Genomic DNA, 70,376 nt, shown 5'->3' with positions numbered 1-70,376 from the left:
CAAACTCCAGACTATGATCAATGGAGGAAGAGGGAACAAGAGAATATGAGAGCAAGAAGAGAGAAAGGAGAACCCAGACCAGGGTACAAAGAAGGAAAGGAGGGGAACTGAGGCAGAAAAGGAGGAGAGGGGCTGCAGCTGCCTGTCTTTTCCCTGACTGCCTGGGAGAGAGGAGGGAAAGGAGCGGGTGGGCATGAGCAGCAGAGGATGTGCCCAGGCCATGCTTGTGCCATGTGGGGCTCACTTCCTGGTCACCCCACAGCCCATAGCCCCTGTGTGTGCAGTGCGGAAGCACAGGCTCTGGAGTCAGAAGGATGTGGGTTTGAATATCAGTTTTGGCATTTCTTAGCTGTGGGTTCCTGGATGGAGACTTTTGGAGCCTTGGTTTCCTCTTTTGTAAAATGCCTTCAGAGGGCAGCCAGGGTGATGTGATACAGAAGGGGGCCTGGGCAGGGGGTGGAGGGGGTCAGTGTGTGCAACATGAGACTGCTGGGTAGAGAGAGAGAGCCTGTCCAGAACCGGAAATAAAATGGTCCAGTGCTAAGCTGGAGCCCAGGGTGACAGCCTCTTAACCAGATGGAGCTGCACAGCCCGGCCAATGGCACCGGATCCAAGATGTACTCATGTGGCTCCAGCTCTCTCTTCCGGCCACAAACTCTTCACTTTCCAGAGAGGCTGAAAGTCATTATCAGAAGATGTGACAAATAGTCTGCTTGGAAATGTCTCAGGCAAAGGCTCTTGGTCCTGCCCTTCCCTGGCCCTGGCACGGCCAGGACAGGGCTCTCCACACCAGACCAGCTGGAGCTGCAGAACTTTGGTTCTCCCCAGGGCCCCACGGCCCCGGGTTTCTACACCTCATAGCCCTGATCACACTGTGAGGTCACTGCCAGGCTCTGTGAAAACCTCCCCCACCAGACTGGGAGATGCTTGAGGGCAGGGACTGTGTCTCATTCACCCATGTCCTCAGTGCCCAGGGCACAAAAAAGATGCTTGGCAAAGATTTGTTGATCATATGGGCAAACATTATTCTCTGCCACTTCCAAGACTGCCCAACTTCTGGCTTCCACAGCTGGACCACATTTATGAACCAGGAAGTGGACCACCTTCTGATGCAGTGGATTGCAGGGAAAGGAGCCCTGGGCTGGAATTTGTAGACGAGGGTTCTTGTCCCTTGCTCACTGCGTGCCCTTGGGTCAGTCCCTATCCTCCTCTGTGCCTCCAGCTCACCCGCTGACCTGGAAGGGCCTCCCAGCCGGGCTGTTCTACAGTCCCCTGGCTTCTCTAGGCTTTGTACTGTTGGTTAAACGTATGCCGGCGGAAATAGCAACAGGTGGCCAGCGTAGTGAGGAGGATGGCAGAGACCAGTGCGAAGGTGAGGATGATGATGAGGTTGACGTTCTTGAGCCCCCCCTTCTCACAGTCCTCGGGACGCACATGGCTCAGGGACACCTCCTCCTGGGAGCCAAAGCGGCAGATCAGGTCCTGGGTGGCATCCACATCCACACGGCCCTGGTGTAGCTGCGCCGCCAGCCAGCCGTTCCCGCAGCAGCTGAGTGGATTCCCCTGCAGGTAGAGGCGCCGGAGGCTGGTCTCCAGGCCACCCATGGCACTGCCTGGCAGGAGGCTGAAGCTGTTGTTCCTCAGGTCCAGCACTTCCAGTGACACGGCTTGGGTCCAGGCAGGCAGGTGGCTGAGGCGGTTCTCAGCGAGATTGAGCTCCTTGAGGCAGCTGAAGCAGGGTAGGTCCACCTGCAGGATGGTCAGCCCATTGCCCTGCAGCTCCAGGACCTCCAAGGAGGTCTCCAGGCCGGCCAGGGCCCCCGTGGTCACATCCAGCCCAGGGTTGGCAGAGAGGTGCAGCTCAGTAAGTGGTGTGTGGAGGAAAGCACCTGCCCTGAGCTTCTCTATCGCGTTGTCCACCAGATTCAGGATGCGGAGGGAGGACATGCCAGAGAAGGCAACACAGCCTGAGGGTGCAGGCTCCCCTGGCCCCCCACAGGGGTTGACCTGGTTTCCCTGCAAGTTGAGTTTCTGCAGGCTAGCCAGGTTGGCAAAGGTGTATGGGGGCAGGCCCTGAAGGGTGTTACCCTGTAGAAGCAGCGTCCGTAGGGCCCCCAGGGCTCTGGCACCCAGCTCCAGTGCCTGCAGTGCATTGTGGCTTAAGTCCAGGAGCACCAGGCAGGGCAGGGAGCCCACATGCCTGGCTTCAAAGGCCCGCATGCAGTTTCGGCTGAGGTTCAGGAAGCGCAAGGAGGTCAGAGGCTCAAGAAAGCCCTCGGGGATGTGCTCAATCTCATTGTAGCTCAAATCCAGGTTCAGAAGCTGGGAAAGGGGGTGTGTGCTAGTGTTCCAGCTGGGGTTTGAGAGAGGCAGAGCTGACCAGCCCTCAGAAGGCGCGTGCACACCCTTGCTGCCCCGGGGTGGTCCCACAGGGAGCCGAATGAGGTTGTTGGACACATTCAGGTAGCTGAGTCTAGGGAGTGCAGCCAGGTCAGGGAAATGGAGCAGTTTATTCTCCCGCAGGTCGAGCCAGGTGAGCTGGTACTCGGCCCGTGGTTCTGGGGCCGTCTGGAAGGCCTCAATGCTGTTGCAGCTCAGGTCAAGCACCTGCAGCTGCTGAAGGCTGAAGTCAGAGATGCAGGTGAGGGAATTCCTGGAGAGATTGAGGTGGGCCAGGTGGGGCAGTGCCTCAAACGCGCCCTCCTCAATGTCCATCAGCACGTTGCTATGTAGGTCCAGCCGCTCGAGCGCAGGCATGCCCCGGAAGGTACGGCGGGCAAGGTGTGTCAGGCTGTTCTCCGCCAGTGAGAGCGTGCGCAGGGCAGGCGCCTCCCCCAGCAGCCTCTCCACCAGGCCATTGTACAGGCTGTTTCCAGACAGGTCCAAGGAGGTCATGTGCAGCAGGGGGCCCAGCCCAGTTCCCACTGCAAGGTGGTTGTGGGCCAGGTTTAGGTGCTCCAGGTGGGGCAGGGCCTGGAAGACACCTGGCTGCACAAAGCTGATCTCATTGGTACTCAGGTCCAGATGGCGAAGTGCTGTGTAGAAGCCCAGGGGTGAGGCCAAGATGCTCCGCAGCTGGTTGCCAGACAGATTGAGCACCTCAATGTCCAGCGGAAGCATTGAGGGGACCTGGGGCAGGCCAAGGCCCTGGCACAAGACTTCCTTGTTCACCTGGAAAGGAAAGAGGTGGGGGGTGGGGTGCAGTTGACTTTAGTGAATGCAGTAGGGGTGGAACCAGACATACCTCTCCAGAAAGACTTACTTGACCCCTTCCCCCACCCCAAATTTGGTTAGGCTTCTCTGGACTCCCAGAATGATCCACTTTCTTCTACCCCAGCCTAATCACCCCATGTCTGGTGATCCCCCACCTGGCTCCCTGCCCCTGTCTGGCACCCAGCATAGTGCTGGGCATAAATCAGGAATTCAGTGAAGGTTTGATGGGTAGACAGACAGAGAGGTGATAGATATAAAGACAAACGAACTAACAAAAAACCTTGTAGTGATTATTACCCCATTTTACAGGAAACCAAGGTTCAGAGATGAGCCATGTATCACCCAGAATGACCCAGAGCCAGTGGGTCAATGACCCAGGCCTCCTGACTCCATAGCCTGGGTTCCTTCTACAGGCCCAGACAGTCAAACGTACCCAGCTGGTGTTAGACTGGAAACTACTTCGGGAAGTAGGGGGGAAATGTTTCCCAAAGGGAAAAATGCAGTTTTCAGTCCTGTCATCAGGTTTTATTTAGACCTTCCATCCTCAGGTCTCATTCAAGCCTTCATTCCATGGGGCAGAGCTCCCGCTGCCTTCCTTGCTGACACTTCCCAGATGTGACCTCCTTTCTGTTGCTGCTACCCGCCCCCACTCCCGTCAGTGTTCTCGCTTCCCATGGCCCAGGCCAGCATCAGCCCCTGGAGGAAGAGGTAGCGGGAGCGGGCAGAAGAGAAGATGGCCAGAGCCCCAACCCACGTGCCTTGGTGACAAGACGGTGATTTTGCTGCATGACCTCCATCGAGTTACATTAAACCAGCTGCCATTGAGTCAGTTCCGATTCACGGCAACCCCGTGTGTGTCAGGGTAGAACTGTGCTCCACAGGGTTTTCAGTGGCTGATTTCTCAGAATTAGACCACCAGGCCTGTCTTCTGAGGCACCTCTGTGTGAATTCGAACCTCCAACCCTTTGGTTAACAGCCAAGCATGTTAATCCTTTGCACTACCCAGGGACTCCCAAGTCTCATTAGCACTTTGGTTTCTCATCTGGAAAGATCATCCTTCTCCAGCACACACTTAACATTTTACATTCTATTTAGCACTTTCAGGTCCATGGTCTCATTGGATCCTCACAACAGCTTGCCCTTTAGATGTGATTCCCTTTTATTTATAGACACTCAGGTTCAGAGAGGGGAAGGGAGCCGCCAAGATTGCCTAGCTAGTGAGGAGCAGAGCTAGAATTTGAACCCAGGTCTTTTAATAAACAAAGGCCCCACATTTGTCCCTCTACTACAAGCGCCTCCTAGGGCCAGAATTCTTTAAGTGCTAATGCAGGTCTTCTTCTTATCTCTTCCAGGTCCCCAGGAAACCTAGCCTTTCCCAGGAAAGGATCTGATCCCTGCAGCCACCCAGCTCAGGCCCTCTCCTGTCCCTGGCCTCCCTGCTTCTACAGGCCCTCTTCCACCAGGGAGCCTTCCCTGATTGCCAGGCAGGTCAGGGCCCCCTCTGGGCTCTCTCAGCCCCTGTGTTTCCTCTGTCATAGCTTTGTTTCCCTGAACCGTGACTGTTTATGCATGGACCTGCCAGATAGCGAGCTCAGAGCAAACAAGTACTGATTTGATTTATGCAATGTCTTGGGCATGGTACATCAGATGTGCTCAATAATTTTTTCTTTTTTTTAATGAGTGGAAAAGTCACAGACGTGAAGTTTTGAGGAAATACTAAATCAATTTCCTCTCTGAGATTCAGGCTAGAATCAAAGATTGTTAGAGCAAAAACAGTCCAGCCGTCCCATCCACTTCCCAGATGAGAAGACTGAGGCCTCAAGATGGCAGTGACTTGCCCAAGGGCACAGTGAGTCAGTGGCTGAGCTAGCAGGGCAGGAACACAGCCTCAATGCTTCCTGCCTGGCCCTAGCTCTTGATTCTCCCCAATAGCCCCAAGGTGAGTAGGGTGAGGACAGGAACCGCCCACCTTCAGGCATCTGTGTGGCTCTTCCTACTCCATGTTGCACCAGGACTGGCCCTACCACCTCCAGGGGACATGGCTTCACAGAGACTCCACGAGACCCAGGGATGTCCCTGCAGTTGGGCCCCATGCAAACTGGAAACCTATCGCGGCTGCCTTGCCTATCCTGCCTGGCTCCTAGCCCCCTCCTCCCTCACAACCCCTCTGTCTTCTGCGGCCAGTAGGCATAGCCTCCTCAGCCCTACCCTCGGTTCCCTGGACTAGCCTGGCTTAGCAAAGAAACAACGAAGCAAACAAAACGACAGCTATTATTGTGGAATACCAGTGCCATGTCAGCCACTGGGCTGCGTGCACAGACTCTCTACCTCATTTAATCCTGGGCATTATCTATCCCACCTGAGGAAACTGAGGCTCGGGGGCAGTCTGCTCAAGATCAGACAGACAGGAGCTCAAACCCACCATTTGTGAGTTCCTTTTTCTATTGGTGCAAGCCAATTTCTGGCTAGTAGGCCCCTAGCTGGGCAGCACCCAGGTTCCTTCCTCTGCAGGCAAATACCACCACCCACCAATTTACTCTCTCTCTCTCTCTCCCTCTCTCTGTGTGTGTCTCAAGGGAGCACTGCGCCATGCTCCACAATTCACCCCCCATGCAAACCCACACCCCCAAACTACCTCTGGATACTCTAAGCCTCCCTGGGGTACCAGCCCCGAGAGCTCAGTCAGGATGCAAAGCAGGCCAAGCCCAGAGCCTATAAGGCTTGCTTTCCAAGGAGGAGTGTGCAGTCACATATATAGGGAGAGCAACTAGGGTCACATAACAATATGTGTATAAATTTTTGTACGAGAAACTAACTTGAGCTATAAACTTTCACCTAACGCACACACACACACAAAAAACTTGCTTTCCATCCAGGTGTTCAGAACCCTGCTTTCGAGGCCCGGGGGAGGCCGGGTGTGGAGGGAAAGGGGAGCTACACCGGGCTTCCCAGCTATGCAGTCCAGGAAGGAGCTTGAGGCTAGGGCAGATCTCAGTTCCATTTCCAGTACGGTGACCCTTCCTGAGATCTAAGGCCCAGCGCTGGCTGCCTGACAGTGGAGAGGGGTCTTGGGGGTAGTCCTTGGCCAGAGTTTAGAGCCTCCCCCTGACAATCTACTGCCCACTGACTCTGGGATACCAGGAAGCCGCTGCCTAGGTTTTCCTTTTAGGAGGGAGGAGGATTTGCACTCCATTCTGCCACCTGCACGGAGAAGGGAAAGTGGTAGAGACGGCAGCAGGGCCGTGGACAACTCGAGCTTTGGTGGACTGGGTTCAAATCCTGCCTCTGCCACTTTCTATCCGCGTGACCCCGGTGAGTAACATCTCTTGTCTCGCAGCCTCAGTTTCCTCAGCTGAAAAGAGGAGTTCTGGGGAGGATAAAATGTAAGAAAGCCACTAGCACAGTAAAGGCACCTTGTAGGCCCTCAGCAAGTGGCAATTTCTTTGTACTATTTTGAAAATCATCATAACTCCCATGTGTATTGATCTTCTATTTGCCTAGAATCCAAAGCTCACCCCCCTTCTCTACTGCCTGGCTGGGTGGCCAAGGCCCTTCACTCCTCTCAGCCTCAGACTCCCCGCCGTAGAATGTGGGGTTGCATCTGGAGATGTCTGAGGCCCTCTCTGCCTGTTATTCTGGGTTCTGGGAATCTCAGAGGGACTCTGAGGAGCAAGAAGTGTCATGGCAATGGCAGGACATTACAAAGCCCAGGGATGGGCCTCCTGAAGCAGCTTCCCATCCTGGCACGTGAACTTTGAGTCACAGGTCCCTGTGGAGGTGCAGAGGGCCTGTGCATTTCCCAGCCCAGGCTCCAGCCTTGCCTCAGTGACTGCCCCGCCTCACAGGTGGACCGATGCAAGCCCTGTTACCTGTACCCTGAAGGGTCACTGGCTCTGGCGCTAATCTCCCTAGTTTGGGGCAGGAAAAAGGAACAAAACTGAATCAAACCTGGTCCCTGCCCTCAAGAATTTCTCAGTCTGACAGATGAAGCAGACTTGGACACATTCGCTAACCACCCCAGGTGCTCAGTTCGCTCAGTACTAAGATGGAGGGAAGCACAGGAGCTGCTCGAGCTCAGAACAGGGACCAACCAGAACCAGGTCAGCCTGGGAGGAGTCAGGGAAGGCTTCCTGGAAAAGGCAGTATTTGACCTGGGCACGAATAAATGAGAGGCTGGGAAGCGAAATGTAGACCCAAGTCAAGGAGCCTAGTCGGGGGGTTTATCCCCAGGAGGGACCCAGTACAGAGAGGCCCTTCCAGCTCTCCCATCCCAGATTCCTCACACATATACACATTCTGCATTGCCCAGCTGGGCCCATTACCCTTTGAGGGTAGGTTTGGTGAATAGAGACCAATACTGGCGGCACCGTTTCTAGAAGAATGACCTTGTTCAAGTCACCAAAACTCTACAAGCCTTAGTTTCCTCCTTTGTAAAATGGAAATAGTGGTATTTACCTGGCAGGGTTATTGGGTAAATATTTAAACATTCTAGTAGGTGCTCATGAAATTCAAGCTACCTTCCCTTTCTTCTTTTGACTCCTTTAACTTTTGGTGGCTAGGGCTGGAGCAAGGATTCTGGGGCTGTAGGACATCTAGGGCAGGTAGGAGAGATGCCTGAACCTGCCTGGGCAGGGCTTCTTACCATCCTACAGGGCATCTTCTCGCGGTGTTGGGAGATAGCCAGGCTCAGGGTCATCACGGCCAGGAGCAACAGGATCTGGCGGCTCATGGCTCTGTGCAGGGCAGGGAGAGAAGGGAAACACCGTAAGACTAGTGGCTCCCCCGCACTGTCAGCCCCCACTGCTCCCACCCAGACTGTGCCTGCTGCCTTTGGGGAACCCCAGGCCATAACCTTTCAAGAAACTGGAATAGAATCTGTGGTTAGGATGGGAAGTGGGTGGGAAACGGAGTTGCAGCCGATCACAAAGGGCCCCGAACCCTAGGACAAGGAGCTGGGACATTACCCTGAGGTAGCAAGAGTTTTAAGCAGTGGGTGACCTGGTCAGATTTGGGTGTTCATGAGACCTTATCTGATAGAAGACAGCCTGGAGGGGGTGAGCAGGAGGCAGAGAGAGCCTGAGAGTTTCCCTGAGCCAAGCTCATGGCTGTGGGTACGATGGGGTGGGAGCTGGGCCTCTGACTCCATTTCTACCCAAGCCACAAGTTGGTCCCCCAGGCTAGCTCCTGGGGCCCCAAACAGAATTCCTCACTCTTCCCCAGGGGACTTTTATTTTGCTCCTTTTCTTTTGATTCTGTGACTCCTGGGCCCTTGCTATTGTTTGAGGGCTAGGCTGGGGGCCTTGACAGGAAGCCCCGCCAGGAGACCTGCCCGGGCCCCAGCACTGTTGCTGTGGACTTCCCCAGCCGCCAGCTGCCAGGCCCTGCACTTTCACTGAAGCAGGAAGGCACAGGTCTGCTGGGCCTACCAGGGGTGGCGGGTGAGGGAGGAAGGGAGGAGGGAATCACAGAAGCTCTCAGCAGGGTCAGATCCCAGTGCTGCTGGGTGCTTTTCAGGCCCTCGCCTGAAGACCTGGGCCAAGTGCTAGGGATGCACAGATGAATCCATTCACTTCATTTGTTCATTCATTTATCCATCCATACCTTCCGCAACTGCCTCCTTATACTGGCTCTGTGCTGGGAACAGGGTACAACAGGAAATGCACAGAAGTGACCACAATATGCACGGAGAGTGTTAACAAGGAGGGAGACATCAAGCCCAATGAGCACCGGACTCAGAGTCACCCATACCTGACTGCCACTTCTGCCTCCCTTGCTGACCTGTTCTGTGACCAAGTCATTTCACTTCTCTGAGCCTCAGTTTTCCCTCCTGAGGTTAAAGTCAATCTCACCCAGTTTTGTTGAGGCTCAAATGAGATATACTTCAGGAAAGCGCCCCACACTTACAGAGCCCTTATTAGGCACCAGGCACTCTTCTTGGCACGTTACACTTAATCCTCACAATAACTCAACAGCTAGGTTCTGTCATTTTCATTCCCATTTTACAGACGGGAAAACCAAGGCTCAGAGAGATTAAGTAACATATCCAAGGTCACACAGCTAGTAAGTGGCAGACCCAGGGAGTCTGGTCCCTGGGTCTCTGGCCTAAACCTCTACAGGATATGGTGTCCCACAGCAGGTGCTCGATAAACGAGTGCTGAATTGCGATTCTGTAGAGCCAGGCAAGATCTCCTTTTTTCTCAGAGAGTCTGAAGGATGCTTTTGAAGAAGCATTGACAGGGCCTCTGGAGGCTGTGTCTTTGACTGTCAGACAAATTCCATGAGGATGAATTTCAAATGCAGGAGGCTGCTCTGAGGCCCTTTCTTGCTCAGACACCAAGGGCCACCACGGTGTCCTTTAAACCTTGTTCCCTGGGCTTCCCTCAGGCCCCCACAGCTGCTCTATGCTCAGGTTTTACAAGTTGGGCTTTCTCACGAGATTTTGTTCTGCTGTTTAAAAAGCTGAACAACACAACCCGTTTGAAAGCTAGTTGCCTCAGAATTGAGTGAAAATCCCTCTGTGGGGGCCTTCGAGGTCCTCAGAAGCATGCCCTGCCCAGCCAGCAGCCCCCTCCAGCCTTGTTTCTCACGGCCCTCTCTCCCACTCTGACTTCTGGATGCCTTGTACTTCCGTCAGCTCTCTGAGCACCTTTCCACTGCCCCAAACCTTCACTTCCTCTCCTCTCCTCACCCTTCAGGTCTCAGCTTCCTTCAAGAAGCCTTACCTGGTTCTCCAAGTCTGGGCTACATATGGCTCCGGCAGCCCCTGAGCTTCCAGTGAGCACAGCACCTTCCCCCTAGGGGAACTGCCTATAGGGCATGGGGTGCTCACTGTTCTCTGGGACCCATCTGGGGCAGGCAGGGATAGGAGTGTCTCGGTGATAGGGTGACACTGGCAAGAGCAGTTATTCTCCTTGACTCTCCCTTCACCTCCCTACCACATTCCCTCTCCCCATCGGCAGAGTCTGTCTGCTCTCCCTGCAAAACAGCTCCCAGACCTGCCGACTCCCTCCTGCATCACCGCCACAGGCTGAGGCACCACCAGGATCCTGGGCCTCCATCACAGCACCAGCCTCCCCAGTTTGTTCCCCTGCTTCCGCCCTGAGGCTTACAATCTGTTCTATACGTAGCAGCCAGAGTGATATTTTAAAATCATAAAATCACATATCAGATCATGAATCTTTAACTGCTTAAAAACCTCCATGGTTTCCCATCTCCCTTAAAATAACAGACTGTGCCCAAAACTCTCTCTGACTGCATCTACCATTTTCTCGGCCCTCGCCAAGGCCCAGCCTTTGATCCGGCCTCAGGGCCTTTGCCCTTGCTGACCCCTCAGTCTGGAATGCTCTTCCCCAGATCTTCACATATTTCATTGTTTTCCTAGCCTTTATCACTACCTGATAATTTATTTCTTATGCCATGAGAACAGGAACTTACTACACAGGCGCTCACTAAGGGTCTACTGAATGAGTGGCAAAGTGGGGGCAGACACTTGACTGCAGTGGGCTGAGTGGTGAGTGGGAGGTGACAACAAGGATGGACCAAGTGGTTTAGTTCTGAGCCTGGAGGCAGAAGTCGCCCAAAGGGCCCTTATGTTCTCTCCTCTGCCTGCCAAACCCCACCCCAAGCCACCCCAAAGTGAGCTTCTCTGAGCCCTGAAGGGGCTGCCCTGCAGCATGCAGGAATTCTGCCCTGGCACCTGATGGAAAGGGCCCCTCAGCCGCACCTAAGACACCCTTAACCCATTGCTGTTGAGTCCACTCCAACTCATAGCGACCCTATAGGACAGAGTAGAACTGCCCCATAGAGTTTACAAGAAGTGGCTGGTGGATTCTAACTGCTGACCTTTTGGTTAGCCAACTAGCACTTAGCCACTGCACCACCAGGGCTCCATAAGGGCCACTCTCTCTCAGTGTTTCCACTCCACGAGCCCAAGATGTTTCTCCCAAACTCCCTCCCCTCCCCGCCTACGATCCCCCACCAGTACACACACAGACATTCTCACACTGCTGGGCTCTGGGATGCTTCCTCTCCCTCCTCTCAGCCCCGATGGAACTTACTGGCAGAGCAGGGTTTCTGGGAGAGCTGATGTGGACCGTTCACACCAAGCGTGAATCACGAAGGGCAAGTCCCATTCTGGAGATATGTGCATCCCACGGGGGAATTAGACCTTAACCCAAAGGAATGTGGCTGGGATGGTGGAATTTCAGGCAGCTTGGAGTGGAGGTAGGGGTCCCTCACATCTTACCACCCATGGAGAAGGCTGCCTTCAGAGGCCTGGCAGAGGTGGGAAACTCCTCCTTCCTCCTGAGAGATGGCAGGCTGTCTGGGGGTGTGGGATGGGAAGCCCTGTGCCCGGGCCTGGGTCAGAGGGTGGCAGGAGACCTGGAATCAAATTCTGATCTGCCCTTCACTAGCTGTTTGTTCCTGGGCAAGTCTCGGCCTTTCCGCCATAGTTTGCCCATCTGTCAAATAGGAACAGCGAACTCGCCCCTTTGCCTGAAAGATCCAATGAGACAGCCGCCTTGGAGACCTCTCGGGGCTGAGGGAGTGTCAACCCCGACGAGAGTGGGAGGGAAGTGTTGGGCAGGGGGTCCTGATTCTTCCCAGGGTGGCCCCACTCCAGCTTCGAGCCCTCGTACGCTCGAGGGGCACGGGCCGTCTGTTCCCCGAGGAGGTCAGCCAGCCTCGCCCCCTGGGCGGCTCCTACCTGGCTCAGCGCGGCCGCCGCTCCTCTCCTCGGCGGTCCCGGAACATTTTGCGCAAACCTGTCCCCCGGTCCCACCCTGCGCCAGACCCCGAGGTCACGGCCGGAGGAGGCGCACCGCCGCTCCGTTGCCCCAGGGAGCGGGACCCGCGAGGGGGCGGCCGCGGATTCAATTTAAAAGCCTCTCCCGCCGACCCGCCCCACCACGCCCCCCTCGGCGAGGCCGCGGGGTCCTAGCGCCGGTCGCGCGCCCCCGTGGGACTCGGTTTATCCGGAACTGGCAGATGGGCTGAAGCATCTTCTTTACGCGGGAAGCCGGGCTGGGAAGGGGCGCAGGGGGCGGGATGAAAGGGCCAGGGAGAGAGAGAGGGGTGGAAAGGAAGCGCCGCAGGAGCGAGCCCGGCCCCGGGCGGCTGCACGTGCAGTTCGGCGCCCCGCGGGGTCTGGAGGGGCGGGTGGCTCCAGGAGCCGCAGGTCCGCAGAGGAAATCCGGCCTGGCCCCGACTTCCCCGCTGCCGGCGCCACCGCACTGAAGGGGGGCCACCAGGAGAGGTGGCGGTGTGGCTGAACGCGGAAGGAAATGACCCCTCACTGGCCCTGAGGCGGCCCTGGAGGGGCTTCCCCGCACAGCGACGCTCGGGTCCCTGCTGCTGAGTCCCGGCAGGCCGCTGCCCCTCTCTGCGCCGTCTCTAGTGTCAAGATGCGCCCTCCGCCATCGTCTCCTGGGCCCCTAACAGACCCTGTAAAGCAGTACCGTCAAAGTCCCCAGTTTTCAGATGGAGAAACTGAGGCTAAGGGTGGCGGCAGTGAATAGAGAAATAAAAACCAAAAGTCTCTGGGACTTTTAAGGTCTCCATTTATAGTTGAGGAAACTCAGTAAGAAAGGTTAAATGGCATATTGAAAATCACACCGCCTGTAAGAAGCAAGGCTTCAAACCCAGTGTGTCCACAAAGCTGAGTCCAGGTCAGTTTGGGTGTCTTTTCCAGGCACCGTCTGGCCTGGGTTTTTTTTTTTTTTTTTTTTAAGTGCTGTGGAAATTTGTGTGTGGGGCGGCGGGGGGCGGGGGGGCGGGGGGGAGGGGGTGGGTATTATTATTGCCTTCTTCATCAGAGGTTGAAGAAAATCTTCCCCCAAACCATCTTTCTTCTAAATGCCTTGGCCCTACCAAATTACAGGTACTGTTGGATGTGGGTCCAAGGAGGGGGGTGCCTGGGGGAGGAATCACTGCTGTCCCCCAGGCCCTGGTTCTTAGGGTAGAAACTTCATCTTCTGCAATCCTTTTCTTCCCTGATGGTCACCAGCCCTGAGAGTGGGTGTCCCCATTTTCCAGGTGGGAAAGTGACCACCCAAGCCTTGCGGCAAATCGGAGTAAGGCTAGAATTAAAAGCCAGGTTCCCTGAAGTCTAGATAACCCATTGCCGTGGAGTTGATTCCAACTCTTAGCAACCCTATATGACAGAGTAGAACTGTCCCTTAGGGTTTCCAAGGCTGTAATCTTTATGGAAGCAGACTGCCATATTTTCTCCCATGGAGCCAACCTTTCAATTAGCGGCTGAGCATTCAACCACTCTGCCACCAGGGCTCCTTGAAGTCTAGATGGCTGCTACCTTTCCTTTCTGCCGTCTGGTCTATGTGGAGACTAATCTGGGAAGATGGGGACAGCCCAGCGAAGACAAGAGGTGACAGCAGGTGGCCTGGGGTCCTGACCAACCTCAGAAGAGGAAATCAGGGAAGGCTTCCCTAAGGAGAGGGCCGAAGCTGCGATGAGGGGGTGGGTAGGAGGTTACAGGTGAGGGACCAGGGCAGGATCTGGGAAGGGTACCCAGACCTGCCGCTTTCCTCCCAGTCACAGGAAGTCGCAGTACTCTGCTCATAGGGGTCATTCCAGCTGACCCAAACCAAGCCCCCTTTGGGCCCTGGTGCTCCATCTGATCAAAGGGAACCTCAGTTTGCCTGTCCTTCAAGTGGAGAAGATAGTTGCCACTTCTCAGGTTGGTGCCAGAACGAAGTGTAATGGGGTGAGCCTGGGGCCTGCACCCATGTCCTTGTCCAAGGGGACAAATATCCAGGGAAGTGCCTTGCAGCAGCCCTTCAGCTCAGGTAGAACATGACTGAGTTGGATTCAGGCAGTTCCTGGGCTCGTCTGCCCCACCCTGCTCCAGGCCCAGGCCGGCTGAGTGCCACCTCACCCTTTCCTTCCTGGAGCTGCCGCCAAGTAGAAACTGCTGGCCCAGAGCTTTGCTGAGGCTGGGGCAGGGCAGGGCTGGAGCTCTGTCAGGCTGGAGGTGAGTGGCCCACCTTGCATACCCCCCACACCAAAGGCTGTGGTTGTGGTTAGTTAGATCATGGGGTTTCACCTCACTCATTGCCCGGATGGGGCTCCCCAGGAGTTGGAAACAGGTGGGCAACCAAGTGTGCCCACCCACTGCAGATACCTCTTGGGACTAGGGGCCCTAAAAGCCGGGAACCCCACATGCTCGGCACCCATTCTTTTATCACTTCACTTCTTCAGCAGTCTTGTTGCTGTGTGACTTTTGGCAGGTTGTGTGACCTTTCTGACCTCAGTTTTCTCATCTGCAAAGTGAAAATGATAATAGCACCTAAGGTCCTGGCTTGTTGTGAAGATCAATGCAACCACAACATGTTTAAAGTACCTGGTCAGAAGCCTGGCCCCTGGTACTTGCTCAGTAACCATGACCTCCTTTCCTGGGGGCCCCTGGGTAGCTGGTGAATGAAAATGTCCAGTGCCTGCCCTTGTGGAGCTCCCAGACCAGAGGGGAGGCAGATGAGAACACAGAGGATGACTAGTGCCTAGGGGACTCGAAGGCAAAGTCTGCAAGACTGAGATCGAGTCTGCAGCTCTGAAGGAGGAGGGGGTAGGTGGGAATGAGCAAGGCTGGATTTACTTGGTAACCCGTTGTGGAAGGGGGCACTCTTTAAAGGCCAGGAAGGCCAAGTTTCTACCCAGTGTTGCTCAGCCCCCGCTTGCATACCTCCAGGAGTAGGGAGTTCTGGACATGCCACCCAGGGACAGTTCAGACTTCACAGTGTTGGTGTCTTTGTCAAAATGCTTCCTCTCTGCCAGTGAAGATAGGAGGCACATCTGTTTCAGAGATGTGAAAACCCTCTCAGGCACCAACTGATCCAAGTCAGGTCTTAAGTCTCCCCGGCAATGTTTTAGCTCAGGCCAGCATGAAGCCAAGGGTCCCACATAGGAGCAGGTGGCCCCGGAAGGCAATGATGGACATGTCCTGTGTGGCCTTGGACAAGTTACTCAACCTCTCTGAGCCTTGCTGTCCTCATCTAGCTGTAGATCTGAAGTCAGAAGGACCATGGTGCCCTAGATCCCCTATTCAGTTTCTATTGCTCTTTGCCGAACACCGACTCTGGGCCAACCCTTCATCTCATGTGGCAAATCAGGTAAAGACAGCCACAGAAAACTTCTGGTTAGTTGTCTTTACTTTCAGTGACTACAAGGAAATTGAGGTTCAGAGAGGTTAAGTAACTGGCCCATGTCACACAGCTTTGGAGCTAATAATTGAACCCAAGTCTCCTGCCTCCTGGGCCAGATCCTGGTGCAAAGGTATGGCCTTTCTCACCCCGTACCCCTGCTCAGTACTCATGTGGGCCCTTGGGAGTCAGGGAGTTCCCTTATCAGCCCCTATTGGGGCCCTGCCTTCTGGGGCAGAACCTTGGGTTCCCCATTTCTTCCCCTGCCCACCTTCCCCTGACTCCCTAGGGCAGCTGGACTTAGGCCAAACTAGCTATAGGCCACCTCCCGGAAGGACAATAGGAGAGGGAAAGAAATGTTGCTGGTGTCAGCTTTAGGGAGTGTGAGCCAAAAGCCATCAGATGCTTGGGGAAACAAATGTTTATAGACACTGTGATTGTCCCGCACTCTGAGGAATAGCTGATCTGTTTAATGGGAATGAGGGCTTGCAGGACCAGGCCTGGTGCCACGCATTCTACTTGAGCTAGCTCCTCCTCACAGCCATCCAACCAGGGGAGGACTGTCATTGCCCCTGTTTTATAGAAGAGGGACTGAAGTTCAGAGGGATCCTGGGGCTTGCCCATAGTCACACAGCTAACCGACATTCTCATCCTAGTCCTCAGACCCCAAGGCCCTCATGTGTGTCCAGAGACTTGCTTGGCTGGTTTTCTGTTCTCAGTGAGTGCGAGTCACTCATCACTGAGGCACTTGGAGTGACCAAGATAGAGAAGCATGTGCTGGTGAGGCCTCATGTAGCCCTCGGCCACCGCACAGGAGGCTCCTGGCTCTGATTCTGGTCAGTGAGAGCAGGGGCTGAGAGGCCTAGAGGCTCCTGGAGGCCCCGAGGGAGAGGGGGGAGATGTCAGATGAGAAAATTCGAGACTGGGTGAACCAGGCAGGGCAGGATCAGAAGCGTTTCCCCAGCTTTAGTCTGTGCTGAGCCTCGGACCATGAAACCGCAGCTCTCTGCAGTGCTCAGGCTGCTGGGAAACTGAGGGTTTGTCCCATGAGCCACACAACTTTCTTTTCTCGTTTTAACCATTTGACGGTTAAACCTGATGCCCCCTTTTCTTGATGATCCAGGGTTATCGGTATGGGCTTTGGTATGATCTGTGATGTCATAAAGTGTAATCTCCAAGTTAACAGCAGCAACAAAAGCCAAGCCCAGGGTGAGGCAGCCGCCAACATGTTAGTGCCCCGTAGGCAACATTAATCAGGGCCAAGCACCCAGGACAGAGGAAGCAAGGCTGCCCATTGGGGACCGCTGTGCCACAAGGGAGCTGGACAACCTTGTGCAAGTCATTCTCCCCTCTCAGTCTCAGCTTTCTCATCAGTAAAATGGGGACAGTCATTTTGTCAACCCCAAGGTGTCGTTGAGGGAATGTGGTGAGATGATGGGTGTGGTGATGATTTGACGCTGGAAAGCCAAATGGAGTAGGGGTTGGGTCAGTGTGGCTGTTGCTTTGTTTTCCTGGCTTGAAAGTCAGTGACTGACTGAGGGACCTGTTGGAAACTAGAGTATCCAGTGACAGGAGCCCATGACTGGTGAGTCCACGGAGGCCTGACTGAGGGACCAAGAGGAGGGCTGAGTCTGGGGGACTCTAGAGCTGCAGGCTCGGTGGGCCTGGGGCAGAGGTAGGCCCTGGGCTCCTCAGGCAGGGCCTAGCTCCCATAAGGGGGAGGGCTGTGGCCCATGGTGAGTATACCCTGGCTCCTGGCAGGGATTCCCTGGAAGTCCCTTCCTAACTCTAGGACTGAGACTCTGAGTTGCTCCTGGTTCCTCACTGCACTGAGTCCCTACCAGGCTTCGGGCTCCCACCTTCCTCAGGGTGCTCAGGGCCCCCAGACCTGGCAGGGCATTCAGAAACTGGCTTCCATGTGCTAGGTATCCCCACAGGTAATGATCACTTCCTGAAGCTTCAGAGAATCCTGCTGGCTTCCTCTACTTCCACTCTGGGAATGCCAGCAAATTCTAAGCCCTGAGAAGGTGAGGACATGGCCTGAGGTCACACAGTGGCTGAGGATAGGACTCCCCTCACTCCACCCTACTTTCTTTCACACACCTCAGATGAGGTTACTCTCGGGTTCACACAGCAACCTCCTCTGAGGTTTAATCCAATTGTTCTCAAACTTTAGCAATTATTGGGATCCTTGAGGGCTTGTTAAAACGGATTGCTGGGCCCCAGCTCAGAGAGTCAGCTTCTGTAGGTCTGTGGTGAGCCCGGGGAATCTGCATCTTGAGCTAACTCCCAGGTGGAACTGATGCTGCCAGTCTGCCAACCACCCTTTGAGAAGTGCTGGTCCAGGGACTAAAGGACCTCACTGGAAGACAGCACTGTGGCTGTGATGGTGTGGTGGGGGTAGGGGGGGAGGCAGCTGGGCTCTGTGGGGAGGCGAGTTCAAGTCCCAGCTCTGGCTCTTACAGCTGTGCAGTCTTCGCCTCTCTGAGCCTCCATTTCTTCATCCATGAAATGGAAATAACAGGAGCCCCTCCCTCACTGAGATGTAGACATGAAAGAATTAAATGTAAAGGTTGTCGTTTACAGGGTTGTTACTGTTACTTACCATGAGTGAAATCTGATGGCCAGGGTGAAGCCTCTTTGTGCTTTCAAGTTGCAAAGGGGACCAGCTGGACCAGACAGCTTTCTAATACAGCTTTACACAGATATGATCATTATTATTACTATTACCATTTTACAGATGAGGAAACCCAGAGAGGTTAAGTAATTACTCGAGCTTGCATAGCTAGTACGGATGAGTTTAAGCAGTGGAGCTCCAGTGCCTACCCCCTTAATACTGTGTTGTATTATCACTCAGTGGAGCAGATAATCTAAAAACTCTTTAAACTTGTCCATGACAGGCACTGTGTATGTTGTTAGGTGCTGTAGTGTTGATTTTTGACTTACAGTGAGTGACCCCATGTGACAGAGTGCAACTGCCCTCAAGGGTTTCCTAGGCTGTAATCTTTATGGGAGAAGATCTCCAGGTCTTTTCTCCCACGGAGCCTCTGGATGAGTTCAAACAGCTGACCTCTCAGTTAGTAGCCAAGCACTTACTCATCACGCCATCCCGGGGGTCCCTGTGTTGTACATAGAGTTGCATTTTCTTCTCTCTTGGGTGGGATGAGGAGAGCTGTGAAGGAGGAGAGAGTGGAGGAAGAGAAGCAGCCCAGGTTTCAAACATTGGATTCCCATCTTCACTGTACCACTCACTGCTGTGTGACTTTGGGCTAGTGGCCTCACCTCTCTGAACCCCTCCGTCTCTGTAAAGTCAGAGCAGTGATAGACGACTAGGACTGCATGAAGTGTGAGCTCGTTGGTGTCAAGTGCCCGCCTGTGGTGCTCCCCCAGTCACTAGCACTGCTTGTGATTCTTGGAGGTGGTATCAGCATTTTTGTGGCAGCAGCTTTAGTTTCTTCAGGCTGGTTTACTTCAGGGAGAGGGTGAAGTGGTTTGTGAAGCTTCCCCTGAAGGGGCCTGCCAAAAATGTAGCTGTGGGAGTGAGACCTGGGTGAGAATAGGAGCTATTCCCATTCTGCAGGAGGGAAGGTGGAGGCCCTCAGAGGAGCGGTGAGGGGGTGGACACCCGGGCACACCCAGCTCTCATTCGGGGGGTCCTCTGAGGGGCAGACTACTCTAACCCCGTCACACTGCCTTTCTACTCACGACCATAGGGTCTTCCTAGAGTACTTAAGTACTGGCCTTTGTGGCGGGGGAGCTGAGTCTCCAGAGAGGCATAAGCAGCCGGAGGTCACACAGCCAGGAGGTGGCCAAGTGGGGGCTCCGCCCCTCCTTGTGGCCTTGGGCTGTCACACCTTGACATTCCTCCACCTGCTCACTTCAGCCATACACACATGCTCCCCCAGACACAATGCACCTACAAAAACACACCTACACAGACGTACACCCACACGGCACACACACACCCTTCATGTAGACCTTCATAGACAACACATAACACACAAGGCCACAACTCACAGAAACAACACCTAGTGCCTTCGAGTCGATTCCAACTCATAGCAACCCTATAGGACAGAGTAGAACGGCCCCACACAGTTTTCAAGGAGTGCCTGGTGAATTTGAACTGCTGACCTTTTGGTGAGCAGCGGTAGCACTTAACCACTATGACACCAGGGTTTCCCGCAAAAAACGACAAGCACACACAAACGTCATGCAAAAATTTTACACAGGCATATACACCATCCACAAACATTTCACAGAGACACCCTCAGAAGTCTTTTTAAAAAAATTTTTTATTGTGCTTTAAGTGAAAGTTTACAAATCAAGTCAGTCTCTCATAAAAAAATTTCTATACACCTTGCTATATACTCCTAGTTGCTCTCCCCTTAATGAGACAGCACACTCCTCCTCTCCACCCTGTATTCCCTGTGTCCATTCAGCCAGCTTCTGACCCCCTCTGCCTTCTCATCTCCCCTCCAGACAGAAGCTGCCCACATAGTCTCATGTGTCTACTTGATCCAAGAAGCCCACTCCTCACCCATATCATTTTATGTCTTATAGTCCTTTCCAATCCCTGTCTGAAGAGTTGGCTTTGGGAATAGTTCCTGTCTTGGGCTAACAGAAGGTCTGGGGACCATGGCCGCCAGGATTCCTCTAGTCTCAGTCAGACTGTTTAGTCTGGTCTTTTTACTAGAATTTGAGGTCTGCATCCCACTGCTCTCCTGCTCCCTCAGGGGTTCCCTGTTGTGTTCACTGTCAGGGCAGTCATCAGTTGTAGCCGGGCACCATCTAGTTCTTCTGGTCTCAGGCTGGGGTAGTCCCTGGTTTATGTGGTCCTTTCTGACTCTTGGGCTCATAATTACCTTGTGTCCTTGGTGTTCTTCATTCTCCTTTGCTCCAGCTGGGTTGAGACCAATTGATGCATCTTAGATGGCCGCTTGCTAGCGTTTAAGGCCCTAGACGCCACTCACCAAAGTGGGCTCCAAAGTCTTATAGTCACCACACACACCACACAAAGACACTCCCTGGATAAACTCAACTCTCATATATGTGCTACAGGAGTCCCTGGGTGAGGCAAAATGTTAACATGCTCAACTGTTAACCCACAAGTTGGAGGTTGGAGGTTCAAGCCCACCCAGAGGTGCCTCCGAAGAAAGGCTGGAGATATACTTCTGGAAAATCAGCCGTTTAACTCTAAAGGGCACAGTTCTACTCTGACACACGTGGGGTCTCCGTGAGTTAGAGTAGACTCGACAGCAATCGGTTTTTAGTGGTGCCTATGCTAAAACCCAGTGCTCTCCAGTCAGCTGTGACTCATAGCGACCCCACAGGCTTTCCAAGGCTGTCAGTCTTTACAAAAGCAGGCTGCCACATCTGTCTGCCACAGAGCCACTGGTGGTTTCAAACCTCTGACCTGTCAGTTAGCGGTCGAGTGCTTTAACCACTGCACAACCAGGTCCCCTTTGGTATATACACCACACACAAAACACATCACAAACATGCCCATTTGGTACACATGATGTACATGCACATCTGTATCTCCCGCATAGACATCCACAGCCACACACATACCGTACAATGGCACACCATCAGCTCCCATCCCATACCTTCAGTGAAGACCTGAAATCCCCAGCCTCCCCAGCCCTGCACACGCACACCAGGCAGTGCATGGAAGGGCCTGTCTGTGTGTGTGCTGTGCTCAGATACAGACCCGAGTGCACACATGGCCACACACTCATCTGCTAGTGGGAACTAGGCTGCAGTCGCGCACTGCTCATGACCCTGATTTTCCCAAAAGCAGACCACACACGAGCCGAGGGACTTTGACTAGGGCTGATGTCCTGGGGTATAAAAAGGGAAGAAGGGGAAAGGACACAGTTTGTCCTAAATAAGTCAGACAGACTACCATGGCCTCCTAGGGATCCCATGATTCATCTAGACAGGATGCTGTGAATTCAAGGCTCCAGCTTACCAGACCCAGGAGCTCAGAGGCTGGCTGGGCCTCTGGAGTGCAGAGGCCTGGGCCTGCCTCCTGAGAGGTGGGTGCTGGGCTCTGTCCCCAACGCCAAGCTCTCTGGGCTGGAAGCTCAGAAGTGAGGCATTTGGCCCTGAGGACTGCTGGCACTCTGGCCTCTTCTGAGCTGTGTGACTTCTGCCTGCTTGTCTGCCCTTTCCCTGTGGGCTGGCAGGCAGGAGACCTGCATGTGAGGCCTGAACCCAACTCCTAGAACCCAACTCACCCCTGCCTGCATCAGTGCTGCTGGGCCTTCTGGTGGAGGGGCTGCCCTTCCTCCCTGCAGATGATGGATCCCACCCCTCCTGCCTCCTCTGGAGCTTTCTAGGCCACCCCTCTCTCTGCTGTTCTCCCATCAGCATGGACACTCCCCAATTTCACAAACCCTTCCTGGCCTCCCTTCTCCCCTCCAGCTGTTGCTCCACCCTCTCTTCTCCCCTTAGCCAGACCTGCCAAGGGACCTGTCTACTCTTGCTCTCTCCACTCCTCTGACTTCCTCTACCGTCACCAGCCCTGTCATTCTACCATGGTCATCAGTGGCCTCCATGTCCGTCTGTAACTGCTGCAGACATAACACTCTTCTGTCCTCAGCGCCTTGGTCACTTGGCTGCATTCTTCCCAGTTGCCCACTCCCTGCTTTTCTCATCACCCTCTTTCCTGGGCCTTGGTGACCCCTCTCCTGGTTCTCATCTCACCTCTCCAGCATCTCCTTCTAGATCCTTTCTCTGGCTCCTCCTCTTCCATCGGATCTTTAAATGTGGAAGCTCGTGGGTCTCCCTTCCCCTTCAGCCCTTGACTTTTTTCTCCCCTCCACTCCTCCTCCTAGGAGAGCTTCCTGCCCAGGGTCTCCCTTTCCTGTCCATCCAGTTAGCCTCCGCGTGGCAGCCAGATGGAGTCTCTCAAAACACAGATTTGACCAGGTCACTCCTCTGCTTAAAACCCTTTGAAGGCCCTGGGGGGCCAAACACACAGCACACTTCCCACTTCCTGTCTCTTTTACTGCTCAGGGGGCCAGCTTCCCTATCACACATCCACGTCCATCCCGTCATCTCCTCTCTCCTTTCCTGCACTCTCCTAGCCCTGCTCAGTCATCTCTTCCTTTCTCCCCCTTCTCTCCCTTTCTCCCTTTCCCCATCTGTCTCTCTCTCTCCATCTCATTTAGAGTTGCCAGAGGTAAGAGCTATAGGATCTAGCTTGTGGGGCCCCATGCTGAAAAACAGAAGCTGATCCCATGAGCCCACTGACTGAGGGGCTCTTCATGTCTGTGCTGCTGAAGCCAGGAGGCCGAGAGAGAGGAGACTGTGGGTGAAGGAGTGAGAAAAACACCCTCCTCAGCCGCCCATGGGTGCCCTGGTGGTGCAGCGGTTAAGTACGTGGCTGCTAACTGAAAGGTGGGAGGTTCAAACCCACTCTCAGGCCTCATGGGAGAAAGAAGTGCAGATCTGCTCCTACAAAGATTAAAACCAAAAAACCAAACCTGTTGCCGTTCAGTTGATTCCGACTCGTAGCAACCCTATAGGACAGAGTAGAACTGCTCCACAGGGTTTCCAAGGCTGTAATCTTTACAGAATCAGACTGCCACATCTTTGTCCCACAGACTGGCTGGTGGGTTCAAACCGCCAACCTTTCGTTCAGCAGCTGAGCACTTAACCACTGTGCCACCAGGGCTACAGCCTAGAAAGCCCTATGGGGCAGTTTTACTCTGTCACGTGGGATTGCCTTGAGTCAAAATCAACTCGATGGCATCTAACAACAACAATGGATGCCCTCAGTAGGAGTCGTGAAGATAGCTGGGGCAGGTCTGACTCAGCCCTGGGCTCCTGGGCCACCTGGGTTAATTGGCTTCTCTGTTTAGTTCACTGTCCCACTGCCCACCTACACTGTGGTCCCCACCTTGACCTCTGTCCACAGCACACTCTGGCAACTGCCCCACTCAGCTCTTCCATCTGCCATCCAGACACCTGGTCCTTGGCCATAGTTCACCAGGGTCCTGGCCTCACTTGCCTTCTCCTCCAGACATCACCTCAGATGTCACCCCATTTGCATTCACTAGGCCCCAACCTGCCCCCGGTGACTGAGGCTGTCACTGTGTGTGCATCATATTTTTCCATGTAGTATGTGACAAAAAAAAAAAAATTTTAGGAGCCAAGGCAGCCAGGGTAGTGGGCATGGGGGTGGAGCTTTGGAGCCTAGGTCCATTCCTGCCGCTGAATGTCAGGCGATCTTGGCTGACTGAGGCTTAGTAGCTGCATCTATAAAATGGGGAGAATAATATTTACCTTGCATGATTACAGTAAGGATTAAATTGCAGATATTCCACATGTATTCATTCCCTCTCTTTTCAGTGAAATAAAGATCTTCTCATGGGCTGCCCACAGGGAGAGCCTTGAAGATAACCTGCCCAGAGTCTGGGAAGGCCTGAGTCAGCCCTTTAGGAGGCTCCTGGGCCTTTTATCAATCTTGTAGCTGCTATTGGGTAATGAGGACTAAAGCGGGAAGCTGACCTGGGGTGCTGGTTGGCTTGGGACAAAGCGGGGGAGAGGACTCTGGGAGCGAGAACCAAGAGGCGTAAAGCAGTTTTTGAAGTTCAACTGCATGATACGATGTGCAATGTCGCTCTCTCCCCTGTCTCCCAGGAAATCTTCAGCAACATCTGTTTCTCACAGGGTGTGGTTTTAGAGCTGCGTGAAGGTGCTGGGTGTGGGCTCACGGTGGACACACTGGGGAAACAGTGTACATAGTAACAGTGGCCCTCTAGAAGTGGGCTGAGGGGGTCATTGTGATGGTCCTCAAACTGAAAGGAATTTGCACCTGGACACAATGGTGACAGAAGAAGCTTAAAACTTCCAGGTGTTGGGGAGGGGGGTGTTATAACTATTCATAGGAATGTTTTCATAATAAAAATCCTCTAGGTTGAAAGGGGATGTCTGAGCAATTTGAGAGGACAAGATTGGACAAGACATGAGGGTGGGAAAGGGCTAGGCAGCCAAGGGAGAGGGTGGGGTGAGTTAGCAAGAGCTCCATGGTCAAGGGCCTCAACTATCAGGCCAGGAGGCTGAGGCGGGGGGAGCATGCTGGTGGAAGGTGACATGGTGTGTCTGGACTTCACATAAAGACTCTGGGGACAGGACGGATCCATGGGAAATGGAGGCAGGCCGGGCATCAAGGAGGTTGGCGCCCTCTTGGAGGACAGTGGTGATGAGGCCTGGACAAATGCAGAGACCATTGTAGTGGACTGGATGGGACTTGGTGATTGATCGTGGGGGTTGGGGGAGGGGTGTCATGGGAAGGAGAGGGAAAAAGGGTGACCGCTCCTAGTTCTGGACCAGGGGACAGGGCAGAGCACAGTCAGGGTGAGCCATGGTTCATCGGGGAGATGCTCAGCAGGCAGCTGGATCCTAGAAGGAGGGGTTTCAGTCAGGAGAAGAAGAGAATTGCCCTGAAGACCTCACTCTCTGGATTATAGAATGGGGGTAGTTACACCTACCTTCCAGGAGAGGGTGTGAGCCTGTGTGAGCCAATGTCCAGGAAGCCACTTTATAAATGACTGCGCATGACCTTTGTGTTAATTAATGGAAAATGCAAATAGCTGGAGGCTATTCAAACCTTTGAAACATGCTGACATGGGCAGGGTCCTTTGAATGAGGAGAGGACATTTGAGACTTACTGTTCTCACTGTCCTTCAGTCATCTGGGTGGTTTCCCCAAGCAAGACTCCTCCATGGGGTGGGGTCCCACAATCACCATGTGGATCACATCCTCCCTTCGCTGGCTGGGGCCTGCCAGCTGGGGAGGAACCCCAGGAATCTCCAGGGTTGCTGGAGGGACTCCTGGTTCTCTCTGAACAACTTGCCTGCCCCCTAGTGGATTTCTGAAGAATCTTTGGGTTTATGAACCGCCTTGGAAGGGGACCTTGGAGATTCAGTCCCACCCTGTCCATATGTCCTGAGGATCAGCCAGCAGGAGTGGCTTGTACAAGGAAGCCCAGGGGCAGAGCTGGGACAAGAGGTGGTATGGCTGACTCTCAGGAAAAAACACGGTCTTAGGTGTCCCAAGAGAACTTCAGCTCTACCCCACGACCAGTCTGGCTCCTCACAGGGCCTTGCTTCCTCACTCGTCAATGGGGATGGTGGCACCCACTTCCTATGGCTGCGAGGACAGCTCCCCAAGATTCTGCACACCATAGGTGCTCAGCACACGTGGCACCCCCCCCCATCCCTGCACCTCCCTCATCAGTGTGGACTCCGCTCCAACAGCTCTAATCTGGATTTTTATGCATATGGATTTCCTTAAAGTGAAGTTTACCTGCCACCATACAGCCTCCCCCATCTCCCCACCCTATTCTGTGTCTTAATCCCACTGACCTTCACTACCCAAGTCTGTGCCCAACCTTGTGCCAGAGGCTGGGGTCACAGACAGAGAGCTTAGATCCAACCCTGCCCTCAGGAAGCCCCCAGACACAGGGCGTGTGGTCAGTGCTAGCATGGGTAGCCAGGGGCTGAGGGGTGGGGAAAGGCTTCAGGGAAGTCTCACTGGAGGAGATGGCAGAGGAGCTGAGGCTTGAACGGTGAGGAGGAGTTGGCCAGAAGGGGAGGGAAGCAGATGGGCAGGGACAGAGCACTCCAGGCTGATACAGGGGTTGGAGGGGAAAGTGCCCATCGCAGCGTGAGGGACCGAGGTGCAGACAGACAAGGCAGTGAGGAGAGCCCATGGCTCGCACAGCACCGCCAAGGCCAGGCACGCAGGATCCCGTCTAAGCAGTAGGCTAACTAAGTCCAGATGCAGAGAACAGCAGAGGAGAAACTAGGCTGGAGACCACAGGAGCTGGCCCTGCAGGAGGGGAGATTGTTCGTGAAAAGCCTCTGGGCCAACTTGGAGTCAGCTGTTCATTCATTTGTTTGTTCATCTATTCAACCTCCCAGTGCATGCCTCTTGCTGGGCATGGGACCAAAGCAATGAACTAGACAAGGCTCTTGCCATCAAGGGGGTTCAAGCATGGAAACTACTAATTACATACAGAGGAGGGTTGGGAAAGTTTTAAAGAGGAGGTGGCTTTTTAGTTGCACTTTGAAGGATGTGTAGGAATCACCAGATGGGAAAAAGATATAAGAACATCCAGGTAGAGAAAACAGCTAGAGCAAAGGTGTGGCACCCTGAGGGGCTTGGGGAAGAGTAAGCAGCCTCTTGTGGCCAGAGAATTGGGTGTGTAGGGTGCAGATGAAGTAGGATTAGAGTGTGTAGGACCTTGGTTGACACATGTGTGTACATATACATGCACACACATGCCCACATAGATGTCCACACGCATGCGCCCCATGCACACACGCACATACATGCACACACGTGTACATGAACATATACCACACACAGAAGCAGCTGAGCCTCTGTGGGTGCTGCCCCAGATGAAACATTTCCCAAAGACCCTCCTGTTTGAAATTTCAGTGACAGCTCTCCCCTCCTGAGGGGTCTTTTGAAGAAGGATAAGTTTGTTTAGGGCTTAACCTGCCCTCATGGCCCCCAGCCCTCTCCCCTCAGCCTGGGAAATGAATCCCACATGCAGCCTGATCTCCCCGCTCTGAAATCACCAGCGGGTCTTTGGTGAGCACTCTTTGATGTCGGAAGCCAGTTTAATGAGTTGGTTGTGGTTTTTTTTTCCTGGAAGACAGAAGTCTCATTTTACTGAGAGCCAAGAAATTCTTACCCCCTCCTCCCCTGTCCTGAGGTTCTGGGAACCCAAGGCCTGAACTCTCAGCACAGTGCTCACAGATACCCAAACGCTTAGGCTTGCGAGGGAAGAAAGGTGGCCAAGGAGGCCGCACACTCGGAGTTTTCTGTGGGCCAGGCCCTATGTTAGGGACTTTTTTTTTTTTTTTTTTTAATTTTTATTGTGCTTTACGTGAAAGTTTACATATCAGGTCAGTCTCTCATACAAAAACTCACGCACACCTTGCCATATACTCCTAATTGCTCTCCCTCTACTGAGATAGCACAGTACTTCCCTCCACTCTCTCCTCGTGTCCATTCGGGTAGCTTCTGGCCCTGTTAGGGACTTTTTAAATCCTCTCCACACCCATTTTTGAGATGACAAAACAGGCTTTGAGAAGGGATGTGACATGAGCAGGTAGCCCGGCTAAGCCCAGAGCCCTCGTATGCCGGCTTCAGCCCCTGGCCCTGTTTTTGCTTCTGCCCCAGGCTGCCAGTGACCTTCTCCCTCTGGGCTTTGGGCACCTCAGCTGTAAAATGGGGACAGTGTTCCCTGATGGGAGGAATAATTAGCTCTCCTAATAATGAGCTCTACACGTAAAAACAATTTGTCAAGAGCAAAGTGCTTTGTGACAAGAGGGAATATTTCTATTTTCATTGTTTTTCTGTCAAGAGGCGAGTTTACCCCTAAGATCCATACAGGAGCGCATCAATTAGTGTCGCTCTAGGGCACTTATTAATAAGCACCCGATTGGCCAGGGAGCTCAGTACATGAATTCTCTGAGCAGAGTGGAGCGGGAAGAAGGGGTGGGGTGTCCAGGCACGAGAGGCCCTGAGGCTGGTCCAGGCACTGCCCCACTTGGTTCCTCTCCTCAGGGCCGGGCTGAGGCCTTTCCTGAGCACTGGGTCCCAGCCGTGCCCTGATACGCTTTGGCAAAGGCCACCTTGATTTCTTGGTTTATGAGGTCCTGCCAGGGGTCTCTGGGGAAAAGAGAGAAACAATCATAATAAAACCACCGCCACTGCTGGCAGTGAAGCCTCTCTCACTTTGTGTCTCCTGGTCCCCGCAGCAGCCCTGTCATGGGCCCATTGTGAGCTCTCTTTGAACTTTGGGGACCGAGGCTTGGAGGGGAAGTGTCCAATCCGAGTCCACACAGTACTGACTCATCTGCACGTGCGGCTTCAAGCCCAGTGGCCTCCCAGGAGATGGGCAGTAACCCTGGCTCTGCTCCCTTCTCAGGGTGTGACCTCGGGGGGTCTGAGGCTGTGGATGAGAAGCTCTGGGACCCTCTGGGTGTTACGCAAATCCCAGGTGGGGGCTCTGGACTCCCACCCTGCAGTCACTTCTGTTTTCTCATTTGTGGACCACAAGTGTCTGGAGAAAGTTGCTGTTAGGTGCCATGGAGTCCAACTCATAGTGACCCCATGCGACAGAGTACAAGAGCAGATCCCCAGGTCTTTCCTCCTGCGGAGCTGCTGGCTGGGTTCAAACCATCGACCTTTGGGTTAGCAGCCAAGTGCTTAACTGTTGCACCAGGACACTTTGGAGAAAGGTAAACCTGGGTAATGGATTAAATTGTTTTCCCCGAAAAGATACTTTGAAGTCTTAACACCTGGTACCTGTAAATGTGACCTTGTTTGAAAACAAGGTCTTTGAGGATATTATCAGTTAACATGAAGTGGTACTGGAGTAGATGGGTCCTATTTAACAAGCAGTGTCCTTATAAAAGAGGAGAGACACAGAGTTAAAAGGCCTGATGTGAAGATGAAGCAGAGACAAGTCACACTGCAGCTGCAAGCCAAGGACCGCCTGCGGCTACCAGAAGGTGGGAGAGACAAGAAAGGATCTCCCTAGAGCCTTCAAAGAGAGCACGGCCCTGCTGACACCCTGAACTTGGACTGCTAGCCTCCAGAACTGTGAGACAATACATTTCTGTTTTCAAGCCACCCATTTTGTGGTGCTTTGGTACAGTAGCCCTAAAACCAAACCCATTGCCAGCGAGTTGATTCTGACTCATAGCGACCCTATAGGAGGGAGTAGAACTGCCCCATAGAGTTTCCAAGGAGTGCCTGGTGGATTTGAACTGCTGACCTTTCTTTGGTTAGCAGCAGGTCTTAACCACTACGCCACCAGGGTTTCCACACTAGCCCTAGGGGACTAATATAAGCTGAGGCATTGTCTTTACACAGAGGCAGAAACAAGGCTTCACAGCACCCTGGCAGGGGGCAGGCATTTGAGAAAGGGCTGCTGTGCCAAGGCCTCTGTGGGAGGCACTCCCGTGAGCTCTGCTGCTTGGGTGGGTGAGTGGAGGGCTTTTGTCCACTTCCCCTGATCCCTACCAGCCTCCCAAACATCCTCAAATGTAAACATTACTAATTTCTGCAAATACAGAAAACACCTCAGATGAGGATAAAAGCATCTTTAGGAAACTACTTTTTAAAGAAATCAAGCTCTAATATACAATTCAAGTAAAAATTTGGTAACTGTCTTGTGGTGCAGTGGTTAAGAGCTACAGCTGCTAACCAAAATGTCAGCAATTCGGATCCACCAGCCGCTCCTTAGAAACCCTATGGGACAGTTCTACTCTGTCCTATAGGGTCGCTATGAGTCGGAATCGACTCGATGGCAATGGGTTTGGTTTGGTTTTGGTTGTGAACACAAAACAGGTTCCCCTCTAGCTGGCACTGAAAGCCCTTGAGCCATCTCCAGGTTGTGTGTGTGTCTGTCTGTGATCTCATCTCCAGGCACGTGGCGGGGCATGTGATGTTGTTCCGTGCATGTGTGTATCCGATGCTCATAATGAGTGTTGTGTGTGTGTGCATGTGTGTGCATGTGTGTACCTCTGTGAGCTCTCTGAGTCCATGTATCTTGATGGATGCAAGGGTTCTCCCCTGCCGGCCTGGAGGCCTGGGAAGCTACCAAGTCAAGCGGTGCTCGCTAGACCTAATCTCCATTCTTCTCCCTCCTGAGCCAAGAAGATGAAAACATCTCTAGCACTTTCTAAAATTTCTGTCCAGGAGTGGAAAAGTCATCAGCTGAGGGAGCTGGAGATGACAAATGGCTGCCAGACCCCTAGTTCCCAGTCCCAGGATGGGGTGGGCTGGGAGCGTTGGAAGCTGGGCTTCCCACCGCCTGCACAGAGCCCTGCTGGTACACAGAAGACTCAGCAGCTAACATTCCCTGTATGCTGGGCACTGATGGACTGCCTGGCCCACCAGCCGTCTGGGATATCACGAAGCTTATATGGGCAGGAGAAAGCGCCATAAATGTATCAACAAGAAATACCAGGCTGTGGATAATTTCATGTGCTGTGGAAACCACAAGGAGCCCTGGTGGTGCAACAGTTAAGTGCTCAGCTATTGACTGAAAGGTTGGTGGTTTGAACCCATCCACCTACTCCAAGGGAGAAAAACCTGAAGATGACAGCCTAGAAAACCCTATGGGGCAGTTCTACCCTGTCACATGGGGTCACTATGAGTCGAAAATCAACTTGATGGCAACCAACAACAATACAGAGATGACAGCGCTGGGAGATGGGCTAGAGGATGACAACTGAGGTGGACTCAGTTTAGCATCTGAGTCCTGCATGCCAGGAGGGACTAGGCCTGCAAACATCAGAGGCAGAGCATCCCAGGTCCAGAGGACAGCAAGAGTAAAGGCCCTGGGGTGGGAAACAGCTCAGCATGTTTTAAGAACAGTGCAGAGGGCCAGGATCAGGTGGTGAGCAGGGGCAGGTGGTAGGCAAAATAAGGCAGCAGGGAGGGAAGAGGCCAGACCCCGCACGGCCCTTCAGGCTGTGTGAAACGTTCAAGCTTTAGCCTAAGAGCAGTGGGGAGACACAGGAGATGTTCAGCAGGGAACTGTCAGACATACTGACAGATTAGATGGAGCAGGTGTCAAGAGACAGCGACCAGGACAGCATTTGACTGGATGGCCATACCTGCACTGAAGAAAACTCTGGAGAAGGACTAGGTTGTTCAGGTGGACCCAGTGGACTAGAGGTGCTTGAGAGCTCCATAAGGAATCATGGAGGGGGTGACATAAGCTACACGGCTCTGGGGATCGTGGCCCCGATAACATGATGGGGGCCCAGATAGTAAGGGAAGGTCCGGGTGTGGCTGAGGCAGCAATGACAGGGAAGGAGGACCGTGGGGGTGAGGAGAGGAGCTAGCGAAGGAGACTGAGGCAATCGAGTGGGAAAGGAGGCAGCACCGCCGGGGAGTTGTAAGAGGCCTGGCTGGGGAAGAGCGTGTTTCTAGGAAGAGGAGGGAAGGGGAAATGTGACTGAGCAGTCAGGTTGAGAATTGACATTGCCCATGGGTCTAGTGACATAGATGGAGGTCACTGGTGACCTTCCTAGGAGCTGGCTGTGCTGGTGAGGGTGGGAGTCAGACTGCAGGGGTAGAGGAGGGAGTGGGCGTGAGGAAGTGAAGTCAGTGTCGGCAGCCACCTTCTGAGAAATGTAGCTGTCAAGTGGGGTGGGGGGCTGGGGCCTTCAAAGTCAAAGGAGGGCTGTGTGATCACAGGGTGCCAGGCAGATGCAGGGAGGAGAGGACTGGGATGTAAGAGAATGGGGCAAAAAGGACCATAGTCCATTCTACTGGGAAGTAGGTAGGGGGAGGCCACGGCTGCTGTGACACCTGGGATGAGAACTGGACTCTAACATAGTCGCTGGAAGGGCCTTTGGAGCCAGGCCCAGAGAGGAGAAGAGACTAAGGCACATCACCAGTGAGTGCCCAGGCCTGATCCCTGTCCTCATACCACACTGCTCCCCCAGCAAGCAGCCCAAGCAGAGACTGTCTGGAAGCTGAAGGACCTGGGCTAGTTAGAACCTGTCCACGAGCGCAAGCTCATTCTGCACCCAGGAGGCTGGTGTGCCCTTGTTTATAAGCCATCTGTGTGCTCTGTGCCCGGAGGCTCCTTTGTACCAGTGTCTGCTCATCCTTCCCCTTTTCCTCCCTTACTCACTGGGAGCCCCTCTGTGTGGGGCACTCAGGGATGAACACGGGCAATCTCTGCCCTCAGCATTGCTCTGCCTCAGTTCCTTGGGGTCCCGAGGCCAAGGGGCACTCTGACAGCCAGGCAGAAAGGAAATCGCTTCCTGCCAATAGCCCCTTGGAGGACTCTCAGCCCTGGTCATTTTCCCAAGACACATGTTTCCTCCACATTTCTCATCTTTGAGCAATAGGAAGGGGTCATCCGGAAATGCTGGTAGGAACCAGTCAGAAGTTCTGATGAAGGGAAAAATCTGGGCAGGGAGACAACGAGCCTGGACTCGGGTTTACACCCGAACACAGTCATGATGTGGGAGCCCAGTAGGGCCCTGCCCATCTCTGGGCTCAGCCTCCCCAGTGGTGGAATTAGCCCATTGGCCTCTGTGGTCCCCAAGGCCTTTCTCCTAGAAATGATCCTACGATTCTCACCAGCTGGCAGCATCTGTGCCCCTTGACCTCTGCCTGCTGTGGACTGTCCGGGTTTGGGTGGGAGGGTGTGAGGAAAAGCACTTTGGAGAAAAAATGCTATTGTTTCCCCAGCTCCACCCATGTTCCCCTTGGTGAGGGACATGGGTCCCAAAGGACAAAGGGAAGAGCTGAACTGCCGGACAGGCACAAGTTCTCTGAGAGCTGGCTTCGTTTGGCCCCAAAATTGTGGGTGTTCTTTGATCTACAGATTTCTTGTCTGAGGAAATGATCTGAATGGTGACAAATGCACAGTGATACTTACCAACTCCTGACCTGTAATCAGCTCGGAAAACAAAGATTCTAAATGTTCAACATAAGGCAAGGCAGAGCAAACTGTGGTGCGCCCACAGGTTGCAATCCTGATGCAGTCACTGTGTGTGTTTGCAATGTGCTCTGAACGATATGGGAAGGTGCTCGGGACACTGAGTTGAGAACACAGATCAGAATGTAAGATGATCTAAGCAGCATGAGCTCATCTGAGCCAAAGGGTTCAGAAACAGGCTGGAAGGAAACAGGCTGAAATGCTAACGTGGTTGTTTCTCAGGAATGGAAAGATGGCGATTGTTTTCATCTTGGAACAATTTTGAATTTTCCAAGTTTTCCACAGTTGCCAAGTGTCATGGGGTGAATGTGTTCTGCCTGTGGCAAGGATGTGAATTTTGGGGAACCTAAACTATGAGCAAATACATTTCTGTTTGTTAAAGCCACCCACTTGTGGTATTTCCATTATAGCAGCACTGGATAACTAAGACAGCATGTGATAATTTTATAGTCAGAAAAGTAACAAATATCAAATAATTAAAAAATAAATAAATAAAGAGTCCAGGCATTTGGGGAAATCCTTTTTACTCACCCAGGTTTGATGTCCAGAGGTGTAGGGAGGAGTCTGGGGAAGCCTGCCTTTCCTACCAGCCAGTAGGTTTCCTCTATGCCCTTCCCCTGACAGAGAGAAGAGGGAGGTGAAAGGCCTCTCCCCACCCAACCCTTCTCAAGCTAAAGCTCAAGGCCAGAGTTGCATGATTCCAACGGAGTTGCATGATTCAAGGAGCAGAGAGCCTGGAGCCAGGCTGCCTGGGTTCAAATCCTGGCTCTGCCACTTACTAGCTGTGTGACTTTGGCCAAGCTACTTCACTTCTCTGTGCCTCTGTTTCCTCAGTGTCTTAGAGAGTTATTGTGGGGATCAAATGAGTTAATATCTGTTAGATAAATAAATAATGAAGTGTGAATTCCACAACCAGATCTGGGATATTAAGATTCCAGGATTCTGTGATCTGTGATTCTCTCCATCTATCACTATTCAAGGACCTGGTAGCCTCTCCTGTGATGGGAATACAGCTGCCTAGGGGCTAGGACATAAGGAGCACTGGGGTCAAGGCTGGTTGGTCTGGAGACTCCAGACCCCACCCCAGGCCAGAGCTTTCTGGAGATCCCCAGGTCAGGCTGAAGAGCCTGAAATCAGTTTTCTGCCCTCCTCAGCCCCTCTCTACCTCCCTCTCTGCCACCACAGTCCTCTATTCCTCAGGATTCCCAGTACTCGCTCCCCTAAACAAGACACACCTGCCCTGACTTATCCAGCTCACTTTCCCATAACCTTGGCCATTCAGAGCAAAAAAAAAAAAAAAAAAAAAAACCCGCTGCCATCGAATCGATTCCAACTAATAGGGACCCTATAGGGCAGAGTAGAACTGCCCCATAGAGTTTCCAAGGAGCGCCTGCTGGATTCAAACTGCTGACCTTTTGGTTAGCAGCCATAGCACTTAACCACTACGCCACCAGGGTTTCCATTCAGAGCAAAGGGTACCTGCCCTTGCAGGCTGTGTGACTACAGACAAGTTGTTGCCACACTGAAATGAGTCCCATGGGGCACTCAATTTCTGGAGCCCAGTCACAGCCCCAGGTCTCCACATGCCGGGGCTGTGCCAGTCCCCCTACCAGGCCTGAATGTAGCTGAGGAACTGGGGATGAGGGGGTTGGTTTGGAAGAAAAGGCTTTCATAGGAACACTGTAAAGTCACTTTTACCAAATGTTCACGTTAAAAAACAATGCAGAGGTTACCAAACCCAGCTCTGCCTTTGAGGTTCTCATGGACAAGTACAGCTCAACATTGTACCTACAACAAAGGGGGCTGGTCATGGGACAGAGGGTGGTGTCAGAGATGGCACGATAGTCATTGTTGGGGGAAAGGAGGAGGAAGGGTATTCTTGGGTCAGGAGCACCCTTAGTCTTGCCTGAACTACGGTTCTGAGGAATGAGTAGGAGCCCAATAGTGCTATGGAGAAGTCACGGGCTTTGGAGCCACCGGACCTGGGTTATGAGTTGTGTGACTTTAGACAAGTACATTGCGTCTCTGATTTAATTTCCTCCACTACAAAATGGGGACAGTCATCCTCTTTTCATGATTGCTGTAAGTGACAAATACATGTTGCCCAGATAAGTTACCACAGGAAGTGATTTCTCTGTCCTGGCCCTTCTCCTCACAAGGAGCCAGATGAGGGAGTGGCTCTCAAGAAGAAATATTTCCTTAGGATTTGGGGACTTTGGGGGAACAAAGAGGTCATATAAAGGTGATCAGCTCCATCCCCAACTCCAGGCAGGCATTTCCTGTAGCCACATTAATCAGATGAAAATCTACCCCTTCTGCCCACAGAAGCAGGACCCTTGTGGACTTCTCCAGAAAACAAATTCTCTCACCTTTAGCTCAGTCTGACCTCTGATGTCAATTTTGTAGCCTTCATCCAAGCTGAGCAGTGTCTGGACCGTGCCTCGGCTGACATGAATTCTGTATGCTGAGAAGAAAGGTAGTAATCAAGTCACTACCTGGTGGCAGCATACTTAGTGTTTGGTAAAATCATTAAGAGTCTATAGGACCCCCAGTTCCAACCAGTCAGATGCACAATTCTGATTCACAAAGCACCCTTCTCCTGGCCCTCTGGTCCCTTTAACAGATGGTCGGTCATTAAAATAGAGGCTCGGAGGAAAGCAAAGTGCATATATTGAGTGTTATGGGGAACTCAGAATAAAGTCAGAACCCCTAGTAACATAATTTCACTTGTAGGAAAGTCTCTGAAGACTGAGTCAGAGCAAAGAAGCAGTTTTCATTTTTCTTTTGAGAGCAGGACTCCCCACTGGGGCTGCCACACCTTGAACTGAACAACATCAGGGAGCACACAAACTATGCAACCAAAGTAGAGGCCCTAGGACCTCAACGTTTTCAGCTGCTCTAACCAAGTCATCACAGTGGCTTCTCCTGCCAGCAAGGACCTAAAGTGGCATTAAAAAAAAAAAAAACTGGAAAGTTTTCTTCATCATAAAGATGAGGAAACCAAAGCCTGACAGAAGAGCGCTTTCTTCAACACAGGGCTTCTAACCCATTTGTTCTGGTTTGAACCCCTGCTGAGAACTTGCATCTTTAACAAGTTCCCAGGCAGTGCTAATGCTGCTGGTTGGGGACAAATTCTGAGAACCACTAGTAGAGCAGTGATTCTCAGAACTTACTATACATAAGAATCAGCTGGGGATCTTGTTAAAATGTAGATTCTGATTCAGTATATCTGGGGTGGAACGAGTTGAAGCCCTGGTTCAAAGACACTAAGCAAGCCATTTGGAAAGCCAGGGCTCGGACCCAGGTTTCCTGCCTCGTGAGTCATTGCTTTCTCTACTAGTTTCCTCATGTGGTAATTGCAAAAACCTTATAAACAATTGAAAGGACCAATGACATGCATCATTTCCTTAAAGTTGCTTTATTGAAAACAAGAGTTCACTGCCACCCGGTGGTGATTTGGTTACTAAGCACTGTTTCAGGGGTTATTGAGAAACAGTAACTCCCCACCCCCACCCCCCAGCTCCCCAGTAGGATGGATGTGTGAAATACTCACGCAGCCCTGTGGACTCCATCTGGGATGCAGTGTTGACAGTGTCTCCAAAGAGGCAATACCTAGGCATAGTGAGGCCCACAACCCCTGCCGCACAGGGCCCTGAAACCCAAATGTGCTCAGTAAGCTCCAGCAGGTCCTGGACCAGAGAGGGGGTTCGATGACAGCCTTGTCTTTCCCTATCCCCACTGCCACTCCCCACCCCACATCCTGGACTCCAGCTTGGGTGGGGATGGGGGAGGTGAGGATGAAGCTATGGAGTTTCCTTAACGTGCAGAGAGAAGGTAACACCTGTACCAGGCTCTGGATTGGAACACAGATGAATCAGAGCCAGTCCCTGCCCTTGGGGAGCAGCCAGCCTGGTGGAGGGAGACCCGTAAACTGTGATCACTGCTGTGATGAGGGAAGTGCCAGGGCTGTGCTAGTCTGGAAAGTGGCCTCTGACCCAGCCCAGAAGAATTCCTGGAGCCAATGCATGAGCTGTGTCTAGAAGGATGAGAAAACAGGTGGGCAGGGAACAGCAGGTGCAAAGGCACAGAGGCACGGAGCCCACGTGTCTATGGGAAATAGCAGGCAGCACATGGTGAGTATGGATGGAGAGCCAAACAGGGAGTGATGGGAGATGAGGTTGGAGAGGTAAGCAAGGGCCTTTGAGGCCACCTGGGGGAGCTTGGACTTTATTCTGTAGGTGAGGGGAACCGTATAAGGTCAGGGCATGAGAAGGATATATTAGAGACCCTGAGGTCTCTCCCAGACCCACCCCAGCAAACATTTAGTTTTTTGCATGACCACAGAAGGTTTCTATCCTGCCTTTTACTGCAAACTATCAGTTCCTCAACATGGACTTAGACACTCTTTACAAATGCTGAGACCAAAAAAAAAAGAGATTTGAATCTGAGCATTGCAGATTCTTTGATTTATAACATCTTAGAACCTCAAAATCGTTCTTTTTTTTTTTTTCTAGCGTAGATTCTAGCTATGCAGCTCAGCCTCAGATGGGTGCCCCAATGTCCAGACCACGGGGAGGGGGGAGTAGTAGAAATCCCCATGGCGGCCACTCATCCAGACCACCTTCTCTGAGCTTCTAAAGCTGACATCGAGCCCTCCACTTGCCTGTTGCCTGCATCTATCTTTCAGTTGACTCCAAACTGGGAAGGAAAGTGTGGTGTCATAGAGTTTTAGAATCTAAGAATTCCAGGAACATGTAATTGGGGGGACCCCAGCCAATGCCCCAGGGAGGGTTGGGGCACTGGTCTGGTGCATCGCTCCGTGGTTCCCAGTCCATACCTGAGTGCACGCCAACCCTGACACAAATGGGCACGTCAGGTGTGTGCCTCCTCTGGAAGCCACCCACAGAGCTGAGGATGTCCAGGGCCATGTTGGCGACCTCAGCCACGTGCTGGCTTCCGTTGCACCGAGGCAGCCCCGATGCCACCATGTAGGCATCCCCAATGGTCTCCACCTATAAACCACAGCCTTCACTGTCCAGCACAAGAACATGTCCTCTCAGGTCTGTCCCATGTCCCACACAAGGCCACTTTTCGGGAGCCCCGAACCTACCCCGGAGGTCTCCAGCCCACAGTGCCTTCTCTACCAGGCCTCCAATTCCAGACACATTAGCAATGTCTGAATTTTCACGTTTCAGATCACCTTTGTCACCTTTGTATTGCAGATGACCATGGTCTTTCTCATCTCCTCTGCCCCCACCCACCCCAGCCAACCTGGGTTCCTTGTCTGCACAATGCTGCAGAGACAAACCGGGGCTTCATCTGGAGAAAAGCGCAGATATATTAGATACCTCCCGTTTTCCAAACCCCATTGGTCCTTCAAAGTGCACTGGAAAGAATATAGGTTTTGGAATTCAGATGCGGGTTCAAAACGTGGCTCTGCCATTGACCTTGGGCAGACCACTTCACCTATGTGAGTCTCAGTTGTCTCTTCGACGGGATTAGAGAGAAAGCATCCAAGCACATCATGGATGCTGAATAAATGCAGGCCACTGTCTTTATCATCAGCAGCATCATTTTTATCATTTCTCATTATTTCTTTGGCTAGTGATTTTAGAGAAGACAGAATCCCAGAATCTTAGAATTGGAAGGAACTTTAAAGGCCACCCACCCCACCTCCCCCAGCCCCAGCCCCAGCCCCAGTGGCTGTCCTGACCTGCTCACACCCCTTTGATAGGAAGGCCCCTCCTTCTTGGGGTGGCCACTTCTCTCTTTAGACAACTCTCATTTTCAGAAGTTGAGTTGAAATCTGCCTCTCACCTGCTGTTTCCAGTTCTGCCTCCTACAGTTAATCCACAAAACTTTCCTAAGCACCTTCTTTGTTCCAGGGCCTCTTTCAGGTGCTGGGGACACAGATGTGAATGAACCATGGCCTTCTCCCCTGCCACAGGCCAGTTCAGCCAAGGTGAAGCCTGCAACTCTACCCCTTCCGCCTCCCCGCAGCCTTTTCCTCTCCAGGCTAAAGAGCCCCAGCTCCCGCTCTGCCCCTCCTACAGCCACCACATCCCAGCAGGCCCCCATGTCTGTGAAGCACAGCCTCCCCTCTGGCACTTCTCTCCTTTAGCACCTGGTGGGCAATAATAGCAGTGCTTCCCCTGCCCACAGGGGGTGCTGTAGTTCAATAAATCCCCTTCACACAATGTTCACAGACTATGCCCTACTGCCTGCACTTCAGCCTCTCCATCACCTAAGCCATCCTGTACCCCACCTCCAGGAAGTTATCTCCCCTAATCATGTCCAATCCTGCTCAGATACTTGATTGCTCTGGTCAGTGGCTGAAAATGCATACCCAATGGCCTGACGTTCAAGGGCCTCCATGACGTGTGGCCTTTCCTGACTTCCTTCCCAACAGCTGCCCATGACTCCCCACACTTCAGCCAGACCAGAGCCTTTTTCTTCCCCATTCGCCACAGCCACACTCAGTGCTTGCTCCCTCCAGGTCTTGATCAAGTGGTCCTTCTGCCTAAAATGCTCCCCCAGGCTCTGTCTGTTGCAATCCCACCCCACATCTCACAGGCTGTCATTTGATCTAGTCCATGAAACCTTCCCAGTCACCAGCAGGGAGAAAAGATGCTCTTTCTCAGGGCCATGACCACCATCTCCCTCCTGTCGCCTGCTGCTATTGTCCCTCCAGCATTTGTAGGGTGGCAAGAATGTGATGGGGTGTGGGTCAGGGTTAGCCCCACTTTGGAAATTTCTGCCGAGAAGAAAGATTTTCCATTCCATGCCCCTGAAGGGAAAAATATGACAGACCCCTGCCTTTCCTTCTGCCTCTTGCTTCTCCCCACAAGAGGAAGAATGCGTTATTTAACCGGCAAGATTTGGAAGAGGGACTAAGTGCTCTCTAAATACTTTTATATCACTTCTTAGGTACCAGACACCCTTCCAAACCCTTTACAGTATTAATTCGCTAAATCATCCTAAGACTTCTGTGAAAAACCAAAAACCTATTGCCATCGAGTCGATTCCGACTCATAGCGACCCTATAGGAGAGTAGGACTGCCCCATAGGGTTTCCGAGGAGCTGCTGGTAGATTCAAACTGCCGACCTTTTGGTTAGCAGCTGTAGCTATTAATCGCTGCGCCACCAGGGTTCATCTGTGAGGTTGGAACTATTATTATTGCCATTTACAGATGAGAACTGGCCAGAGAGGTTAAGTCCCTTGCCAAGGTCACAGAGCATAGTTAGAAAGTGATTTGAACTTGATCAGCCCAGCCCTAGAGTCCTCTGATGTATGCGGCTTGAGCTCATTTTCTCTTTTAGGGAAGATTTACCTGCCACATGGAGTTTTTGCTCTGCTTGTGTCCTGCACATTGTCAGCATGCATGCATTAGGGCCTGGACTTGCCTTCTGGAAGCAGCTCTGGAGACCTGCTGCTCTCTGGTCCTGCTACTGGCCAGGCAGGTGTGCAGCAGTGATTCGGGGGCAGTGTACCTGCTGTGGGGCCCACCTCTGCCTCAGATGAGTGCCCCAGGGTCCAGACTAGGTGGGGAGGAGGGGGAGCAGAAAGCCCCACGGCGGCTCTTCAGCCAGACCACTTTTCCACGCTGTTCAAGCTGACATCTAGCCCTCCACCTTCCTAATGCCTGCGTCTCTCAGTTGGCTTCTACCTAGAAGGGAGAGTGTGGTGTCATTAATCATGCCCTCTGCATCCCCTAAAGACAGAAAGATGACCAGGGCACAGGCCCTGCTCTCTAGCAGCTCAGGCTCAAAGGCGATGCTCTCAAAGATGCCTGTCACAGTGGATGCTCTGCCACAAGAGTGCCCTGGCCCCTTGTCAAAGGTGTGACTCCCAGTGCGGACTGAGGATGCAGTCTGAGCAATAGCAACAGCAAAAGTGTGCATATCAGCAGACACAGATGTGAATTCTAGCTCCACCACTGCCTTGCTGTGTGACCTTGGGCCTGTCATTTACCCTCTCTGAGCCTGTGTCCTTGTCAGTACAGTGGGGCTAATGATCCATCCCTCTGAGGGGCCTTGAAAAGGTGAAATGAGATACCCTATGAAAATCCCTAGGCCTAGCCAGCACTCTTCACAACTAATGCCAGTGGTTTTCCCTGCTGTGCTTTCAGGGGAGGCCTCTGTCCCCGGCACATGGCAGGTGCTTGACAGGATCTTGGTGAATGAATGAAGGACAGCACTTTCCCTAATCTTCGGAACAATCCTAAGCAACGGGCACTTTGATCCCTGTCTTAGAATGGGGAACCTCAGACCCAGAGAGGCAGAGTGAGTTGCCCAGGCTTGCGAGGCAGAATGGCCAGGGCAGGACTGAAGGGCAGGGTAGATCTCTCCTCTCCCAAAGCCCACAGGGGCTCGGCTCTGGAGCTATGTCCATAAAAGTGCTCACTCAGCGAGTACTGCGATGGATTCGCAAACCCCTGCACAACCAGGAAATGATTGCCTGGCTGCCTCCCAACCCAGACTGGATTAAAGAGCAGTAACCAGATCCCGTTGGGGCTGGAGGGGAAACCGAGGCGGCCGGTGTGAGTGATGAGAGACTTGCTCATACATCATGAGGAGCAGGCCTCCTGTTTCTCCACATCTGGAGGGGTGTGCGGGCCTTGTTTTCTTTCATTTCACTCTGCCAGAAAGATGCAGACCTCTTGGCCAGAGTTCAGAGCACTTCAGAAGGCGTGATTCAGAGCTGGGAGGCACACATGTGTGAGAAAAGATTAGCAGGGGAGGAAGAGACAAGGCTAGGGGTGACTCAGGGGCAGATCAAAGCTGTGGGGCTCAGCGAGACAAGATGAGGAATCTTTTCTTGGGGCCCATGGGGCCTGGGTGGCTCTGGAGGCAAGAGGGAAACTCAGCCAGCACCAGAGACAACGCCTTGGAACTGCAGGGTGGGGTGGGAAGATGGGATCCTGAACATGGAATCAGCGGGAAGCTCATCCTTGGAACGCTGGGGGCTCAGGACACCATGGGCCACGTTGGGCAGTGTGGTGGAGTAGACAGAGCAGGGCCGTGGTGTGGACATTCTGAGTTCCCTGTTCTAGTTCTGCCGCCTACCAGCTGTGTGACCTCGGGCAAGTTACATCCCTCTCTGGGCCTCAATGGCCTCCTTTTTCAGTTAACGTGTATTTCCTGAGGACCTTCTATGTGTTGGACACTGCCAGGCACTGCAGACAGAGTGGTTTAGGGTGGAAGCCATAAAGTGTAGAGGTGCTATTCAGAGGAACTTATGAGAGCATCAAACAGAAGCTCTGGTAGGTCAAGGAAGCTAACCTGAATCCAGAAAGACCACCAGGAAGGACCTAGGCGGAGAGACGGAAAACAGTTCCAGGTGGTGGGAACAGCATGTGCAAAGGCCTGGTGACTAGAGAAAGCAAAACCTGCCTGCAGAGGGGGAGTTGCCAAAGATGCAGATGGAAAAGCGGGCAGGGCCAGGTTCTGGAGGGCTTGTGGGCCGCTATGAGCCTCTGGCTTTATCCTGAGGGCACGCATGGTGAGATGCAGTAGGGTGTGTGATCTTGGCACGAGAATGCCCAGGTTCAAATCTAAGATCCACTTATATCACCTCAGTTTCCTCATCTATAAATTAGGGGTAACATTACCCACCTCATAGATTGTTATGATGATTAAGGGTAATATACATAAAGCTCTTAAGTCAACTTCTAGTATAAAGTAAGCACTAGGAAGTGGTGGTGGTGGTTGTTGTTGGGATAATGTAAGTAATGCTGTTAGCAGAGTACCTGACATCTCACAGTGTTAGCTCTCTCCCTGAAACATCCTGCCCAGGCGTCCCTTCCATCCTGGCTGCAGCCCTCGGCCCTGGTGCTCACCTGCCCCTGCCTCCTTGGAGGGTTGTGGCTGGAAGGGGGCTGGCGGGTCACAAACAAAGGCTAAGGACAATAGAACTGAAAGCAACTGTTGCCTGGGACCTCCTTCTCCACCTCCTCAGCTGTGTCCAAAACTAACCCATGCCCTCAGCTCTTGGATCAGAACAAGGCACAGGGTCGGGGGGAAGAAAGTCCCCAAACCAGGGGGCAGAGCTGAAGAGTAGAGGGCAGGAGCTTATTCACCTTCACTACCTCTCAGTTGACATAGCACTCCGCATGGGGGCTAGGACCCTCCCTCTATTCTGTGAGCCCACCAGGACTGGAGCCATTCCTGCTTTACAGATAGGGAAACAGAGGCCCAGAGAAGGAAAGCCATTTGCCCAAAGTCACACAGAAGCTGGTGTCCAGGCTAGTGGCCCAGGACTGAGAGGTGTGGAGGGCCTAGATCATGGATGGTCTTGACAGCTCCACACAGTCCCCTGCTGCCCTCACCAGTGTCCCCACCTGTCCTCCCACTGGCCCACTTCATGCTGAGCCACCATAGCCCAACCAGCTTTCCTCTGGTCATCACTCTCACTGTGGGTTGTCATCATCCTTTATCTACAGGACTGAGAGCTCCTTGAGGGAGCCCTTGCCCAGCATAGGATCTGGTACAGAAAAGCCAGTCAATAAAAGTTTTTTAAAAGGCATAGATAGATGGACACATGGATAGATGGACAAAGGACAAATGAACATTATGGTCAATTAATTGCAGAACAGACTACGGCTCTCCCTCCTCCATTCATGCCCTTTGCAATGTAACTCTGCAGCTCCTCCCATCAAGAGGTGGGGTTTATTTCCCCACCCCTTGAACCTGGGCTGACCTAATGACTTGCTTTGACCAATAGAATACATCAAAATAGCACAGTGTCCAGTCCCAGCTTAAATTTCAGGAGGTATGTGTGCTTCTGCTCTCTCTCAGAACCCTGCCACCACCGTGTAAACCATCTTGGCTGGAGGTTGAGAGACTGGTGAACCAGGGCTGAGTTGTCCCAGTCGAGTCCCCAGAGATCTAAGAGAGCCCAGCCAAGATCAGTAGAGCTGCCTACCTCACCCACAGCTGACCACAGATGCATGAGTAAGTCCGTCTGAGTCCAGGAGAATTTTCCAGCTGACCCACAGGTTTGTGAGCAATAATAAATGCTTACTGTTTTAAGTCACTGGGTTTTGAGCTTGTTTGTTACACAGCAATAGCTAACTAATACAAACACACAAATAAATAAATAGAAGAAAATGTACAAGAGCACAGAAATAGTAGGGAAGGAAGGATGGGTGGATGCCAGCCTCCTAGTATCCTCACCTTATATACATCATGGCTGGCCAGGACAGTGTCAAACAATGTGTAGAGGTCACTGAGCAAGCCTACCACCTCTATGGGCTCACTCAGGGCTGAGATCGTGGTGAAACCCACAATATCACTGAAGTATATGGTAACCTGGTCAAAGTACTCTGGCTCCACAGTTGCCCCCATTTTCAGAGCTTCAGCCACAGACCTGAAGGGATGGGAGGGGCCAGAATCACAAGATGGAAGGATCTGTTCTTTACAGTTTGGAGGTGAGGGAGAGATATTTGGAGGGAAAATCCGGGGTTGGGCATTAGGGGACCTAGGACAAGTGCCCTGGTGTGCTGGCTGCCCTTACACAAATGCTTGTCCCTCTCTGGACATTTTTGTTGTTGTTGGTTGCCGTCGAGTCATTTCCGACTCATAGTGACCCCATGTATGCAGAGTAGAACTGCTCCATGGGTTTTCCAAGGTTGTGACCTTTTGGAAGCAGATCGCCAGGCAAGTTTTCCAAGGTTCCTCTGGATGGGTTCGAACCACCAACCTTCGTGCTAGTAGTCAAGCACTTAACCATTTGTACCACCCCGGGACTCCATCTCCAGACATTACTTCCTCTAAAGTGAGATGGGGACATTGTGACCTCTCCTTGCTCCTAAAGGTATAAGACCACAGAAGTTCAATATTTGGGTGCCCAGCATAGTGCCTAGTATATGACAATTGTTGGGTGCCCTCAAGTCAATTTTGACTCATAGCAACCCCATGTGACAGAGTAGAACTGCCCCATAAGGTTTTCTAGGCTATAATTTTTAATGGGAGCAGATCACCAAGTTTTTCTCCCATGGAGCCACTGGGTGGGTTCAAACCACCAACCTTTTGGCTAGTGGCTGAGACTTAACCGTTGTACCACCAGGGCTCCTTAGCACATGATAAGGGCTCTATAAAAATATGTTGTATAAATAAGCAATGAATGAATTCGTGGAGCCCAGATTTACTGAGCACCTGCTATTTTCCGGGTCCCATGCTCAGAGCTGAGACTAGTCACATCAAGTCCCAAGGACCACTCACGGAGGCAGCATCTGAGAGAGCAGCCTTTCTGTCTTCTGCCTCTCCAGCTCCAGCTCCTCAGTTCTCTCCTGGATCAGGTCCTCCAAGTTCTGGGAATACTTCTCCAGCATCCGTAGCACAGAGTCAGCAACACTAATTTTCTTGCCTTGGTTGATGCTTCTGAACTGAAAATGGAACAAAAATCCCAGTTTATTCATGAAGGTCAGCACACTAGGGCCTGATCTGGGGTCTGGGGCCACAGAAGTGAACCAGCCATAGTCCCTGCCTGGGGAAGCTGGGGTGTGCTGGGAGCAGATGAGTAAATAGACAGGAGGATGACAGCTCTGATGAGGGAAAAGCACAGGTGGCTGTGAGGAGGGTGGAGTAGTTCTGTGTGTGGGGAGGGTAGCAGGGAGAGGACTTAACAAAGGAGCCTGTGCCCAGCACATTACCATTTGCAAACATGAAACCCTATTGTACTGATTCTCACAACACTGGAATAGGCCTTCTTTGTTTTTCAGAAGGATGGATGGATGGATGGACGGACGGACGGACGGACGGACGGACGGACGGACGGACGGACGGACGGACGGACGGACGGACGGACGGACGAACGGACGGATGGATGGATGGATGGATGGATGCATGGATGCATGGATGGATGCATGGATGGACGGATGCATGGATGGATGGATGCATGGATGGATGGATGCATGGATGGATGGATGCATGGATGGATGGATGCATGGATGGATGGATGCATGGGTAAATGAATGGAAGGAAGAAATGGAATATATGTAGATTACATATATGTATATATATATACATATATATAAATGATGTTTCTATTTTTACTTCTCTATCTATTCCTCCCCTTGTCCCAAACATTTTTTAAGCACTAAGAAAAGTAAAAGTAGTACTACAAAATAGGAGCCCTGGTGGCACACAAACGGAAAAGTTCTCGGTCGATAACTGAAGGATTGGCGGTTCTAACTCACCCAGTAGCTCTAGAGCAGAAGAAAGACCTGGCGATCTGCTTCCACAAGGATTACAGCCAAAAAAAACCCTATGGGACAGTTCTAATCTGTTACATGGGGTCACTGTGAATAGACAACAACTCGACAGCACCCAACAACAGCAATGCTATGAAATAAAATAACATATGTAAGCTCACTGGGACCAAAGGAGAGTAAAGGTAAAATAAATAAATAAATAGTCAACCCAGGAGTAAGGTCTGTACACAAAATGCATGGTAGAATGTGGGCACAATTTTGCATCTAATCTTCTTAGCAGCAAAGCAAAGAGGGAAATATAAATTACACAACGCATGGTATCCATGAGAAGATGGAGCATGAAACCAGTTGCCTAGAAGAAACCTAACTAGTGCTGGTACTGAGCAGAAAGAAGTACCTCTCTCAGGTCTTCATATGACCACACTTAATGTGTAGTCGTGAGTTAACCTCCAACAATCTAACAGGGAACACAGCAGTGGCTTTCCTAGGGAGACTTACTACAACCTTCCCAATGCGGTTTGCACGTTCCCAAAGTGCAGTCAGTAAAGAAGCAAATCTATGATGGTCAAGATGAAGGGCTCCATACCTGTCTTAATTCCTCTGGAGCACACGCATACATGTGCACATACATGTGGGTGTGCATATATGTGCATGCAGGCATGCCTGTGCATAGCCAATCTCCGTCAATGTCTGCGAGGTGGGGAGTAATAGCAGCCCCTGGAGTACAGCTATTTCATATTGCCCATTAAAGGCAGAGACACAGGCTTTAAAGGCTAGCTGCCAACCTTGAGAAGCCAGCAAGGACATGAAACTGGCTCCAAGGCTACCTCTGTATGGAGAGTCACCATTTTATAAAGGAAGAGACAGAGGCTCTGAGAGGTCAAATAACTTTCCAAAGACCACATAGTGGTGGAACTGAGTTTCAAACTGAGGTCTTTTATAAATTAATTTTATAACCAGACACCCAGCTGATTATTTTTTTCATTTGGAATGACTTTTCCATTGCTTCTTTGGGGTTGCTGAGGAGCACCATCACAGGATCTACAAATAATGATCATTTTCTTCCTCCTTCCCAATACTCATTTTCTTATCTAGTTGCATTGGCGAGTGATCCAGAGCACTGTCAAATGAACATAAACCCTATTCTTTTGACTTCAAAGTCAGTGCTCTTCTGTACCCCACTCATTACCTCCTTCTTGGAGAACTTTTTTTTTTTTTTTTTTTAAATTAGTTATCTCATTTGATGGTCACATCAAGATGGAGAGTTCAGCCAGGGTTAGTCTTTCCAGTCAGCATATAAGGAGGTTGAAGCTCAACAGAGCAATTAACTTGCCCAAGGCCAAATAGTGGGTAAGTGGCAGAGTAGATTTGAATCTGGGCATTCTGACCCTTAGTCTCCCCAAAGTGTGACGAAATTCCCACCTTCTACAACCTATGATCAAGGAGGACCCATTGCTGTCGACTCAATTCTGATTCATTTCGACCCTATAGGACAGGGTATAACTGCCCACAGGGCTTCCAAAGCTGTAATCTCTATGAAAGCAGACTGCCACGTATTTCTCTCGCAGAGTGCCTGGTGGGGTTCGAACAGCCGACCCTTAGACCAGCAGCCAAGCACTTAGCCACTGCACCACCAGGGCTCCTTTCCCACCTTCTACCTGCTGAGTATATCTTGTGCCCACCTCAGACTTCTTTGCCATTGAGCTTTAGGTAGGGATCTTTCCCACAGCGAGCCCTCACTCAGGGCAACAACTTCCTTAATCACCTGCCTGGCCATTGCCAGTCTCTGACCCTTGGAATCATTCCAGGCTGGTATTTTAAAAACTGGTTGTTGACAGAAAATCCAGAGTGGAAAGGAAGAGTGTGCTTTCGCATTATAGGGAGAGCAGCTAAAGGTCTCATAACAATGTGTGCATAAACTTTTGCATGAGAAAATAACTTGAACTGTAAACTTATAATTAAAGCACAATAAAAAAAAACTGGTTGTCAAACAATAGTTTAGCTTAATTAGTTAATTGGTAAAGAACATCTGCCTTGAGCATTGTGCTCTTTTAAAGAACTATCTACATGTGATCAAGCTGACAACAACTTGGAAGGCTAGAGAGGAAGCCTAGGGGGCAGTGAGTTTATGTTCATGGGGGAGGAGCAGTTGGGGGGTAGGATGGTGAGAATGGTCGCACCGTTTGAAGAATGCAATCAATGTCACTGAATTTTACATGTAGAAAGTGTTGGATTGGTGTATGTTCTGCAGTATACATTTTCAACAACAACAACAAATTGTTAAAAAAGAAAGAACTGGTTGCTAACCCTAGCTCTGCCTCCCACCCTCATGGTGACAGCCTAGAGCTCATTCACTCTGAGGTCGAGATTTCTCATCTGCGAAATGGAGACACCATCCCCTGATGCAGAGCCAAGGTGGACAGGTGATGTGGAAAGAAAGGGGACATGGGAAGGCTTTTGAAGACACCTGTGGGTTCCACGCTGTCTGCCTTCCTTCCTCTCAGTCCCCCAACCCCTGTCTGTACACCCCCTCCCTCTCACTGAGCCTCTCCTTGGCAACGTTCCCACTGTGGCTGGGGAGTGGAGGGCAGGAGGGGAGGCACGAAGACGTCACCTCAGGCTTGATGGGTTGGCCCTGTGGGAGCCATTAGCCAGCTCGGTCAGGCCTACATACTCAACCACCACGCCACAGACTTGTACAGAACTGCCTTACCCCTCTCACTGCAATCCCCAAGGCAGGCTTCGGGGGCCAGTCCCCCTGACAACTTCCACTCACTGACTCAGGGAACTAGCACTGTCTCCACAGCCATAGTGGCCTCTGCTGTGATACCAGGAGGCGCAGTACAGGGTGGGGACTCCCAGCACCAGCTCTGCAGACAGACAAAACTGGGTTTGGATCCAGCCTTGCCTTTTACTCCCTCGGTTACCTTGGGCAAGTCCCCTCACCTCTCCGTGCCTCAGTATCCTCTCTTGTAAAGCCCAGATAATAACCATGGTTCTTCACAGGGTTGTCATGAGGATTGAATGAAGCAAGCACAACACTTAGCCCAGGGTCTGGCTCCCAGGAAGGCTCTCGACAAACGTTCCTGGAATCTGTGACTCTGAGAAACCTTTCCTCAGAGGGTAGAATGAGAACCCTGTCCTCAGGGGCCCCTCAGGGGTAATGGTGCTGTTACCCCCTTACTGCATAGAGCTTCTAGGCCCCAGGGAAAGCGTGGGGCTCCCACCCAGGAAAGCAAGGTAAAACGATCACCCTTTCTTGTGAGCACCCCAGCTCTTTCTGGAGCTCTAACCTGGTTGTAGATCTGGTCCAGGCTGGGTCTGTCCTCCGGAGCCTCCTCCCAGCACTGCTCCATCAGCTGGATGCACTCAAGAGGGCCATGGTCGGAGTTCACCAGGGGCCGGCACAGGGGAGGGGGAGATGCCACCCTCCTGATGATTTGTGCAACAGACACTAATGGGGGTGGTGTGCCACAGGTTGTCAGGAGGGCTCATGGGAGGGATTGGCCTCGAGCCCTCAGAGGAAGAGCAGAGAAGGCTAATGGGGGTGCAGTGATGACCCTTTAGGACACTCCTTGACCCCTCTGTTCTGTGTCCACAGGGTGAGGCGGGTCAGTGGACTCACGGTTGCCACTGAGCAGCTGCTCTCCTTGGATCTGCCCCATGGTGTGGCCAGGGGATGGGTCACAGAGCTGGGTTCGAATTCTGAATCTGCCACCACCTTTCTATGAGATGGTGGACCAGACAAGGACCTCTCTGAGCATCAGTCTTACCATCTGTGAAATAAGCTTAATAAACTCGGCCTTCTTGGGAGGGCTTCTGAGGGGGAAGATGATGGATGGTAGGTGCCTGGTACCTAGTCGGCTTTTCCCCATGCCCAGGCCTTGCCCCAAGTGTCTGTGCTGTCCACTAGCCCTGCCACCTGGAGACTTTGTGGTACCAACTCCCCCCAGGTGTAGTAATATTGTCTACTTATCATCATTATTTCCCCAAGAGAACCCCTTCCATAGACCTTTCTGTCCCCACCCCGGGTGGCAAAGACCACCAGACTAAGTCAAGGTCAGATAGACCAGTGTTCTAGTTTTGGCTGTGCTACTTGTCATCATCCTGTGTCTCAGTTTCCCCACCTAACAAATGATGGAAACAACCTCTACCTTGGAAAGTTGTTGGGGTGTCTGGGTGAGCTGAGAGATTCAAGAGTGCACTGGGAAGAAAAGAAGGAAGTCAGGCACTGGAACCAGCTCAGGCTTTGGAGTTAGTTGGATCAAGATGGGACTTCTAGATTATTCGATTACATTCTGTACAAGTTATGTCACCTTTCTGAGCTTCCATTTCCATAAAGTGGGCATGATAATAGTACATACCTTATAAAGTTGCTGTGAGGAGTAACTGGTTAATCTCCTCTGAGAAGGGAGTGATGGTGGGGAGGAGGATCATGGGTGAGGAGGATCACGGCCTTAGGGCCAGTGAAGGAAAACTTCTTTCCAGATTTCAATTCCGTTCCCATTCCTTTGTTGGCCTCCTTGTTGGATGCAGTGCATGGGCCCTGTCCCATTTTACAGACAGAAAACTGAGGCTCTTTGGATTAAAGTGGATCGCCCACAGCCACCTGGCTGGTAAAAAACAGACACTAGAGTCCCTGGGTGGTGAAAGGTTGGCTGTTCAAATCCACCCAGAGGCTTCTCAGAAGAAAGAACTGGCAATCTACTTCCAAAATGTCACAGCTATTGAAAACTCTATGGGGCACAGTTCTACTCTGCCACACACGGGGTCGCCATGAGTCAGAATCGACTCAGTGGCATCTGGTTTGGTTTTTGGTTGGAACTATACCTGATCTCCCCGGCCTTCACGATTTCCAAGGACCTCCGAGTCAGGGGTCTGGAAAGCTGTGTTTGCTTACCAAGGAGTGTGCGCAGATGGAACCAATAATACATCACGCACACACGACAACTTTTCAAAAGTATGTGGATGGTATTGTGATGAATAAAATACAAATCCATTCCAAAGTGTTGCTGATTCCAGAGCAGATTTTGTCGCTGAGGATTTTCTCAGTCAGCGGGTATTAAAAGTCAAATAGTAGCACGTGAGGCTTCAACCTTCTTTGACATTACTACAGAGTTCTCTTTTGCAAACACTCGGGGAAGCACCACCGCAGGCCAGGCCAGGTCTCGTGTTCCCCCGCAGTGCCCCGCTGGCTGTCCACACCCCATGCATCACAGTGACTGATCGGGCACACTGACGGAGGAGGCCGCAGATCCCACTCCGCAGGGCCTGGCAGGGCTCCAGGAGGGTCTCCCAAGGTTGACTTCAAGAGATTTTAGGGGCAAGAGCACTGAGCTTAGATCAGGGGATTTCAGCTCAAGTCGCTGCTTCGTTGGTAAGAAATCCCTTCCCCTTGCTGAGCCTCACTCAACTGATCTCTAAAAAGGGCACAGTTGCCCACCTCACAGGGTTGTCACAAGGCTCCAATGGAATAACATGTATGAAAGTGCTTTGGAAACTGCAAAGTGCCATCCACATTAAAAAAAAAACCCAAACCCACTGCCATCAAGTCATTTCCAAGGCTGTAAATCTTTATGGAAGCAGACTGCCACAGCTAACTCACTCAAAGTGGCTGGTGGGTTAGAACCACTGACCTTTCAGTTAGCAGCCAAGCGATTAACCACTACACCACCAGGGCTCCTCGCCATCCACGTACAGGATCTTAAACCACTGTTATTTCTAAGAGCAAGCAGGGTCTGCCCCCAAGTGGGAGAGTCAGGAGAGAGCCTGGGATTCCCATTAGCATATCCCTCAAACCAACCAGGCACTAATGCATTTCACTGAATCCTTACCACTACCCTGGGAGGCAGGTACTAGGGACCACATTTTACAGATGAAGAAATTGAGGCTCAGAGCCTAAAAGGAACTGGTCCAAAGTCATGCATAAATGAATGCGGAGCTGGACTCAGGTCAGTGTCCTCGAGGCTTGTGCTCTTAACCCTGCCCTCCCTGTGGCCAGGAAACCACACCCCAGGAAGCTGCAGGCCCTGAACCGACAGCACAATCCAAGGATCGCCAGAGGGCTCTGGGCCTGGGTCCCTGCACCCAAAGCCTGGTGGAGCCCCAGGCTGGAGGGCCTTGGACTAGCCACATGGCTTGCAGATGCCATCTGGCTGCTGCTTCCCTCTCTCAGCAGGCAGCTGTGGGGGAGGAAACACTCCACGTGAGGAGTGCCGAACCTGTGGCCTGATAAAGCCCCCTTGCCTTCCACTTCATAAATTTGGGGTCTGGAATGCTCGTTATGCACTGACAGTGCTCTGGTGGATAAGAGAAGTGGGGCCGGGCCTCCTTGTGAGTTTAAGATAATCCACTGGGGCTGGGAAGGGGACAGTGGGCTCAGCTCTGTCCTTGCCCCATGCTGTGGGCTTAGAAGCTAGGGTATCTGTGCGGGAGGTCACTGGGCCTGAGCAGAGGCAGAGGGGGGACATCTGAAAGAGCGACCTGGGGTCTCCCTGTCCAGGCACCTCTGACAGAGAACACAGAAGGGAAGAAAACTTTCTGAAATTTGACCCTGGCACTTGAGCCCAGAAGACAGAAATTATCTACAGAGCAGGTGACCATGGGGAAGGTCTGAATGACCCAAAAGCTTTGGGACAGGGATGCTCTTGAAGGAGCCTCACCTGAGCTGGGAGCCCAGCCCCCAAATACCAAGCAGCCAGGCCACATCAGCCATGCGGCCGAGTGTCCGGCAAGTTTTTATTGAATCCCCACTTCAGAGATGAGAAAATTGAGGCGCAGAGAGGGTAAGTGACTTGTGTAAGGTCACATAACAAGGAAGTGATGGAGCTGGGGTAGAATTGAGGTCTGTATGGACATAAAGTCCATGCTGGGGTCGGGAATATTCCCAGGTCTATGTTTTTGTTTTTGTTTTTTTTATATCCTGATGGTCACAGAGCATCCAACTAGGCGAAGGCTCCATCCAAGGACAGGCCAGGAAAGGGGAGGAAGGTACTGTACCTTCTGCTGAAAGACCCAAGGAGCAGTAGGGCGGGCCTCGAGTCAGCACCTCCTGCAGGATGATGCCGATGCTGAAGGTATCTCCTTGGAGAGTGCCCCGCCTGGGTCCCCCAGGCACCCGCAGCAGCTCTGGGGCTGTCCGCAGCAGCTCTGCAATCACAGGGCAGCACCTCACCGCCGGTCAGGCAGTCAGCAGGTAGGCCAGGCGTTTGCACCTCTGGCCTCATCACCCTCTCCCTGCAGCCCTGGGAGGATGTAGGTGCCTGTATGCTCCCCATTTCACAGGTAAGGACCCTGAGGCTCAGAGAGGAATGCAGCCACACCACAGGAAAATACCTGAAAGCTGCCGCTATTCCCACTCTGCCCCTGCCTCATCAGGAATTCTCTAAGCAACTGACTTAAACAGAACCTACCGGCAGCCCCTGCCCACCCTGAGCTGACCTTCTGGGGATGGCCGGGGGCAGGGAGCCCGTTGAGCATCCAGGAGCTCCGCATAACCGTGGTCAGTGACCTTCAGCACAAAGCGTCCATCCACCATGCAGTTGCGGGACTTGAGGTGGCCATGAGGGAAATGACGATGGTGCAGATACCGCACACCCTGGGGTGGACATATAATGGTCCGTTAGGGCTGTGATCAATGAGGGGGGCCTTGGACACCAGAAAACCTTCCCCCGTCACCTCACCTTTTGCCACCCTATTCAGATTTTTCTCAGATATAGCAGAAAGGGCCCAGGTGTGGGAAACTGGAACTTCTCATATTGCCCTCCCACTGACCCTCACCACAGGGAAGGGGCCTCACGCGGATCAAATCCAGTAGCAGGGAGGCCTTGAAGGTCCAGTCCAGCCGCAGGGCCTCGTTCCACAGCAGGACCTCCAGGCTGCCCCGGGAGCAGTGCTCCAGCACCAGAGCTCTGGCCCCATGGGCCACGAAGAAACCCAGACAGGTGGCGACGTTCTTGTGCCGCAGCTCCTGCATCTGCTGGGGCAAAGGATACCTTAGCAGGCCACAGGGGCTCCTGAGGCTGGACCAGGTGCAGCCCAGGTCTTAGCCCCAAGTCCTTAGCACCCAGCACAGGGCTGAGCCCAGCCAGGCATCAGAAAACTTTTGATGAGTGAATGAATGAGTGAGTGGCAACATCAGGGATCAGTGAGTGAGCTGTGCCTAACTATAGAAGAGGGATCCAGCTGTTTCTCAACCTAAGTGACACCCTGGGTCTAAAAACCACACCAGTTCAGGGATTGAGGAGGGCTAGGAGCACACAGGATCAGTCACAAGCAGAAAGCAGCCTCCCTGATGGCTGTCCAACAAATCGTTGTTAGTTGCAGTTGAGTCGGTTCTGACGCATGGTGACCCAATGTGTACAGAGCAGAACTACTGAATAGAGTTTTCAGTACTGTCCAGGCCTTGTCTTCTGAGGCACCTCTGGGTGGGTTCGAGCCACCAACCTTTAGGCTAGTAGTAGAGCGCTTCACTGTTTGTGCTTTTAACCCAGGGACTCCTGTCCAGCAAAAAAGAAAGCTCATATCCAACCAGAGACACTAGCATTTACCCAAGCTGTAAAGATGGAACATTTACCTGGCACCATCCTCACAAAAACAGTTCAGAGGTCATCAATGGGGAGCCTGCATACTTTCCCCCCTTTGGAATTCACAAACACATTAACATGTGTGGTGAGTTAAGGATGGCCTCAAATTCCTTGACACTCCTACTATCAGGAGGAGGGATCTCTGCCCCCTCTCCTTGAGTCAGAGCAGCCTCTATGATGACTGTGACCAATGGAACATGGTGGAAATGGTCTCACATGTTCTGGGTCCGGGTCTTAGAGACTGGCAGCTTCCACTTCTTGTCTCTCAGAGCACTCTCTATTGCAGCCCTGAACTGCCAGTGAAGAAGTCCTTCTACCCTGAGACCACCATGCTGGAAGCAGCCCACAGAGAGGCCCTAAGACTGTAGAGAAAGGGAAGACAGGTCCAGCTGAGTCCAATCTTCCAGCATCCCTGCCAAGGCTCAAGATGTGAGTGAAACCATCTTGGACCTTCTGGACCAAGCAAAAACAAAAAAATCCATCGCCATTGAGTCAATTCCGACTTATAGCAACCCTATAGGATGGAGTAGAAATGCTCCACAAGGTTTCCAAGGAGCAGCTGGTGTATTCGAACTGCTGACCTTTTGGTTAGCAGCTAAAATGCTAGGGGAACCACAGCTCTTAACCACTGCATCACCAGGCTTTTGGACTACAGGGCAGCAAACTCTTCTGTAAAGGTCTAGGCAGTAGATAGATTTTGTGGGTCATGCAGTCTCTGTCACAAATACTCACCTCTGCCCTAGTGGCACAGTGGTTAAGAGCTACGGCTGCTAATCAAAAGGCTGGCAGTTTGAATCCACCAGGTGCTCCTTGGAAACTCTATGGGGCAGTTCTACTCTGTCCTACAGTGTCACTATGAGTCAGAATGGGCTTGACAGCAGTGAGTTGGGTTTTTTGGCTATCGTAGCACAAAAGCCAAACCAAACCAAGCCCAATGCTGTTGAGTCGATTCCCACTCACAGCAACCCTATAGGATTTCCAAGGCTGTTATCTTTACAGAAGCAGACTGCCACATTTTTCTCCTGCAGAGCCACTAGTGGCTTTGAGCCGCTGACCTTTCTGCTAGCAGCTGAGCATTTTAACCAGTGCACCACCAGGAATCCTAGAGCAAAAGCAGCCATAGACAATACATAAATGAATGAGAGCAGCAGTACTACTATAAAATTTTATTTACAAAACAGGCTGTGGTGGTTTTGGCCCGTGGGCCATAGTTTGCCAACTGCTGCTCTAGACAAGCTGAATGCTTCTGAGTTATCCCCACCCAACACCGTGTGGCACAGAAGAATTGCCCAGCTGAGCCCTGCCCCAATGTCTGGCCCACAAAATTGTAAGATATTAATAAAAGTGTTGTTTTTAAATGCTACATTTTGGGATAACTTGTTACAAGGTAATAGATAGCCAGAACTGCACGTTAAAAGTTCTGAGAAGTCCTGTAGTTAATCCAGCAATTTCCAAAATTATTTGAGAAATGTCTACTCTCATTGGTTACAGGATGCCCACTGGGCAATGCTTAACTTAACCTCCAGTCACTTAATCTTTAAAAAACTTTATTTCAGATGGTGGTGATGTTGGAAATACTAATCAAAATCACCATGTATGGAAGGCACACTACTTGCCAGGGACAGCTCTAGGTTATCCCATATATTCTCCCCAATCCTCACAATTCCCCTGGGGGTGGATATCATAGTTCCTTTTTAGAGGCAAGCTAAGTGTCTGTGGAGGCAGGATTCTACCTGGAGTCTTCCTGTCTTCAAATCCCACAGTACCTCTCAGGATGGTGACAATCTCAGGAGTGAAGGTGCTTCTGTGGTTAGTGATGACAGGTGACTGCAAGTTATCTGGGAGCAGCAACCTGCCTCTCTTCTCCACTGGTGTATCCCCAAACCCAAAACACTGCCTGGCACATAGGTGGTGCTCAATAAATACTTAGTAAACAAATGGATGGGTGGGCAAATGAATGAAGGGTGGGGGATGAGGTCCTTTGATGATGTTGGCTACACCATGTGATGATACTGATGAAGGTGACTGTGCCCCTGGCTATGGTGACAAGCATGTTGATGGGATGATGTGGCTTTAGGATTGTTGATGTACGGTGGTGACAGAGCTGTGTATAATTGTGCTTGAGGTGCTGGAAATTGGGTGGCAATCAGGATGACAGGAATGACTTCCTTTTTGAGGCCAGGAGCTTCCTCATTGAGCAGGAACCAATCCAGACCAATAAGGGTCTCCTGAGCGGTACCCCCCTCCGACCCCACCGCTCACATTCTTGGTAGTGCCACCTTTCTCAGGAGGCTGAGGGAACTCGGCCGTAGCTCCTGGGCTGTGCTAACTTCAAACTTCTTCAGCCACACCCAGTCTCCCTGTTCAAGAAAGAACCCCAAAACCCGTTGCTGTCGAGTTGATTCTCACTCATAGCGACCTTATAGGACAGAGTAGAACTGCCCATAGGATTTCCTGGTGGATTTGATCTGCCGACCTTTTGGTTAACAGCCAAATGTTTAACCATTGCACCACCAGGGCAGCAAGTGCTTATCTGCTGCTGTTCCCCAGCTGTGTGACCTTGGGAAAATCCCTTAACCTCGCTAAGCCTCAGCTTCTTCAACATTAAAAAAAAAAAAAAAACTGTCCCCATTGAATCAACTCCGACTCAGGGCAATGCCATGTCTGTCAGAGTAGAACTCTGCTCCACAAGGTTTTCAATGGCTGGTTTTTTGGAAGTGACTGCTGGGCCTTTCTTCTGAGGTGCCTCTGTGTGGACTTGAACCTCCAACTTTTCTGTTAGCAACTGCATGTGTTAACTGTTTGCACCATCCAGGGACCCCTCTTCACCATAAATGGCAATGGTAATAACAGCCCCACTGCGCCCCTTTCTATGTGTCCAAGCCAGGCAGAGCTTGGCCAGCAGAAATGCAGTTAGACTGTTACTACAGCCCAGGTAGACCCAAGCCTAACTCTGCTGCTCTCCAGCTCCGTGAACTGTAAGGCAGGGACGATAACCCCCACCCACATAGTGAAGGTGCAGTGAGGCAGTGAGTAGAAAGCACGTTTAGCACCCTTTCCCAGGGTCAACTTTACCTGCAGGCCACAGGCACCAGGATACCCAAAATCTGTGAGGCGGTGGCAGGGGGGGGGGGAGGAGCTCTGGGACCCAGGGACGCTAGGGAAGCAGAAAGGGGAGGACGGGGTGGGATGAAGGTGGGGGCGGGGGCCTCAGCCTAGCTCTGTCCTCTCCTTGGCCTGGTCTAGAGCTGACCGTAACTTTAGCCCTCTCTCCCTTCATCACTGAAAGATTTTGCCTCACCAACAGCCTGTCAGCTAACTCAGAAAAGCAGACAAATCATGCTTTGTCCATCGTTAAAGCTCCTATCAGGAGAAAAAAAAGAAAATAGCAGGTGGAATTCCCCAGGGGAGAAGGTGGGGAGGAAGAAGCAAGCATCTTGTGTTGCTTCCTGTTACAGGAAATCAGCCCAGCTTGTCCGCTTGAGAGTCCCGGAATGTGAGAATCACAGCGTCAGTGAACTGGTGAATTTGGGACTGACAGTACCTGAGAAACTGAGTCTGTCAGGACCTACCATCACCATGTTCTGGCCTGGTCTGACCTCTCACCTTCTGGTCCCTGTCAGCTGGTGGCCCAGCGTTTGTCTGGAGGCTGTCTTGGGCTGGGTGCTGCTCCGACATGTCAGGGCCTCAGGGACCAGGGGTTTCACTGCCCCTTGCCTAAGTGGGCAGGGGGTGAGCCTAGGCTGGTCTCATGCCTGAGAGGGACGCTGGGGTGGACCCTGGCTGGCTGCGCCCAGGGCCAAGTGACCAGGAATTGGTTGTTTCCCAAGGCCAGATTGTCAACCACATCAGGCTGGGAATTGGACTTCTGGTTCCCACTTCTAGCCCTGTCACTGACTTGCTATGTGACCCAGGAAAGTCATGCTGCCTCTATCTGGGCCTCAGTTTCCCATCCTGTAACAGGAGTGGAGCAAACAGAGGCCTGACAGGCTGTGGGTTCCCTCAGCTTCTCCCAAACTGACTACAGCTCCCCAGGCTTGGGCATGAGGGTAGCGAGGCCCTCACCTGATACAGGGCTACACTGGCGGGCTCCTGGGGGGCTAGCAGGCTCCTCACTGACCCCTGGGCTCCTGCCATCCACCACACTTCTTGATTCACTCGCACTGTCCACATGCAGCCTCTGGAAGAGGGCAGATATGGTCAAAAGCCTAGGCTGGGCACATAGCCCAGCCCCCCACCGCTGCCCAGCCCGTGCCCTACCCACCCGTCTGCTTGGGGGCTGATGGATGAAGGTGAGCTCCTGGGTGGTCAGCAGAATCTGGTGGGGGCCCTGTACCAGCTGCAGCTGCTGGATGCCTGACCTGGAGGTGAGACAGTGCAGGGTGGGGCCGATGGGGCACACTGCACCCCACCTGCGTCTGACCCCTGGGGCCTGCCTCTGACTCAGAGCCTTCCCCTATTCTCCCCTGGTTCCCCATTCTGTCTCCGTACCAGTCCTAGCTAAGCTGAGAGGGCACCACTGAGCACTGCCTCCCACAGAGCTCTGTGGCCTCAGGCTCAGGTCTGTAGCTCAAGGTGCTTAATGTGCCTGCTGGTTCAGAGCCTAAGCACTCCCAAATTGCCTGGACGCCTCACAGGGCAGCCAGAGCCTAGCAGAGATGTGCAGGTAAAAGACTAAGCCCCTGCCAGGTGTGGCCCAGGTTCAGGGACGGTCTGGATCCTGGAACATCAAGGAATTCAGACCTCAGGGAGAATTGCTTTCGAAGCTGGAGGGGCCCTTGGGGATCATCCTGGCCAAGCCCCTCCTTGAACCGATGGTTAGTTAGATTGAAGCTCAGGGAGGGACAGAGTCTCATTCAAGGTCACAGGCTTCTTCCTCAAGGCTCAAGTAGACTTTCTCTGGAGGCAGCCTGGGGCCCTGACAGAGCCCTGACCAAGGCTTTAGGATGGACGGGAGTGCTGGGTGGTCCTGAAGTCCTGGGAGAGGATACTGAGAAGCCCTCTGCGGGTCGCCAGGGCTCTGTACCCTGAGAGAGGTCCTGCGGTTGGGGCACGAAGGGCAGAGCCAGGCTCAGGCACAGTCTCACCTGATGAGGCAGGTGAGGGCCCCTCCAGCCAGCACCAGGGCACAGGCCAGGGCCAGGGCAAGGAGGCTGCCCGAGGGGTACACACCTGTGGGGGAAGCAGGGCAGGCAAGAGTCATAGCAGCAAGGGCCACACATGATGACAGCCCCCTTCACTCCCTTGGGAAGCTTCTCCCCTGGGAAACAATGCAAACCCCTGTCCAGCCTCCTCCCCAGGGTGGGGTCTCAGGATGGGCCCTGGTGGGAAATCTTGTCTGTGTATGGTCATCTGGCACGGACTTCGGTTCCCAGCACTGCTGTCTGTGTTCTCAGCCGGGACACCCCACCTCTGAGCTCCACGGCCTCTACTCAGCCTCATCACAGTTCTGATCACTCCATGGCCTTTTGTACAGTGTGACATGTCAGCCCGTCCCCTCAGACTGAGAACCCCAGAGGGTAGGCCTGTGTTTTATTTATCTCTGTGTCCCTGGCACCTAGCACAGGCCCTGGAGAGGGCAGGTGCTGAATACAAATTTGTGAGATGAGCATCCCTGCCAGTTGTTATGCTATTTCTTCTTGCACACCCCCTGCAATGGGCCACTCACTCCTGCCTTGTCAGCTAGTTTCACTGTGGGACGGCTCTGACTGTTGGCAGAGCCCACATCTCTAGCCCTCACGTCAGGAGCCAGATGCAGAGGCTGTTTAGGACCTCCTGGATGAGGTGAGGGGCTGCTTTACTTGGGCATTCCAGCATCAGCCTGGGCTGACAAGGTGCTAAAACGCACAGCTCCGTCCTGGAAAGAGAATATTGACTTCCACTACCACGGAAAGGGGGATCTTCTCTTGCTTCCTTCCCCTCATTCCTTTTGTGGGGGATGAGGATTGTTCAGCCTGCCTCCTCCTAAGACCCCCTAAACCAAAACCAAGCCAAACCCGTTGCCATCGAGTAGATTCTGACTCAGGTAATAATAATAGCAGCAAATATTTTGTAGTACTTATTTGTGTACAAGCACTCATTCTAAGACTGTTGTATATTTCTACTCAGTGCTCATAATGACCTCTAGAAATAGGTAGAGTTATTATCACAATTCTATAGATAAGGAAACTGAGAGGTTAAGTAAACTGAGTGGCAGAGCTTGGGTTCAAAGCCAGGCAGTTTTATACTGACATCTGGGCTCCTGATCACTGTACCACCCTGCCTCTCACCAAGGGCTGAGAGGAAGATTTGAGCAGAGATTTAAAGAGGTAAGAGGACAAGCCACATGGCATGTGGCAGAAAAGACTTCTAGTCCAGGCACAGGGAAAAGCCAGCACTCTGGGAGCATGGTGTTGTGTACCCAGGTGGTGGGGAGCACACGGCAAGGACCCCCAACTCTGACTGCAGAGCTGTTCTTGAAGGATAAAACCAAAAACCAAACTCATTGCTGTCAGGTCAATTCCGACTCATAGCGACCGTCTAGGGCAGAGTACAACTGCCCCATAGAGTTTCCAAGGCTGTAGTCTTTACGGAAGCAGACTGCTACATCTTTCTCTCGAGGAGCGGCTGGCAGGTTCAAACTATCGACCTTTTGGTTAGCAGTTAAGCTCTTAACCACTGCACCACCGTGGCTCCTTTCCTTGAAGGATAAGCAGGGTTTAGCCAAGCAAGGTAGGGGTGGTTGGTGGAGATGAGAACTCCAGGAAGAGAAAAATGCATGTGAAAAGGGCAGCTTGAAAGGGCAACCTGTGTTTGGGGAAATGAAAGGAGTCAGCCTTTTCTGTGGAGTCACGTTGGGAGATGGGGTAGAGGAGCAGTCAGAGCCCAGGTCAGGAGGGGCATGGGAGGCTACAGAAGGTTTGGGCAGGGGAGGGACATAAGGGAGCCTGGCCAAACCAGAGATTGCCCACCAACTGCAGTGACCATAACAAGGCGTGCAGTAGGGAATGCGGGTGCACTTGCTTATTTGTACCCATATGTGTGTGCCCATCTCTGTATACATCTATGTGCATGTAATAAGCCAGTGTAACTTCATTAGGGATGAAGATCTGTCACCGATGAATGTCAGGAATCTGAACGGAACGGGCTTCCTCATCTCACACTCCCCCGTGGTCATGAGGTAAAAGGAATCCTGCACTTGGAGTCAGTAGACATGAGCTCAGTGTGAGCTCAGAGACCACCTCCCTGTGTGACCTTGGGCAAGTCTCCAAACCTTTCTGAGTGTTAGTTCTCCACTGGTGCCCACAGAGGATAATGGCCTACTCACAGGGCTGGGTTGTGACTCAGGAAAGCTAAGAGATGGGGACATGCTCTGTAAACATTATAGCCCTGTTCATTGGAGGGAAGGCCTTGCTAGTCTCCCTGGTGCTTTGCAACTCTTGGTTGGTCTACCTCAATAGAAGAATGGGCTTGACAATAAAGTGTTAAGCCTTTGCACCTGCCCCTGCTCCTCACTAAGACTTTCCAGAAAGCCTTCTTAAATTTTGGATGGATGGATGGACGGATGGACGGACGGATGGACGGGCGGGCAGATGGATGGATGATGAATTACCTCTCATGCATAGCGAATTGGGGTCAAACCAGCAGCTGGAGTCGCGAGCTGGAGGTGCCCCTCCTGGGTAGTGTATGGCCCTGCCCAAGGGCAGCACTTGCCATGTGCCTGTGTCCAGGATGTGGGTGGGGACCAGCTGGCTTCCCCAACCATCTGTGTCCAAGATGACATACTGGGCCAGCCTCCTGCCCTTCTCGTCCCTCTGGATCCTCTGGCTAAAGCCAGCCATGTCCAGAGTCCCTGTGTAGTTCCCCAAGTGGGCCCCTGAGAGTCCTGCCCCATGGCTCTCAGAGCAGTTCAGGGCATGGGTCAGTAGGACCACAGTGTCATAGATGGTTCCAAAGAGTGGGAACACCTGCAGAGGAGAAGGTATCCCAACCCCATGCACAGGCTCTCAGACATCTCTGAGCCTTGGCTCTCCTGCCAGCAGCAATTGTTGGGATTATTGTTACACACGCACACACACAATCCTTTCTTCTGTGTCACCATTACCCCCGTCCACACCCAGTCTCCATGGCCACCAGCATTGTGACCACCACCACCACCATCAATTCTGATGTCTCACAGGCATCTCAAACCTACCTGATATGCCCCAAACAGGGCTGGTTCCACCACCCCAAAATGACTTCTCCTCCATTCTCTCCCCCCATCCCCTGCCCCATTTTAGGAAATAGAACTACCAGCTGCCCAGTTTCTCAAGACAAAAGCCTAGGTATGATCCCCAACAACCCTTTTTCTTTCTTCCAGTTCATTGTCAGATCTTTTTGGCTATCCTTCAGAATTTATCCCCAACCCAACCAACCTCTCACCACCTCCACTCCTGCACCCAGCTCCAAGCCACTTCACGGCTCTCCTGGACCACACAGGAGTCTCCTAAGGGCCTTCTTGCTTCATTCATCTTGCCCTCTTCAGGCCACCCCTATAAGGTAGCCAAGTGTTTTTTTTTTTTTTTTTAAACATAAATCAAATAATTTCTTACTCAAAACCCACTAATGATTTCCCATTTTACTTACAGTAAGTTCAGACTCCTCACCCTGGCCTACAGTGCCTCACATGATCAGGCCCCTGAGTTCATCTTGGATCCCTTTCCCCATGGCTCCTGACATTCCTGCCACTCCACACTCCCTCTGCCTGTTCCTCCAGCAACTCAAACTTGTCTTTGCACTTGCTGTTTCCCTGTCCTGGTTGCTCTTCATCCAGATCTTCACTTGGCTGTCTCCTTGTCATTCAGATCTTAGCTCTAGTGCCACCTCCTCAGAGAGGGCTTCCCTGCCCATCTGACCTTGTGTTGCCTACCATTCCATCCCAGTCACTCTGTCACTTTATCCTGCTGTATTTTGGGGGCAGCATTATTGCTATTTGAATTTGGTTAATTTGGTTACTTGGTTATTGTCTGCCTCCCTCTAACAGAATTGAAGCTCCTTGAAAGCCAGGCCTGTCTTGTCCATCATGACAAGAGTCAAACCAGTGACCGATTGACTGGCCCTCCATTGGCATACCATGCGTTTCACCACCTTTGGATACTATTGTCTTCTGATCACCAAGAAATAGACAGCTCAAGGGAGACTGGAGTTCAACGAAATCCTGCAGGCCAAAATCAAGTCAGCAACCCCGTCCCTCACCCACCCACCCAGAACTCTTCAGATGCACAACAGTGACTTCAGAAAACCTCTCCCTCGCTCCCACTCTCCCGCATTCCCAACACCCTCTCCTTCTAATTCTTACAATTTGCCAGAGAGATGCTGAGAAAGGAGAAGAAGAATGTCTTCAAGAGAAAGAGCTGCTGGGCCAGAAACAAGAATTACAGGAATTGAGAGTCAAAGAGAAAAACAGAAGCAAAAGAGACACAAGAGAAGGAGAATTAACAAAGGAGCCAGAAGAGTGAATAGCATAAGACACACAGAGGTACACACACATACACATGAGAGACACAGAGAGAGGATGAAAGAGAAAGAAATTGGATGTACCCAGGGACTAGGAAGAGAGACACTTTGTCAATGAGGGACAGGTCATGTGCCCACAGTGGGGGCAGGACTGGCTGGCTGCACGGGTGACTGGCCAAGGCCATGAAGGTTGTGAATGGCTGAGGGCCCAGGCGCCCCTGCCCATGGCCCCAGCTCCTCCAGGGGCCTAGTGGAGGTGCCTGAGGGTCTGCACTGACCTCCTCTGGCTCCAGGTGGGCAGCCACCTCTCCACTCACCCTGGCAGCAGCAAAGGCCTTGTCTATGGGGCCGGACTCCAGGGTGATGGTGGGCACCATGTCGTAGACCTGCCGCAGGGGTCCCCTCTCATCGAGGGCTGGGTAGGAGCAGTTGCAGTAGGGCAGCACAAACAGCAGTGTGTCGTAGGGCAGGAAGATGAGCTGCCCATTGGCCAGGCCTTTGGCCCATGCATGGCTCAGCAGGATGGTCGCCGAGTGCATGCACAGCACCACGGCCAGGGAGAGATGGCAGGGTCACCTCCACAGGCCTGGCTCCCACTGGGACCTCCCTGGAGTCCAGAATTCTGTGTCCGTGGAGAGTCACTCAGGCCTTTTCTCTGCTGTCGCTCCCCAATTCCCTTCCCTCCCATCAACCTGAGGAAACGGGGAAGTTCCCCTTAACCTGCTCCCCCGTCATAAGGCCACCACATCTAGGTTCCTCCTTAAGAAAACAATCCCCTTGACTGAGAATACATTTGTATTAATATGTTCCTTCCAGCCTGCCCACCAATAACTTGGACCAACTTCCCACCCCCCCCACCTCATTGGCTCTGACAGTTGCTAGTAGTTACTGACAGCTTTTTCTGTGATGTCCTAAAGTACTTTTACAAACATTTAGTCATTCAATATTACAACAGTCCTAAGAGGTGTGTATATCATTATCTCTACCTTTCAAATGAGGAAACTGAGGCACAAAGAACTTTGACTGTTGCCCCAGGATGCATAAAATTGTGGGGGTAGAGCCAGGATTTGAACCTTCACAGGCTGGTGCCTGGCTTGTAATCTTAACTGTGGCTCTGAGTGACACCACATACCTCCCTCAAGGTCTAAACAGATGTGAACACATTTGCCTTTGCCCTAGTAGAAGAAATGAAATACCAGTACCAATTGCCCCATGAGTTAATTCCAACTCATAGTGACCCCACGTGTGTCAGAGTACAGCCGTGCTCCATAGGGTTTTCAATGGCTGATTTTTTGGAAGTAAATTGCCAGGCTTTTCTTCCGAGGCACTTGTGGGTGCACTTAAACCTCCCACCTTCCAGTTAGCAGCTGAGCGTGTTAACTGTTTGCACCACCCAGGGAAGCTAGTAGAAGAAATAGGGCTTTGGTAATAAGGCAGCCAATTTCACCCCCTGACGTCTGGAACAGAAAAGAGCCCTGCCAGAGGTAAGAGTCCCACACTGGACTTCCTCTTCATTTTTTATCTCTTCCTCACTTGCATCTCTGACCAGGGTTGCAACCGTGGCCAAAAAAATAGCCACTTGCCTTGGACGTGGCCTGGGTTCCCTCTGCAACCCTTTTCTCCAGAATAGTCAGGAAAATGGACCCAGCCAGGAAGGGCAAAGGTCTCCTTGCTGGAGCCTGAGGATGCCCCATCACATGGAAGTCGGAGCCTGAAGTCCTGGCCTCTGCTGAGCCCCTGGCGGGCCATGCTGTGCGGAGGAAGCCACATAAATGCGAACAGCCAGCACTGATAGAGTGTTCACTGTGTGCAAGCCACTGTTCTAAGCCCTTTATCTGCAGTAGTTCATCTCATCTTCACAGCCCTGCAAATTAGGGGCTTGGATTTACCGGTGGCCATCAAGTCAACTCCGACTCACGGTGGCCCCCTGTGTGTCACAGTAGAACTGTGCTCTGTCAGATTTTCAGTGGCTGATTTTTCAAAAGTACATTGTCCTTTCTTTCCAGCTGCCTCTGGGTGGACTTGAACCGCCAACCTTTCAGTTAGCAGCTGAGCATGTTAACCATCTGCACCACCCAAGGGGCTTGGATTCACCCCATGCTATTGATGATGAAACTGTTGCACAGAGAGGTTTAGTGACTTGCCTGAGGTCACACAGCTAGTAGGAGGTGGGGCCGGGAGTAGAACTCTGGCAATCCAACTCTAGGTAGATACTCCACCTACTCTGCCCTCCAGGCTCCTGAATGCCAGAACCATGGCTGAAACTCAATCCCCTACAACATGGATGGAGAAGGAGTCTGGTCAGGTGTCCCCCATTGGCTGCCACCAGGCTCCATCCCCACAGAACTGAACTGCTCATCATTCTCCTAGCTCCCTTAACATGTGACCTTCATCCCTTTGCACAAGCTGGTCCCTCTACCTGGAATTCCTTTCTCCTCCTCTCCATCTGCAGTCAGCTTGTCATTTTCAGGCCCAGCTCTAATGTCACATTCGAAAAACACCCCGTAGCCGTCCAGTCGATTCCGACTCAAAGCAACCCTACAGGACAGAGTAGAACTGCCCCATAGGGTTTCTAAGAAGCAACTGGTGGATTCAAACTGCCAACCTTTTGGTCAGCAGCCTGAGCTCTTACCACTGTACCATCAGGGCTCCAGTGTCACATTAGAGTGGCATTACCTGGTCCTCTCTGTGAAGTCCTCCAACCAGATCAGATACCCCATCCTTGGGGTTCCCCAGTCCTGTGTGCTGTCATGACAGTTTTCAGATCCGTCTGCCCCACCAGACTCAAGGCCTCCTGCCCCACTGGGGCCCAGCTCGTTCCTCCCCACTTCCTCAGAGCCCAGCCAAGGTCTGCACAGAGCAGTGCTCAGGGTCACGTGGTTGAAGGAAGCATTTACAAAGCACCCGATCACATACACCTGCTCCTCATGACTCTACAAGGTGGGTTTCACCTACTGGAAAACTGGGGCTCAGAGAAGGAGGCATGGTCCCTGAGGTCACAGCAGGCACACCTGGGCCAGGTCTCACTCTCGTTGGGCTCTAACTCAGAGTCCACATGACCCCAGCAGGCTGCCCACCCTGCTCTTCCTCACAGGCCCTGGCCTCCATTCCCTCCAATACATAACAAGGTGGTTTGTCTCAGTCCCTTTTAAATGGTGCCTCACAGTAAGAAATACATTTTACCTTGGTATACTCACAAAACTGAGTGTATAAAACTTGAGTACACTCACAAAACTGAAAGTTTCACAGAACGATACTTCGTTGTTGTTAGGTGCCGTCGAGCTGATTTTGATTCATGGTGACCCCATATGACAGAGTAGAACTACCCAATAGGGTTTTTTAGGCTGTAATTTTTTCAGGAGCAAATTTTTAGGTCTTTCTCCCTCAGAGCCACTAAATGGGTTTGAGCCACCAACGGTTCAGTTAGCAGCCAATCACTTAACCGTTACACCACCGGGGCTACTTCTACTTACCTTTACCCATTGCTACCACGCTGATTCCGACTCATAGCAACCCTATAGGGCAAAGTAGGATGACACCATAGGGCTTCCAAGCCTATAACTTTCATGGAAGCAGGCTGCCATATCTTTCTCCTGCGGAGTGCCTTGTGGGTTTGAATTGCCAGCCTTTTGGTTTGCAGTTGAGCCCTCAACCACTGTGTCACCAGGGCTCCTCTCTACTTACCCTTACTACCTGCAAATGCACGCATCCTTCCTATTCCGACTCTATTCCATTTTATTCTAGTCTACTCAAGTTTATTTTTCTCTGTCCAATTATATTTCATTCTTGTCATGGATTGAATCGTGTCCCTCAAAAATGTGTCAACTTGGCTAGGCCATGATTCCCGGTATTACATGGTTGTCTTCCATTTTGTGATCTGATGTAATTTTCCTAAGTGTTGTAAATCCTAATCTCTGCCTGTGGTTAATGAGAGAAGATTAGGTTATGTTAAAGAGGATTACGGTGGGATATAACACCCTTACTCAGGTCACAGCTGATGTGCTGCAAGGGGAGTTTCTCTGGGGTGTGGCCTGTACCACCTATTATCTTACAAAAGATGAAAGAAGCAAGTAGAGAGATAGAGACCTCATAGCACCAAGAAAGAAGAGCAAGGAGCAGAGCACATACTTTGGACCCAGGGTCCCTGCACTGAAAAGCTCCTAGACCAGGGGAAGATTGCAAGGACTTCCCCCCAGAGCCGACAGACAGAAAGCCTTCCCCCGGAGCGGGCACCCTGAATTCAGACTTCTAGTGTCCTAAACTGTGAGGGAAGAGACTTCTGTTTGCTCAAGCCATCCACTTGGATTTCTGTTATAGCTGTACTAGATAACTAAGACATTTGATTTTTTCATAATGCTAGTCATGATTTACTAAGTTGATTTCTTAACCCAGATGGACCACAAGGCACTGTCTGAAACCTTTAATCTAGATTAACTCTAAGGTGTGTTCTGTCTTCCAGGTGCACCTGTTGGCTACACCCCACCCCACCATGCCTTTCCTAGCCAACTACTTCCCTAAAGACAGGTCAAGTGCCAGCTCCTCCAAGAAGCCTCCTCAGATGCCCCAGGGCCTGGCCATAAGCCTGCTGTAGTTCTCAGGCCTCTGCTTCCTGGGATGGCCCTAACCTCTCTGTCAGAACCACCTGCTGACCTGACCGTCTCCCTATCACACAGTCACCTCCTGGAGGCCAGCCACCTCCTCTCTCCTGTCTACCACCGTGACCCAGACCAGACAAGTGCCAGATAAATGCAGAAATCAATCGCTCAACAAATCAATCAAGGCTACGACTCCAGTTCCAAGAAGCTACAAGTGGCTCTAACTCCCTCCCTTCCTGGGGCCCAGGCCCTGCTCCAGTCTCATCTCCTTTATTTTCCCAGGCGAGAACCAAGAATGACCTTTGCTCCCACTCTTCCATCCACATTTAAGTTAGAGTTCTTTGGAAGCTGTGTGACTTGGGCAAGTTACTTACCTTCTCTGAGCTGTAAAAAGGGGCCTCAGCAGTTATGCTCACAAGGCTGTTGTGAGGTTAAATGCAGTCTCGTTGCCAAGTGCCCAGCCCAGTGTCTGATGCAGAGGAAGTTCCCCATCAGAAGCAGCCCAGGCTGCCCACAACAGGAAAGTACCCACAGACACTTACTTTTCAGGCCATCCACACTGCAGAGCTGCTTCAGGACCTCTGTGGCCCCCTGTTCCCCCGGGTCCCGAAAAAGTCACCAGCCCTACAGGCAGCCCGTGTGTCCCGAAAGTCGTGGCCACCTGTCAGGCTGTGGCCACCCAGAAGTCCTGGTGTTAGGACACAATGGCCACGCGGGCCCAGCCAAAGTGTCTCAGGATGGACAGCAGCACCTGGGCACCCAAAGGCAAGGTGGGCACCAGTTTACCTCCTCCTTCGGGGGCCTCACACACTCAGGAGAAGAGGGTCTTGCCCCAGCCTTGGGCCAGCAAGGCTGCTGCTGGGCAGAAACCAGGATTGACAGGACCCACAAAAGCAGCGACACTGTCCTTGTGGGCCAGGAACGTGGCCAGGGCCTGAGGTGTGTCACAGCCCGTGGGGAGGATCACAGAATCCAGCCGTGAGCCCAGCAACAGTGAGGGGTCCTGGTTGGCTTGGTCCACGGACAGCTGGGCAGCCACGGTGGGGAGGGCCTGGGCAAAGATGGGGTCACAGTCCCAGGGTCCCAGTACTCCCAGGGTGAAGGTCTCTGCCCCCCCAGGCCAGATGGGGAAGGAAGCCAGCCCACAGGAGGTTACCCCAAAGCACCACAGAGAAAAGTGGAAGGAAAGGGGCTTTCCTTGGTAGACTGAGGGTTAATCCCCATGGACCCTGGCAGGGCGGGAAGGCCTTCCCGTGTGGCTGCATCCAGCACCAAACTTCAGGGTACAACCCCCGCTGCAGTCCTGGAAAAAGGGAGGTAAAGACAAGGTTTGATTTCTAGCATTTTCCACCAGCACTTACTTTGTGATTTTGAGACATATACCCTCTCCCAGAGCCCCAATCTCCTCATTGTAAACAAGGCATTTGAGCCCGTGATCACCAAGGACCCCCAGGTTTGGGGACATGACATTGTCCCCAGAACCAGTTCACAGCCTCGTGATGCCCAAGCAAAAGCGTAACCACTAAGTACACGGGCGACAGAGTCAGAGCTGGCCGGACCCTGCTTCCCACTTCCTGTCTATGGGGCCCTGGAGCAATCTCTGAAGCTTTCTGAGCCTCATTTTTCTCCATAAAATGTGA

The 70,376-nt window shown here is 52.2% G+C and overlaps 2 protein-coding genes across 3 annotated transcripts in view; both read right to left on the bottom strand.

Moving 5' to 3' along the window:
- The window catches only part of LRRC32 (leucine rich repeat containing 32), a 13,848-nt gene extending 1,441 nt beyond the window's left edge, over positions 1-12,407 (bottom strand). Inside the window, exons 1-3 of one of the 2 annotated variants that reach the window (XM_049889782.1) lie at positions 11,459-12,407; positions 7,856-7,946; positions 1-3,171 (exon numbers count right to left, since the gene is read on the bottom strand). The exon at positions 1-3,171 is cut by the window's left edge and continues 1,441 nt beyond it. In XM_049889782.1, the coding sequence (XP_049745739.1) occupies positions 1,282-3,171; positions 7,856-7,942 (1,977 nt within the window). In that variant the 5' untranslated portion in view covers positions 7,943-7,946; positions 11,459-12,407 and the 3' untranslated portion in view covers positions 1-1,281. The remainder of the gene's footprint in view (positions 3,172-7,855; positions 7,947-11,458) is intronic. The other variant, XM_049889781.1, reaches the window with a different exon arrangement.
- Positions 12,408-27,955: 15,548 nt separating this feature from the next.
- LOC126078968 (guanylate cyclase D-like) lies at positions 27,956-70,001 on the bottom strand. The gene is given in 21 exon segments (XM_049889827.1): positions 27,956-28,064; positions 33,400-33,485; positions 35,238-35,332; positions 36,422-36,520; positions 37,706-37,880; positions 44,044-44,236; positions 45,091-45,254; positions 49,376-49,536; positions 53,082-53,231; positions 53,523-53,679; positions 53,881-54,057; positions 56,947-57,027; positions 58,733-58,790; positions 58,792-58,847; positions 58,932-59,028; positions 59,755-59,839; positions 62,259-62,613; positions 64,420-64,717; positions 69,275-69,339; positions 69,341-69,850; positions 69,852-70,001. Coding segments are annotated over 21 exon segments (3,321 nt in total).
- Positions 70,002-70,376: the final 375 nt, after the last annotated feature.

This window comes from Elephas maximus, chromosome 7 (assembly GCF_024166365.1).
Source record: "Elephas maximus indicus isolate mEleMax1 chromosome 7, mEleMax1 primary haplotype, whole genome shotgun sequence".
Lineage (NCBI taxonomy): Eukaryota > Metazoa > Chordata > Mammalia > Proboscidea > Elephantidae > Elephas > Elephas maximus.
The sequence above is the reverse complement of the archived record's forward strand: the minus strand, read 5'-3'. Positions and strand labels throughout refer to the sequence as shown.